This window comes from Dama dama, chromosome 27 (assembly GCF_033118175.1).
Source record: "Dama dama isolate Ldn47 chromosome 27, ASM3311817v1, whole genome shotgun sequence".
NCBI lineage: Eukaryota > Metazoa > Chordata > Mammalia > Artiodactyla > Cervidae > Dama > Dama dama.
This window is the reverse complement of record NC_083707.1, coordinates 27006150-27078238: the sequence shown is the minus strand read 5'-3', so window position 1 is coordinate 27078238 and position 72089 is coordinate 27006150. Positions and strand designations below refer to the sequence as shown.

Here is a 72089-nt window from a genome sequence, read left to right as displayed (position 1 = left end):
TCACCATGTACATCTCCTCAGGCTGAGTGAGATAACATTTACAGTTATGGTCAGAGCTGGGAGGTACAGCTCTAAAGGGACAAATATGGAGTTAGACAATAAAAGATAGTCCATTCCGTTTCTAGTAGTGTCCCTGTTGAGCCCATTGTCTCTACTGAGTCCATTCAGTTTTCAGCAGTTTCTCTATTGAGTTCATCATTTCTGTTGAGTCCATTTGGCTTCTAGTAGAGTCTCTATTGAGTCCATTATCTCTGCTGGGTCCATTCAGTTTTTAATAGTGTCTCTATTGAGTTCATCCTCTCTGTTGAATCCATTCAGTTTCTAGTAGTGTTTCTACTTCATTTCAAAATTAGAGTACTATTTAAATCAAATATTCACCCCAACTTAGAGAATCCAATGAACATACATCACCACTTGGTCCTGAGACTGCTTTCAGGATGGGGTCTGGGAGACTCTAGCATGTATCAAACTCAATTTATCAACCATCAAAGTCTGAAAAGTCACAACCTAGCCAAGATTCCACAAATACCATCTTGATATATTAATAACCCCTAGTAAGCAACAAGCTCTTAATAAAGTTATCTATGCAGTTAAGTTGAAAAGATGGGTAAACTGTCACAATGTACTCTTTCGCTCATTGCTAAAAAGAATCAGCTGACTCCAGATGTAACTCAACCACTGGGGCACTCACTTATCTTTCAGCAAGTTTTGATAGCCTTTCATTTTAAGTGCAATACACCTTGAAATTCAGAGACAGTTAAATAAACTATGTATAAGATCCTTAAAAAGAAAGATGCTTTTAAAAATGGTGAACGATTCATTTCATCATGCCTGCAAAAGTAGTGAATGTTCATTTAAAATACACTTTAACTTTAGGAGTTAAGGAGGTTTTCAGTACTTTCATTAACTCTGAAAGTCTTTTGGTCTGCTATCTCTATTGCAGTAAAATACATGTAGCAGATAATCACACGGAATTTTATACTCAGTTTTTATTTTCAGTGCTTATATTCTATTACTAATTGTGAATATAAAACAATATTGGACTTCCCTGGTGGTCCAGTGCTTAAGAATCTGCATGCCAATGCAGGGAACACGGGTTCGATCCCTGATCCAGGAAGATCTGACATGCCACAGGGCAACTGAACTCATACACCACAACGTCTCAGCCTGCGCTCTGGAGCCTGTGAGCCACAAGTACTGAGCCTGCGTGTCCTAGAGCCTGTGCTCTGTAACAAGAGAAGCCACCGCAATGAGAAGCTTGCACACGGCCAACAGAGAGGAGCCCCCAGCTCACCGCAATCTGAGAAAGCCCACATAGCAACAAGACCCAGCGGAGCTAAAAATAAACCAACTAAATTAAATTTAAAAAAATACTACTAGAGACTATTTCAATAAATCTATTAAGTTTTGAACTTTGGAAAGCTTAAAACTATTTAACATTTTTGTATCAAACATGTGGTTTAAGAAGGTAATTCAAGCATCAGGCTGAAGAGCAACTGAGAGGAAATCTAAACATATTTCCAATTTCTGTAATTTAAAAAAAAATTTTTTGTTTCATTCATTTTTTTTTTTTTTTGCATTCATATTGAAGACCATATTGCTTACCAGGGTCAATAACGTTTTATTTGAAACACTAACAACTTTCTGTAAATTTATGAGAAAAGCAAACTCATCACAAAAAAAGGAATTTATATCTTCTTAAATAGTTACTTTCTCCAATATTTGTCAGGTTGTTGTGTAATATTTTGTGCTTGATACAGCATTGAGTGCCTAGATGTAGGCACTCAATAAATACTAGTGGAATAAATTAAAGCATAATATTAAATTCTCAAAAACTCTTGTGGGTATCTTGTGGGTACCCTTTTTTACCTTGTGGGTAAAAAAAAAAAAAAAAGGAATATTAGGGGACTACTCAGGGTTTCCCAGGTAGAACCTGCCTGCCAATGCAGGAGACATAAGAGACAGGGGTTCGATCCCTGTATCAGGAAGTTCCCCTGGAGGAGGGCATGCAACCCACTCCAGTATTCCTGCCTGGAGGATCCCATGGACAGAGGAGCCTGGTGGGTTACAGTCCATGGGGTCACAAAGAGTCAGACATGACTGAAGCGACTTAATATGCAAGCGAGCGATTACTCATTATTTGTTTTAAAATAAACATGACTTAGGCTCACTCATGTTACCAGTTTAACGGTCAGTGGTTCTGAGTGGTTTCTGTTTTTAAAGTATGCAGTTCTCCTTTTAAATATTTATATAGTTTGCATTTATATAAAAGCTTTTTATTGGATTGTAATATCACTAATGAATATCTGCCAAGAAAATACTCAATTACTGAAATTACAATTAATTTTATTTGTATTTTATTAATTTTATGAGGAAGATAGTTTTTATAATATTTGAAATATTTTATACATATGTGAAAATTTGAACTAATTTTTGGAATTACCACTGTTTAGCTAATAAATGGAGAATATATAAATTGGGGGTCTATCTACTTAGTCTACAATGATGGGAAAATATAAGCTATCAGAGGTTCCTTGCAATAACTTTAGCCTGTCACATTCCTGGCTTGCAGAATATGACTTAAAGCAAAGTGACTCCACTGACTTAAAGGAAAATAGATAATACAAATATAAAATAATACTGTCATTTTTTTCCACAAGGGCACCATGCTCTTTGAACTGTGACCTCCATATGGATATGCTGACTCTCTAACATCGAGCATAGCATATGACATATAATCAGAACACAACCCAAGTTTATTGCATGAGTAAATTATTGAATTTCATTCACTGGCAGGCATCTATATATTCATTATCCATCACTCTCTCAAAATATTCCACTGACGGAACATTTTTTTTTGTTTTAATAGTTGATGGATATTCTTATGCCAAGTATTTGTTGGGATCTGAGTGTGGGGGGAAGAGGGACATTTTGAGGTGCAGGTGGAATCCTGGCTGGCTCACGGACCATAGCATGCTGTGGGTGTGGCCCTCTTTGTACCACCTGCCTCATCAAACAGAAGGCTTCTGGGATATACTCTCTTTAAAGAGAAAGTGACTACTGGAGGTCAAACCTCATTTTATGAAACATCCCATCATGGAGGAACCCCGACCCTAGCAGGTTTTATAAGTAAGGTCTCATTCAATACCAAAAAGCCCCTATTTCTAGAATTAGGAAGAAAGACCTGTGGAGATTTCACAATGGAATATCTAGCCCCATGAGACTATTTCTAAATCCAGAAGTCCTGACAATAAACAAAAGACAATGAGAGAAAAAGAATCTTCAGTATAGTGTGAGGAGTTTATAGGAAAGACATACACACCAACATACACACAGGCTGAGGTCATCCATCCTCCAGAAAGAAGATACAAAACAGATAAGCAACCGTATTAATGGTTAAACAAATGTTTGTAGAGGAAAACCCAGCATTTAAGAGAGTTGTTTTAGACCCTGATTGTATAAATAAAATGGGCATGAAACTTTCCCATCCAGAGTCTCATCCCCAGCTTGCATGGAGGAGAAGCAACTTATCACGGGGCATCTTAAGATGCTTCACAGATGAGTAACATAAACCAACTGTTGAACAAACACCAGAAAGTACTGCTGGGCCTTCAGAAAAATAATTCTGATGTGGGCTGATGTGAGCAAGTGGGTGATGATTGCATAGACACCTGCTAGGGTGTGTCCCAATGAGGCAATGATGGAGGGAGGGGAGAATGATAACCCACGTGGCATGCCATCCCTGTAGGGCCTTTTGCAACCCACTCTATGGCAGAAAGAGCTTCCCTGGTGGCTCAGTGGTAAAAAATCTGCCTGCTAATGCGGGACACTTGGGTTCAATCCCTGGGTCAGGAAGATCCCCTGGAGAAGGAAATGGCATCCCACTCCAGTATTCTTATGTGAGATTTCAAGGAAAGAGGAGTCTGGGGTTACAAAAGAGTTGGGCATGACAGCAACTAAACAACAGCTGCAAGAGAAAAAGGAAGTTCACCCATGTGTCCTCTTGGAGTAAACAAAACATAGCCAGTTACAGCAAAGCTAACCCAAACAACAATCACTTGTCAAATCCTGTCTCTTTCAACTGTCTAGGCTTTGGTTCATTGTGACTTTGGCATAATCAGTTCCCTCTAAGATGATGCATTTCTCCTACCCCTACGTTCCCTCTTCATCTTATGGACATCCTTCACATCCCATCAGTATTCATCTCAAATGCTAACTCCTCTGTGAAGATACCTCTCATTCTTTAAAGCAGATGAGTGTTTGCCTTTTACTCTTCTCCTAGAGAATTTTGTACAAACTTCTATTGCAGAAGTTGCCATGCAACATGTTAATTCCTTTTTACCTCCATATATTCCCCAAATAGACTGTGTTACTTAATAACCCACAAGTGCATGAATGCATGCTAAGACACTTCAGTTGCATCAAACTCTTTGCAACCCTGTGGACTGTGGCCTGCCAGGTTTCTCTGTACATGGATTCTCCAGGCAAATATACTGGAATGGGTTGCCAAGCCCTCCTCCCAGATATCTTCCTAACCAGATCAAATCTGTGTCTCCTGCATCATTCTTTACCATGAAGCCACCAGGGAACTGACTCCAAAGTTTGTCTTCTTTGCAATTTCAGGCAATTTCTCCTTATTAACAGAAACACCAGTTGGCATCCGGTCCCATCATTTCATGGCAAATAGATGGGGAAACAGTGACTGACTTTATTTTGGGAGACTCCAAAATCACTGCAGATGGTGATTGCAGCCATGAAATTAAAAGACACTTGCTCCTTGGAAGAAAAGCTATGACCAACCTAGACAGCATATTAAAAAGCAGAGACACTACTTTGTCAACAAAGGTCCATCTAGTCAAGGCTATGGTTTTTCCAGTAGTCATGTATAGATGTGAGAGTTGGACTATGAAGAAAGCTGAGCACAGAATTGATGCTTTTGAACTGTGGTGTTGGAGAAGACTCTTGAAAGTCCCTTGGACTGCAAGGAGATCCAGTCAGTCCATCCTAAAGGAAATCAGTCCTGGCTGTTCATTGGAAGGACTGATGCTGAAACTGAAACTCCAATACTTTGGCCACTTGATGCGAAGAACTGACTCATTGGAAAAGACCCTGATGCTGGGAAAGATTGAGGGCAGGAGGAGAAGGGGACGAGAGAGGATGAGATGGTTGCATGGCATCACCGACTCGATGCACATGAGTTTGGGTGAACTCCAGGAGTTGGTGATAGACAGGGAGGCCTGGCATGCTGCAGTTCATGGGGTTGCAAAGAGTCGGACACGACTGAGCGACTGAACTGAACTGAACTGAACAGAAATACCAGAACCTTCTCCACTGCTGAAATGTCAGAAACTGGTAATAACAACTTAAATCAGGGAATACTCCTGGGATCATTGAGTCTCTATTCATTTGTGTAACAGTTGTGATGTCTACACCAAGACAATCTAGGAATAAAATCCTTAATAAGTAAGCTTCTATATCAGAGGCTCTCAAATTTTAAGGCACATACAAGCCACTTTGGACACAAATTAAAAATATCATTATCTGGCTCCCCCTCTCTAGAAATACAAATTTAGTAAATACAGTGACCTGAGAATCAACATTTTAACGACATTTTGAGACACAGTTTTCTATGTACTCTTCACTTAATTTGCAGAGAATCAAACTTAACACCTCTGAATGGAAGTAAATATGTTTAATGGTAAAAACTTCAATAATATGTTGTAGTTATTCTCTGATATGATTAGTCCAAGATAAAGAGTTGGTGATGTGACATTGACACAATTTCTGATAGGACTCAGCATTTCTCTTATGCTTACTTCACAATCAATAGCTCTGAATGGATGCAGATTTTTCTTGGGTGTTCTTCTCACTGACTCTAAGATCACAGTTCTGTGACTCATAATGTACTAGTTTGACTGCTTGGATGTGCAGTTCCAAGAGTTAGTCATCAGCATTTCATATTAACTAGTTAATTATATCATGAAATTTTGATGAGGTCTGCAGTTGCTTGAGTTGAAAAATGCTCCCATGAACCAGAAGCATGTTTTAAAAACCTGTTCCCAGGTTTCTTGTTATGTTTGTCATAATTGCCAAAAAATATGCACTGCTCACTGACTGCAACAGCAATTCACTTTGGAAATCTCCCGTGGTATAAAAATTAAAAAAAAGAAATCGCTGCTTGAGATCAAGTGATGAAAAAATGAATACAGAAGATACTAATTTCTTTTCAAGATATGATAGAAGTAATTGTGGGATGAGTCTAGAAAAATGTTGTAACAAGAGTGGCAGCATTTCTTTTTTTAATTAATTAATTTATTTGGCTGTGCCAGGTCTCAGCTGTAGCATGCAACATGCAGACTCTTAGTTGCAGCATGTGGGATCTACTTCCCTGACCAGGGATTGAACCCAGGCTGTCAGCATTGGGAGTACAGTCTTAGCCACTGGACCACCAGGGAAGTCCCCAGAATTCCTTTAAAATAGGGCTTTTGAATTCAACTTAACTTAAAATGTTTATTGGGTATTTATGGTGTCCCAGGTAACAATGGGGAAGCAGAAGTAAAAAGATGAGCTCCCCAACTTTCAGTTCAGTTCAGTCACTCATTTTTCAAATTGTGATATATGTGTATCTTTATTAACTACAAAATCTAGCATTGGATCTAATAACTACCGTAACTTCAAAGTAGTGATGAGCATCAGTCAGTCAGTTTGGTCACTCAATTGTGTCTGATTCTTTATGACCCCATGGACTGCAGAACACCAGGCCTCCCTGTCCATCACCAACTCCCCGAGTTTACTCAAACTCAAGTCCATCAAGTCGGTGATGCCATCCAACCATCTCATCCTGTGCCGTCTTAAATCTTTCTCAGCATCAGGGGTCTTTTACAATGAATCATTTCTTCACATGAGGTGGCCAGAGCCTTGGATTTTCAGCTTCAGCTTCAGTCCTTCCAATGAATATTCAGGACTGATTTCCTTTAGGATGAACTGGTTGGATCTCCTTACTGTCCAGTTCAGTTCAGTTCAGTCGCTCAGTCATATCCAACTCTGAGACCCCATGAATCACAGCACACCAGGCCTCCCTGTCCATCACCAACTCCCGGAGTCCACCCAAACCCATGTCCATCGAGTCAGTGATGCCATCCAGCCATCTCATCCTCTGTCGTCCCCTTCTCCTCCTGCCCCTAATCCTTCACAGCATTAGGGTCTTTTCCAATGAGTCAACTCTTCACATGAGGTGGCCAAAGTATTGGAGTTTCAGCTTCAACATCAGTCCTTCCAATGAACACCCAGGACTGATCTCCTTTAGGATGGACTGATTGGATCTTCTTGCAGTCCAAGGGACTCTCAAGAGTCTTCTCCAACACCTTGTTGTCCAAAGGACTCTCAAAAGTCTTCTCCAACACCACAGTTCAAAAGCATCAATTCTTTGGCACTCAGCTTTCTTTATAATCCAACTCTCACATCCATACATGATTACTGGAAAAACCATAGCTTTGACTAGATGTACCTTTGTTGGCAAAGTAAAGTCTCTGCTTTTTAACATGCTGTCTAGGTTGGTCATAGCTTTTCTTCCAAGGAGCAAGCATCTTTGAATTTCATGGCTGCAGTCACCATTTGCAATGATTTTGGAACCCAAAAATAAAGTCTGTTCCTGTTTCCATTGCTTCCCCATCTATTTGCCATGAAGCGATGGGGCCAGATGCCATGATCTTAGTTTTCTGAATGTTGAGTTTTAAGCCAACTTCTTTTACTCTTCTCTTTCACTTTTATCAAGAGGTTCTTTAGTTCTTCTTCCCTTTCTGTCATTAGGGTGGTGTCATCTGCATATCTGAGGTTATTGATATTTCTCCCAGCAATCTTGATTCCAGCTTGTGCTTCATCCAGCCCAGCATTTCTCATGATGTACTCTTCATATAAGTTAAATAAGCAGGGTGACAATATACAGCCTTGATGTACTCCTTTCCTGACTTGGAACCAGTCTGTTGTTCCATGTCCAGTTCTAACTATTGCTTCCTGACCTGCATACAGATTTCTCAAGAGGCAGGTCAAGTGATCTGGTATTCCCATCTCTTCAAGAATTTCCCACAGTTTGTTGCGGTCCACACACTCAAAGACTTTGGCATAGTCAATAAAGCAGAAATAGATGTTTTTTCTGGAACTCTCTTGATTTTTCGATGATCCTATGGGTGTTGGCAATTTGATCTCTGGTTCCTCTGCCTTTTCTAAACCCAGCTTGAACATTTGGAAGTTCACTGTTCATGTACTATTGAAGCCTGTTTTGCATAATTTTGAGCATTACTTTGCTAGTGTGTGAGATGAGTGCAATTGTGTGGTAGTTTGAGCATTCTTTGGCTTGACTTTCTTTGGGATTGAAATTAAAACTGACCTTTTCCAGTCCTGTGGCCACTGCTGAGTTTACCAAATTTGCTGGCATATTGAGTGAAGCACTTTCATAGCATCATCTTTTAGGATTTGAAATAACTCAACTGGAATTCCATCACCTCCACTAGCTTTGTTCCCCAACTTTAAGGAGATTTTAGTTTCTCAAGATGCATGTACATAATATCTTGAGTACAACTCATACCATCATAAACACCAGTTCTTGTGACCACCCCTGAGATTTGCAAAATTGTTCCACTTCTAACATTTAAATTCTAATGGGAAAGTTTTAGGACCACAACCTTCTATTCTTCCATTAATCTTATTCCTTTGCTCCTAATAGACATGTCTTTGATTTCATTGAGACCTCCAGACCCTTATACCCTGCATTTCTCCAAAACTATCAGAATGGTTTCCATTCTCATGGCTAGAACAATCCAGGGGTGAGGACTGAGAGTAAAATCACACAAATACATGTAAACTTGCAATTTTGAGACCTGTAAGGGAGGAGGTGTATGAGGACCCTCCAGACTCCTTACAAATAGAAGGTGGTACAAGGTGAGACTGAAGAGTGACCAGGTGTCAGACAACTCAGGACCTTCCAGCCTAAACTAAGAACTTCTGTTCCCTTTTCTGATAAAAGCCATTGAACATATTTGTAGGCTTGGTTTTTGCTCTTGAAAATACTTTTCCTTGCACTCATATAGTAAAGAGATTGGAAGCTGGTCAGAATGGATGCAGATCTATTAGGAAGCCACAATGATAATAATCCAGGTGAGGGAACATTATCTCATACCTGAGACAGTGATGGTCAAGATGGAGAGAAAGGAAGGAAATTGAAAGATATTTTGGTCGTGAAGTCAAAAGAATTTGGTGACAGATCAGACGTGGAAGATTACAGAAGAAAATGGTGTCAGTAACATCTCCTGGGCTTCAGTCTTAAATAACTGAATAGAGATAGATGGTGGTCTTATTAAGCTTGGGCAATGGGTGCTGGTCAAAGTGAGAAAACAAAGTGAATTTTCAACATTCTGAAATTGAGCTATATTTGAAACTTCCAAGAGGAGATGTCTAGTGGGTATTTGGTTACAAAGGTCTGGAGTTCAGAGTAAAACAGGACGGGAGGTTTTTATTGCATGAAATCACTCTAGAGATTACCAATAAGGAAAAGAAACATAGGACCAAGCTTAATGAAATACTGCAACCAGTGGGTTGAATTCAGAGAATAGAAATTGTTGCATAAAAGTGCAGGTATATTGAATGCTTTTGTTACTTTGTCAAATCACCTTTCCAAAACATTTACCAACTGCAGCTTCCACTTTCACTCAAGAAGTTGATTTCCCATTTTTCTATTTCCTCCCCAACAATGGTGTTATCATTTGATTATCATTTGTTAGCATTTGATTTTATTATCAAATGCTAATCTGACCGGTAAGATATTTTTACTTGTTTTTGTTGTCATTATTATTTATATATCTAATTCTGACTAAGATTGAGTAACTTCTGCCTATGAATCATTTTATGTCCTTTTTAAGTGAAAGATCTATTTATGTAGTTTGCCTGTTTTAGAAGGGGTTGTCAACTTTTCCTTACAGATTTGCAAGAGTTCATTACATACTATGGGCACTGAACTCTGTTACACATACAACACATTTTTTTCTAGCTTAACTCTTTTTTCCTTTGCACATGCTTATTTGCTATGTTCATGTTTTAATTTTTATATTGCTAAAATTCATCAATCCTTTACTCTTGAGGTTTAGATCGACATCCCCCAATTTAAGGTATTAATTTTTACTCAGTTCTTTTCCTCTATGATTGGCTTCCTTTACGTTTAAATGCTTTCTCCATCTGGGATTTTTTCTGAGGCAGGATAATTTTGTTCTAAGTGGCTGGCCACTTGCCTCAACACCATCTTTTAAATTATGCACAGATTTCTTAATGATCTGAGAAGCCATTTGTATTCTGGACCAGAGATCTTTAACTATATGTTAAATCTATTCTGAAATTCTTAATCTATTTCATTGATCTTTTTATTCATTTTCAATCCCCAAAAGTGTTCACTACTGTAGTGCTGTACTTAATACCTTGTCGGGATTCCCTGATAGCTCAGTTGGTGAAGAATCCGTCTGCAATGCAGGAGACCTGGCTTCGATTCCTGAGTCAGGAACTGCTGCTGGAGAAGGGATAGGCTGCCCACTCCAGTATTCTTGGGCTTCTCTGGTGCCTCAGCTGTTAAAGAATCTGCCTGCAATGCGGGAGGCCTAGGTTGGATCCCTGGGGTTGGGAAAATCCACTGGAGAAGGGAAATGCTACCCACTCCAGCATTCTGGCCTGGAGAATTCCATGGACTGTACAGTCTATGGGGTCGCAAAGAGTCAGACACAACTGAGCAACTTTCACTTTCACTTCACTTTCAAGGTTTGACTTCATTCATTACTATACTTTATACATACTAGAATTTGTCAAATTCCACAAAAAAAGAGTCTTTTTATCATTGTTTTTCTGCACAAAAACAGGGTGTGTCTTTCCGGCACTTCATGTCCTCTTTATGTCCCTCAGGAAAGCATTAAAGTTTTCATCATGTAGATTCTGCACATTCTTCTCTGCTTCATTATGAGGTAGTTTACATTTATAGTTGCTACTAAAAACTAGTATATTATATTCCTAACTGATAATTGTTTAGATTATTGAATTTTGTTATTAATTAGGTACTCAGCCACCTGAATAAATTCTCTTGCTCTTTGCATTAATTTTTAAATTGATTCTCTTGGAATCAATGTATACTTTATGAATAGTGATAATTTTAACTCCCTTCCAATACTATTTGGCTATTAGTTCCAGAAAATATTATATAATAGTGGGATCATTCTCATGATTAAAAAAATGTATTTGGGGACTCCTCTGCTGGTCCAGTGGCTGGGACTCCATGCCTCCAATGCAGAGGACCTGGATTCAGTCCCTGGTCTGGGAACTAGATCCCACATGCTGCAACTAAAGATCCCACACGCCCCAACAAAGATTGGAAATCCTGCAACTAAGATCCTGTGCACTCACAATAAATAAAAATACATTTTTAAAAATGTGTTTAGCATTTGATGTCAAGAATAAATGGCAGACTTTTGTATGATACATCATTTTTATAAAGTTAATGATCATTCCATTTCTTTATTTTTCATTCTCTGACTTTAGAACAGGTGATAAATTACATCAAGCTTTTTATTTTTTTATTTTTTATTATTTTTTTTTTACATCAAGCTTTTTAAAGCATTTGTGGAAGTTATTTTTTGAGTTGTTACAATAGTTAAATATTGCAATAGATTTTTCTAACTTTGTACCATCTTACCATCTTTGTACCATCTTACATTCATAAAGAGAATTTCAACTGGTTATGACATTCTTTTAATGTGCCCCTCAAATTTGTATGTTAATATATTATTTCAAACTTCAGCAATTTTAGCAGTGAATAATATTTTCCCATTTGGTTTTGTTGTTGTATTGCTTTTTGTTTTTGTTGTCTTTGTCTAACTTATTTTCAGAATCATATATTTAAAATCTGTCAACGACTAAAAATATAAATTAAAATCTCTTAGTTCTACGCTTTCCTTTGCATTTTTTCTTTTGAGCATGTTATGCTATTTTACTTGATGCAACAGTGTTCATGATAATGATATCTTCACCACATTTAATTATTGTCTCCTTTAAAAATGTCTTTATTTTAAATTTTGTCAATAATATTTATTGTTACTCCTGCTTTTTGTTTTGTGTATATTGGTGCTAAAATGATTTTGAAAACTGAACATTAAAAATACGATATTTTCTGGAGTTTAAAATGCCCCAAATAAAATTTTTCTCATTTGTCTCCTAAAATGCTCTTTATTACTGTTCTTCATTGCCATTGGATCCAAATAAGAATCAAATATTGTGTGGAGTTTTTATGTCCTTCAATATGCCAGCAAATTTGGAAAACTTAGCAGTGGCCACAAGACTGGAAAAGGTCAGTTTTAATTCCAATGCCAAATTCAAAATTAGGAAAGGAGTACCTCAAGGCCGTATATTGTCACCCTGCTTATTTAACTAACTTATATGCAGAGAACATCATGTGAAATGCTGGGCTGGATGAAACACAACTGGGAATCAAGATTGCCAGGAGAAATATCAATAACCTCAGATATGCAGACGACACCACCCTTATGGCAGAAAGTGAAGAGGAACTAAAGAGCCTCTTGATGAAGGTGAAAGAGGAGAGTGAAAAAGTTGGCTCAAAACTCAACATTCAAAAAACTAAGATCATGGCATCCGGTTCCATCACTTCATGGCAAATAGATGGGGAAACAATGGAAACAATGACAGACTTTATTTTCTTGGGCTTCAAAATCACTGCAGATGGTGACTGCAGCCATTAAATTAAAAGATGCTTAACCCTTGGAAGAAAAGCAATGACAAACCTTGACAGCATACTAAAAAGCAGAGATATTACTTTACCTGCAAAGATCCATATAGTCAAAGCTATGGCTTTTCCAGTAGTCATATACGGATCTGAGTGTTAGACAATAAAAAAGGCTGAACACCAAAGAATTGATGCTTTTGAACTGTGGTGCTAGGGAAGACTCACGAGAGACCCTGGGACAGCAAAGAGATCAAACCAGTCAATCCTAAAGGAAATCAGTCCTGAATATTCATTGGAAGGACTGATGCTGAAGCTGAAACTCCAATACTTTGGTCACCTGATGTGAAGAGCCTACTCAATGGAAAAGACCCTGATGCTGGGAAAGACTGAAGGCAGGAAAAGAAGGGGATGCTAGAGGATGAGATGGCTGGATGGCATCACTGACTCAATGGACATGAGTTTGAGCAAACTCCAGGAGATGGTGAAGGACAGGGAAGCCTAGCATTCTGCAGTTCATGGGGTCAAAAGAGTCAGACACGACTGAGTGAGTGAACAATAATAAATCTAGCATAACCACCCACTATATTTTATGTATCATAACATTGGCATTTTTTAAAAGCTCAGGTGTTTTTTAATATAGAATATTCCCAAACTGAGATTTTCCTGATTGTTTTCTTGTTTGGAGATTCAGGTTAAGCATGTTGGACAGGACTATTACATGGGTGACATTATATAGTTTTGACTGCATCATGCAAAGAGCTGCATATTTTCAGCTTCTGCCACTGTAAACAATGCATAGTTTTATTGATTGGTGAGATGATGTGATATATTGAGATCGTGTAAATACCTGGTTTACCAGCAAAGCTTCACTCAGTAATATTAACATCCACTAATGATCTTTACCTGAATCACTTAGTATCTTACTAAGCGCAACATTAAAATTTTCTAATTCTACTTTTTTTTTCTATATTTATTAGCTGACAATCTCCTCAAAAGAAGACCTTACCATCAGCACCATCATCCCTTCTGAGCAACACTGTGAACTCGCGTATTCTTTTTTATTCAGTGTATCATTGTTCATTAACAACATTATTCTTTTTGATGCTTTTTGGTTCAAGGACACTGAAACTGATTATATAGCAGGGGTCTTTGCTATTAGGAGATATATATGATAATATTTAGAAATGAAATGTCATAATATATGCAACTTTCAAATTATTCAAAATACACAAATTATACAAAATATACCAAGAAGATATTTGCTCACAATGAGAGAGCTAATGTGCCAAAATATTAACAGATTTGAAGTCTGGATAAATGTTTGAATTTTTTTAAGTAGAAGAGGGGAAAAAAACACAAACAAAATGTTAAAAACTGATCAGTTCTTACACCAAACCTCGGATAGGTTTCTTTTCCTCCATTGCACCCAATTTCAAAAGGAGGGAGGTGGTGCTCTCCAGTCCCCATTACCTATTCCTCCATCTTCATTAAATCTATCATTCAATACTGTCTATTTTACTCCATCATACATCCATTTCCTTTTTCCTTTCCCTGAAACCACACTATTTCAGGTTTATTACCCAAACCATTATGATGACCTCCAAATTTATCTTTCTCTCTCTATTATCTCTTCTCTATCATTTACCAGGAAGCTTCCAGGACAAATTCCTCAAGCACAGCTTTGACTAGGTAAATGCTGGTTCTTTGTCTGCAGTAGAACACCATGCAAATTCCTCAACAGGGCATTCAAAGTCCTTCACATTCTGCCAGTTCATCAACCCTGCTACCTTCAACCTAAATAATATACTTAGATCTAACCTGACTCCTGTTTGGCCTGAAAAAATACATATCCCTTTTTACCTTCTTTGCCATCTACATCTCCATTTGTTGAGAAGGTAGTCATCCTAAAAATTTCAAAATCTACCATTTCCATGAAATGTTCTCCAGTTTCCTTAGTGTGGAAATTATTTCCCTTTTGCAGGACTCAGAACACTCACTATACACTTTCCCTACCGCACATATATCAGAGTGGCTTGAAATAGAGAGAAGCCTCATCATCCCTGTGGGAGCCAGTCAAGATTGTAGCCTTCTTAAAGACAGAAACTTCTATTATCCATTTTCACCTCTCCTATAAACTAGTACAGTTCCTAGTAGGGCTCAAGAATGTTGATGGGATTGATTTTTTTTAAACTGCAGTCAAATAACTGTTTCTGAAAATGGTAAAGAAAACTTTTTACCATCTCATAGGCTATACACTCACCCTTAAATGGAAAATATTCTAGATAGCTATCAATGAACATATGTTGCTGAAACATATCAGTGTCATCATCATCAAAAGCAGTCTCCCAAAATGAAAGGCAATGGTGGAAAATACTAAAACCATTGAGGCTGACTGCATTTTGTTTGTACCAGATATAGTAAGTTGGAGACACAAATTTGTCTCCAAGAGGTTGCAATATTAAGACCTTTTGACCTGGGAGGAAATATGGTTACTGCAGTTTCCTGAGAGGAGACATGGCATAAGGAAAGCAATGCTGCAGAAAGAATATTCTGGAAAATGAATACAAAACTGACTAAAGAGAAGAAAGCAGAAGTGCAATTAGAGGTATGGCCTGGCATTGCCAGGTGAAAAGGACCAGGAAGGGAGTTATGACAGCAACAATAAAGACAGAAAGGCACAGATGCAAATTTAAAGTGTTAATATAACAAGAGTTGATTTAGGTAAGCTACAGAAAAAAGAAGAAATCAAGAATTTTGTATCATAAACATGTAGGTTCCCAAAGCACCTTGTGTGCATTTCTATTTAACATGTTGGTAGAAAAAAAAATCTGTTTTCTTTCTCATCCCAGCTCATTTGGAGCCACGTAAGGGCAGAAACCATGTTGCACCCATCTTTGTAACTCCAGTCCCTAGTATAGGCACATGCGTGTGTGTACGCATGCGTGCCAAGTTGCTTTAGTCATGTACGACTCTCTGAGATGACTCCCTGAGAGAAGACCAAAGAAAAAAAATGTCATAGAGCTAAACTGATGACAATTTATTACAAGTAAAAGGGAGGACTGAACTTGCACATGAAGTTCAAAGAGTACCCTGCAGTGGTACCTAATACACACATGTGTGAGTTGGACAGTCACCCAGAAGGGAGTAGTAATACTTCTGTTTCAGTATAGATGAAATCTAGAAAGATGGTAGTGATGAACCCATTTGCAGGGCAGCAATGAAAATGCAGAAACTGGAGACACAGTGGGGGACGGAGAGATGGGATGAACTGGGAGAGTAGCATTGAAAGATATGTCTTTATTTTTAAAGATTCATGCTGAATTATGTAGAAACAAAATCTCATGATGACAGAAATTTTCTTCATGGTAATTTAGCAATAAAATGGATGAAGTATATATGGCAAACTGCGAACTGTTAAATCTAAGTGGTGGTTCCATAACTACTCAGCTCTGCTGCTCTACAGGGAACACAGCCATAGACAATACATAAGCCAATGAGCATGGCTATATCTCAGCTATGGGTGACATCTTTAAGAATAGAGTTCAAAATTATTTTCAAAGTTCCACCTAGCACAATACTGAATATGCAGTCATGCAGTGGATGTTCAATGAGAAATTTTTTTTTTTTTTTTAAGTTTGGGTCTTCCCTGGTGGTGCAGTGGATAAAGAATCTGCCTGCCAATGCAGGAGACATGGGTTCCATCCCTTGTCTGGGAAGATTCCACACGTTGCAGAGTGTCTGAACCCATATGCCACAACTACCGAAGCCTGCATGCTCTAGAGCCAGGAAGCCGCAAGTACTGCGCCCACGTGCTGCAACTACTGAAGTCCGCACCTAGAGCTTTTGCTCCACGACAAAAGAAACTACAGAAAGCAGCAATAAAGACCCAGTAGAACCAAAAAATTTTTTAATTAATTTAAAAAAAGAATTGACAATAGCAATCTCTTCACCACTTTTATTGTAAGATATTTCAGTAGGATCCAGTGTTTTCAGAGTCACATAGGATTCCCCTGCTAATGAATAATCTTTCCATATAGAGAAAACCACATAAAGGTGTGATGATGTTGGACTCTCATTCTAGAACTGACTAGAGAAAAATGAAAAGTCTCCTTATATCTGATTTAAAGGAAAGGAAGAAGAGTTAGACTGTAGACTATTTTGATGAATTTAAAAAGTCTTTCTGAAAATATAAAGCTAAAACTATAATTGATTATAAAGATGTATCTTTTCCTCAATGATTAGTTGCTTTAATTTTGGTGGTTATTTTCAGTCTTCCTGATTTCTGTTAATAATCTCCAGATCAATCTTCTGAATTCTCCTAAAATCAACTAATGTATTAATGAATCATATTTTGTATTACAAACTACAATCTATCCATCTGGTGCAGGAGTCAGCAAAATTTTCTGTAAAGGGCCAGAAAAGTAATTATTTTATGCTTTGCAGGCTACACGGTCTCTGTCATAACCACTCAGCTCTGCTGTTCTAGAGGGAACATAGCCATAGACAATATGTAAACCAATGAAAACGGTTGTGTCCCAATAAAATAACAAGGTAGTAAGCCAGATTTGGCCCATGGCTATAATTTGCCAACACCTACCTATCGTTATTTTTAATTTTATTACAACAATTCTCAACTATACAGAAAACAAAGAGAAAACCATAGCCATCACTTAGATTCAACAGTTCACATTTTGCCATATTCACTTCATCCATTTTATTGCTGAATTACCATGAAGAAAATTTCTGTCATCATGAGATTTTGTTCCTATATAATTCAGCATGCATCTTTAAAAAGAAAGACATACCTTTTAGTGCCACTCTCCCAATTCATCCCATCCTCTCCTTCCCCAACTGTGTCCACAATGTCTGTGTTTCCATTGCTGCCCTGCAAATAGGTTCATCAGTACCGTCTTTCTAAGTTCCACATATATGCATTCATATATGATATTTGTTTTTCTCTTTCTGACTTACTTCACTGTGTATAATAGGTTTTAGGTTCATCCACTTCATTATAACTGACTCAGATATGTTCTTTTTATGACTAAGTAATATTACATTGCATATAGGTACCACAACTTCTTTACCCATTCATCTGTCGATGGGCATCTAGGCTGCTTCCATGGCTGATTCACATTGCTATATGGCAGAAACCAGCACAATATTGTAAAGCAATTATCCTCCAATTAAAACTAAATAAATTTAATAAAAGACAGATACATCAATAAATATATTAATACATAGAAATATAATTATAATTAGCTAATTGGTATCAATTACATAATCAATTGTATAATTTTATATAATTACAAAATATAATCATAACTATAAATTAATCAATATAACAAATTATTAAGATATACATGACTAATAAAATTTATAGTTCCTTAACAGCCTATTTTTAAACTTTTCCAAAGTTATTTCTAGAGTTGTTTTGTTCATATCAGGAATCCAGTTAAGGATCAGGCATTGCATTTGACTGTTATACACAAAAAGAAAAGTCTCATTTAACCAAATGCTGCCTCCATCCCCCAGACTTTTTATGTGACTCATTGAGGAACAGTCTGATTTTAAACAACTTGAGCAAGATCTAGACTCAATACCTCTCATAGGAACACTAGCATAGAGGCAAACACAAAAGGTTTTGCTTCTATTATCCTTAACATTTCTCTCAATTTCTTCTCCATTTTTAAGATTTTTAAAAATATCTTTCACCTGTTTTTTAAAACAATTTCTAGAGCTCATTAGTGTAATTTAGATATATACGGCACGAGAGGCTCACATATAACATAAAAACATATTCCAAAAGGTTTCTCTGGAATGTATGAGTCCACCATGTAAATGAAGGGGGATAGAACAGTCACTTAAATAAGGCTTAAGAAATTCTAGATCAGTAGAATCCATCAGCTTCTGTGGAAGATGCTGATCACTTTGTCTTTCAGGAGAGTACTACCAATATCCCAAGCTGTGAAAAAAAATAAAGAAATGTAGACACTTGGGATGTCATTCTAGGGTGTGAAATGCCTTAGAAAAGAGCAAAATCCTTTCCCCCCAAGAATTTTGATCCTTGTGAGAAAATCTGTCCATTTTACCAGAAAACACCAGGAAAAAAACAAGACAGAAAAATCACCCCAGGTTTCATTAAATTCCCATGAAGTAAGAACTGCTGGTATATAAGTGGAAGTGACATACTGAACATTGTTCATAGTAGAATCAGAATGTAACGAGACCAGGAAAATTATGCAACCTTGTGCAGCACAGTTACGTCTTAGAGGGGTGAGAGTTACAGATAAGGGGACGGGAAGAAATGCTTGAGGAAACATGACCACAGAAATGAGAGTTGTGTGCTGTTGCCTCTGTTTTAGTTTCCTAGCTCACTGGCATTAGGAAATATGATCAGCAAGGAATCAAATATAAGGGACTTGGCAACTGAGATAATAGGAAAAGAATCAAATGTGCTGAATGGAAAAGCAGAAAGCTAGAGTTCCCTCAGTTGAGAAAAAGAATAGGGTAGATTTCATTAGAAAGAGCTGAATTGATAAACAACAGGAATTAGGCTTAGGATAATTAGATAGAAGATAATAAAAACAACGATGCTCTAACCTCTTTGCACTGGGGCAACATGGTAACCACTGGCCGTATGTGGCTGGGTTTCTCTGGTGGCTCACGGGTAAAAAATCCACCTGCCAGTATAGGAGACGTGGGTTTGATCCTTGGGTTGGGAAGATCCCTTGGCGAAGGCAATGGCAACCCACTCCAGTATTCTTGCCTGGGAAATCCCATGGACAGAGAAGCCTGGCAGGCTACAGTCCATGGGGTCGTAAAAGAGTCGGACACAATTTAGGAACTAAACAAGAAAAAATGGCCTCGTGCAGTTATTTAAATTTAAAGTTAAAAATTTAGTTTCTGAGTTGTTTCAATTGCTCAATAGCCACATATGGTTAGTGGCTAGCATAATGGATCCACAGATCCGCAATCGATTCAAGTGTTCTCCCAGATAGAGAACATTTCCACATTTCAGGAAGTTGTCTATTGAACAACACTGCTTTAAGGACATTAAGATGAGTAGGGAAAAAAAGGTAGAGAAGGAGATGAAGGAGGAGGAATGGTGTGATTCATAACCTCCCTTCTCCACTTGTTACCTAATGTCACTAGCTCTCATGTGACAATTAAGACAATCATTGCTCTGCAATATCCAGGTTCTCCCACACCTCCTCTCCAGAAAGCTCCTGGAGACACTGCTGCCTTACAGATGCTCCAGTTGGTCGGGATTGTGGAGCAAGTCACTGAGTTAGGGGTGGAGCCAGGGTTGGGTGTGGGGAAGAGTCATTCCATGGATGAAGAGGACCAGTGTACATCTTAGCACCATGCCCAGAATTCAAGGTGGAAAGAACATTCACTTGTCACTGGGAGGCTTGTAAATGTAGATCCTTCCATCTCCCATGCCCAGTGAGTCTTCAGCCACTTGTGGTCAGACTTTCCTACTACTAATACATTGCTCAGACTAAGTCATAGGTCGATAGTTACATTATATCCTACTTGACTAATGAGAAAGTTGATCCAATTATTCACATCAACCAATTCTTATCATAAGTATTCTTATTCACTTTTTTTTTTTTTTTTACCATTTATGCAAGTAAATATAGGCAGCCTATCTTCTCCTTCTAAGCTCCATGACGAAGAGCATGACATTTCCAAACCATTGAGGAGTAATCTTTTTAGCCACACACCTGTAATGAAATGACAGCATTCTGGAGAACCTCTGACCCTCAGAGATACTCTTCCTTTCTGGAATAATTTTTAACATCTTTTTGACCATAATCAACATCTTACCAGATAGATCTCTTGTTCCAGACTGCTATTTCTAGCTCCATAGACTTCCTGCCACTCACAATATTCATACTAGACATTGCCAGGTGAAGAGGAGATTACCCTTAGAATACTAAAGGCTTTCCTGTGACAGTTCGCTATTTATTTTCACAGACTTCAGGGCTCCATTCAGTTTCCTATTTGCATGTGTGGGCAGCTTTTTCTCCAGTGTATTCCCTATGCTCTAATTGGCTCACTATACAGATTCTTGGCTCTGTGCTTGGGAATCATCACTGACTTTTAACCCACCTCTCCTGAAGAACAGCTTTCTGTGTTTCTATTAGTATTTCAGGCTCTGACCCTCACTTCTAAAATTATCACCGAGATTTTAATTGGTGGTTTTTATTGTTTATGTTTAATCTTCCCTAGTGATATTTTACATTTTATTTTACTCCATTTGCAAAGGACAGAACCTTAAAGAGAGAGAAATAATTGGGGAAAGAAGACATTCATTTAGAGAGACAATAGAGACGTCCCTGGACTTTGGCTGATCACTTAAAGGGAACTGTGATTTATTCCAGGAACCTTAAAATTGTAAGTATATATGTTTTGTTTGTTTGAATGAATGCTTAAAAAAAAAAAATTCTCACTCCTAACATTAGCAGAGTTTCTGTCTCTTAAAAATAGTTCAGAAAATGACTGTTTCCTAACGTCCACTGAAATGGAAAGTTTATAATGTTCTACTGTGACCTGAAGGTCTGGCAATGAACATGGGTCACATAATCCTCTTTGAATAGTATAAACATTCAGACTCCACTTCCCTTTTCAATATGGGAGGAAGTTGAACAACCTGTAAAGAGAGCCTAGGGTGAAAAACCCCTATCCATTGTACAGTTCTTCACACTTCTGATCATTCTAAATGCCTGCCACTGGAAACCCTCACTAAAGGAGTGAATCTTCCATGCCCCACAGAAAGCTGCCTTTCAGCTGGAAGAGGGTGTGTCCCTAAGTTTTTACCTGCGAGCAATGATGATCCTGTTAAGCATTTCAGGGAGACCAGCCCAAGTTTTTAGGGTGGGGATCTAAACAGGTTATACGTACCTTCAGACCTGCTCCCAGAGAAGGCAGAAACACCTCAAAGCCTGCATGTAAGAACATCTACTGAGAAATTATTTTTAAGCAGACACCAGCTGAGTGGGGGGAAGAGAAAGAACCGAGAAGCAAAAACAAAACTCCCTTGATCTTGGATGTAAGAGAACCCAGCAGCGATGAACTGGCCCTTCTTTGGAGCAGCTGTGGTGCTGTTCATTTTCCTGGTAAGTGAATCCTGTTAAAAACTTTCCATCATCGTTCTCACTGTAAACAAGAGAGAACTTTTAGGAAAATGTTATTTTGTGTTATTTCTAACCTAAATCCATTAAAAGTTTAGGTTATTGATAAGGTGATTTTTTTATGGACTAGATTTTTTAATAGTGTTTCTCTCCTTAATTGAAGACTCCAAGGTCATATTAGTGCATCAGTGTCAACTCACCATATCACATCTCTGACATCGAAGTCATTGCCAAGTCACCGGGGGAACACTGAACTTGGGAAAGTCAGATCACTACTTAATAGCATTCTGTTGTTCAAATTCTCTTTTGCAGGTGGGCTTTGAAAACTAATCTCACAGGTATATTGATTTTTAATCCAGACATTTTCCCATACTTTTGGTATCTTTGCTGGTAGATTCACTATAATTTTTAAAATGTAAAAGTAGGATCCCTATAAATTAAAACCATAGCTGTTTGTAACTGGCTTCACCACCCAACAGTCTCGTCGGTTCTGTATGTGGTTGGGGATTCATATCACTAATACCAGAAGCCCCACACTTCTAAACTGTAATTTTATTTAAAACATTTATTTTAATTTCAAAAAGAATGGCAGTATGGGAGATTTATAAATGACATAGTAGGTGAGGGAATGGCTATAATTAAGGAATAAGTATAATTATTATGATAATGGTTCTTACTACTAGAAAGTCAGTAATGACCACGAGATAAAAGTTGCACATTTGATGATCAGAGAAACTATAACAAAATACTTTATTATTGCAACCCTACACTTTATCAGTCTTCTCACTTTAGAGACAACTTCTAAGTACAGCACTAGTGTGTTGTATCAGCTTCTCATGCTGAAAAATTGAAAATTGTAGTCTCTCTCACAATAATGTTAATATAATATAAAGAGGAAAGTGCAGGTAAATCGTGTCTTCCAATTTTGGCAGGATGTAGTGCTATGGTGAATATGTGTCTCTACTTGCTTCATTTTTGAACTGGATTGTTGGGTGTCTACAGTAACAAGTGAGCTCTTTGATTCAACATATGCTGGTTAACTTGAATTCACTTTATTAATTGAGAGGCCATAACCAGTGGGTTTATTAATAAATGAGCATCAGTAAGTGGTAGTTATATAGTTCCAAACTGCCCTTCAAACATTAGCCTTATTCCAGGGACTTGATACTGAGAATCTCATAATTTGGGACATGGCAGGGATTAATGAGCACCACACAGTATGGCATTTGAACATAGGAGTGTTTGTTAATTATGAAATAAGAAAATACTTTTAATTTCATATAAATTTGATCTGATTCAGGTCCATTATAGTATCAGTTGATTAAAGTTTATTCGGATGCTTATGTATCTTCATTGAATCTATAAGATGCCTTTTTAAATTTTTATGATTATTTCTAATTAATTACATCCTATAAAATTCCTTTAAACAGTCATTTGTATCTAGTCATTCTTCAGTACAGCATATCATTTTATCAAACCCATGTATTTTCATGTAACTTTCTCTCTTTGTAGAGAGAGTTCTGGGCCTTTGTCCTTTATTTTCTGAGTCTGGATAGTTTTTGCCTGTTTGCATGTGAATCATTTGTTTGTCTTTTGCCATATTTTACTTTGGAATCAATCATAAGTTCTCATACACATTAGGAAAATTATTTCTTGAAGAACTTATTTTATAAAGAATTGAAATCTTCCACTTAAAATAACTTTTTTTAAAAAATTTCACTTTCTAAGGTTTAGAAAAATCACAAGTTATTTTTACTACTGATTTTACCAGATGATCTGGATAAATATCCTTTGGAGTTATCCAATCTATTTTTGCTTTAAAATACTTTTTCTGAACGTGAACCAGCACGATATCAAACTTTTTTGCTAGCCTTATTCTGAATGTTTGCTTTTACCAATTTAAAAAAAAGAAAAGAAATCTATGTAAAGTCTTTATATTCTCTGCTCAAAATTGGTAAGTGAAAATTACATTAAGGAGCATATTTGGGCAATTTTGAAAACTTTTAAGACATTTAAACTGATACTATCTTTAATGCAAACCCACTGAGAGCCCGACAACCATATACTTAACAAGTATGCTGTGTAATCTGCTCAATGTTCCTTTAAGTTTTAAGACTGTACAAATTAGCGGGTTCAATCAAGGAGAATAAAGCTGAAGAAACTTCTTATGGAGGCCAAGCTTGCCACACGACTATTCCATTATCTAGGCAAGGTGTCTGAACAGACACTAGCTTACAGCTGTTATAACATTGCAGGCCAAAGAAATGTTATTAACGCTACATTTATTTTTCTTTCTTTCTTTTTGTTTCCATGATTTTGGTGTGTATATGTGTGGCTAGCAAGGGGCTGGGGGTGGTTAGAATGAATTCTACACCAGAAAACAAAGCTAACTTTACATCAAATATAAGAAATCTCTCTGAGTGGCTGTAACTGTGGTATAAGGGATGGCATAGTGACTGTGAAAAAGCAAAGTAGAACCAGTAGAATTTTATAGTTCTGTTGATTTCTAAAACTCACTTTGCAACTTCACCAGGTCCAATCGATCAACTCAAATCAATACAGATATCAAGGTGTCTTTTTCTATAAAAGTCAACTTCTGCAGCATACACTCAAAGAACAAATAAACCCATCTTTACTACCAAGAATGATTGATTTCTTCAGTTGATCATATCAGCCTCACTTCTCCTCTTTCCACAGTTAATACGTCCCTTAAAAGAAACTTCTTCTGACCACCAGATAAACTAATTCTATAGTCTGAACTTAGCTGAAATTATTAAGTTGTTGAAATTATTATGCAGTTATTTTTAGAGTATTTCTCAAGCCCAGGGCTAAAATATAATATATACTTTATTACATAGTCCATCAACTTATGTGAACCAGAATCTTAAATTTCCATAATTGTGTTTATTGATGCCTAAAGCAAGAGAAGAACTAATGAATTAGTACAGACACAACAGAAGAGAAGCAAAAGAGAGGGTTTTAGGCTTTCTTGTGCTCATATTATAGTGATACATATTACAGATATCAGAATTTCAGTAAAATATTTTCTAGAAGATGGAAGCAGCATTTCTGTTTACCTGTTAATTCAAATGTATAAATTGTATTTAAGCAAAATCATGATGCTCTTAAAAGCTTTGGAATTTCACAGCAGATTTAAGATCAGCCTGTTCTTTCACTTTTATGAAAATAAAGAGTACAAATTTGTCATCATTTAATTGGCTTGAGTTGCTACAGAGTAAAATCATTTGCTGTGTCTGATTGAGGTGACAGAAAAACCTAAAGAACTAGGAAATGCTAACTGGATAAATCTGATGACTTGGCTGCTAAAGGACAAGATTCACCAACTTAACAAGGCTCATAAATCTAGAAAAATAACACTGTCTATTCCCAGAGCATTGTATTTCTGATAACTCTTCTGCTACATATTCTTCAAGGACGTTGTTGTTGGCTATCTCCGTGTCCTAACAGACACGACATTGTCCTGACACTGGAAGCAGGATGTGCACTTAGTACCGCAGTTAGACTTACCGTGCTCCCCACAGTGAGGGAGCACCCTTCCAGAGCACTGGATCATGTCACTCTCGCTGGCTATGCTTGGCATGCGATGACCTCTGTTGGACTTAGGCAAGTCAAAGTGGTTCAAATGCCACCGGTTGCTGATCTCAGTTGGTCTACAAGCATGGAGCACAGCCTTGGCTAATAAACAACCACAGCTTCACAAATTAAGCACTGCCTGCTGCTCATAAAACTACCTGGCTGAAAGTTATTCGAGGGCAGGTTCTGTGTCTAAGTCACTTTTGTATCCTTCATAGTGCCTTGCACCGGTGCAAGATTGCTCAGTAGACGTCTAATTCACAAAGAAGAGGTGTCAATAGGGAATTTTAAGGTGGTTTCTATTTTCTCCCCGCTGCACACACACTCCAAATAATCATGAGGGTATTACACATGAAAACAGTCGCGATGAATTTTTCTGTTACTTTCATGATGCATCATACATTTACGTTTTATCTAAAGCTTGTCATAATATTTCTAGGGCTTAGATCCTTCAAAAGTCTTAATAATAAAGCCTTGGTTTCACACATCAGATATGTATTTGTCAAAGAAATAAATAAACCAATCAACAAATAAGAAGAACGACCTACCAACGTGCTGTCGACTCCAGCTATGGTCGAAGTAATACAAAGGAAAGACAAAACAGGAGGTTTTTTTAAAAGAAACAATTTATCATATTTTGGCTTTATCTCAGGTTCATTCTCATACATAACAGTTAGACACAAAATGTGATGCTTTAAAAACTGTCATGTGACTGTTGAAGAGTAACACAATTATTAAATGCAAGAAGTTGTCCTTATAAAAACTACTTATTACTTTCAAGACCATTTTTACTATACGTAAAGAAATGTAAACCTCGACGTCAAAAGAAAAGAAAATTAGCTTAATTAGAATCATTGAAATTAGCATGCAATTTTGTGTCTTGTGGCTTTTAAATATATATATGTATGGATTGGCTCCTAAAATAGAGATGCAGGGAAGGTTCATTGAGGATGTGCTTTAAGTGAATTATTCACTGCTTTCTTAGAATATTTGAATTGGAAAGGGCTTTAGTCTCATATACAGAAGAGGAAACTGAGGCACCGAATGGCTAAGTGACTCACCCCAACACCCATATCCAGTGGGCAAAAGAGCTGAGATGTACTCAGCTTGACCAGTCTTCATTACCTAAGTGCATTGCCATCATGGTCTCCACGGAACACATCCCCAACACATCTCATAAACCAAACTAGTCCCCTGCTGCTGCTGCTGCTAAGTCGCTTCAGTTGTGTCCGACTCTGTTCGACCCCATAGATGGCAGCCCACTAGGCTCCCCCACCCCTGGGACTCTCCAGGCAAGAACACTGGAGTGGGTTGCCATTTCCTTCTCCTAGTTTCCCCCAAATAACCTTATCCTTGTTCTAGAGACAAAGTCTAAATTATTCAGGATAGTGTCCTTCAATTTACCTCTTCAACCAAGTGACTTTCATCTCCAACATGTCTCCCTCTCCAAAACTATTTCCTTGCACACTATTAGTAATCTAATTCTACTATCACATCTTTCTGACTTTTTTTTTGATCACCAAATTCCTTGGGAAAGTGATCATTTTCATGTCCTTTTTCCCATCTTATTCCCCAATTTCTTTCAGTCAGAAAGAGCCTGTTCCATCCAACTGAAGCATCCTATTCAAAGTCCTAGAAAACCTCAGATTTCTTCAGGAATCACTCTGTTCAGCTATTTTATATCATCTGATATGGTTCATGCCCCATCTGTCTTTCAGTTTTCCCTTCCTTTGACATACTTGATTTTGCATGACATTTTCTTCCTGTTTTTTCAGCCATTTCTCTTTCTCCTTTTCATTTCTTATTTTTTGTCATTGTTCCCAGTTACATAAATGTAGGAATTCTCATGTTTTATTCTCATCCCCAGGCTGTTTCTTGGCTGTGTTCTTGAGGGATTTCAAATTCTCCCATGATTTCAACTAAGCAAACTGAGCAGTTATTCCTCCACATGTCAGGCCTGAAGCACCATTGTTCACCGTGCTGATGGGCTTTTCAAATAGCTAAGCATCTTCACCCAGGCCCTTCTCCGGCATCTTAAACTTGCCGTGTTCTAACCTGCTAAATTCTGCTATGCCCGTGCTCCGGATCTGCCTGTTTAAAGCTGCCATCACCTGAAATTCTTCCCTCTCTTGACTCCCACGTCCCATTGGTTCTCAAGCCCTGTCAGTTTCACCCAGGCAGTATCTCTCCCTTAATCTTTTCTGGTCTGTTCCCACTGCTCCTGTTCAGCTCTGCATCTCCGGCTTAATTTGATGTAAACACTCACTGCTGGTGGCCTATAATCACTGCCTCTTCCCTGTGGTTGGCCTAATCTTTTAAACCCGCAATTTTATCATGCCTTTCCCAAGATCAAAAAATTTCAATATTTTCCTACTGCACACAGAGATTTATTGTTAACATTGAAAAGGTAACTATATATATTTAGTCTACCCCTGTCATTTCACAAATGAGAAAACTAAGCTAAGAGAATTCAGCAAGTACACTGAAAGTTCTCTGACCCTATGAAGTACTCTGTTTATTTCATTATTTTGCCTTTGAAAGTCCAAGAATGACTATTTCAGGGTTTGGGTTTTTTTTTTTTTCCTGGACTCTGAGCAAATCACAGTAAGATTATGTTAACAAAACATAATTTTAAGCAGACTTGGCAGTTTTTTAATTACTAATCCAGTTGAGAGCCTGGCTCTGTGGTGAAACTTGCTTGATCTTCTGCCTGAGTTGCTACTCATGGGAAAAAGAATGACCCAGCTTCATAAAGTTAGTCATCTGGCATAGTTCTCCAAAACAAACAGCAAGCACTGACACCTTGGTGTGGTAAGGGAAGCGCAAGACAGATAACTGATGCATACACAATTCTGTAACTGTGAAGAAATGGCTCCCAGACAAATAAGATACCCCCACACCCCAGTTCCACACCTACAAATTAGAGGGAAAAGTGTTCATGAGTTCACAGGTAGCAAGAAATACATACCTGCACTAACATCATTTTAATTCGGTGCCCAAGAGGGACTCCACAATAACAACTCAGTTACTTGTCCAAAGTAACTTGGACCATTTGGGTCATTTATTTTTCTTTCTCCTCCCACCCCATGCATAGCATTACTGTTTTTGCTGTTATCATTGTATATAAGCATTCCTATTAATAATTCACAAGGATATTATGAGATTAGATTAAAATCAGAATTATTTTGAATTCTCAAAATTGTAATAATGTCAATTCTTCATAGTATATTTTACTTAGAAATTTACATAGAATAGCCATCTTATATTACACATGCCACAAACACAAATTTAGGCTGAATTGTTTTGGATTGCGTGTGCGTGCTCAGTCACTCAGTCATGTCCAACTCTCTGTGACCCAGCCAGGCTCCTCTCTCCATGGGGTTTTCCAGGCAAGAATACTGGATGGGGTCGCCATTTCCTCCTCCAGGGGATCTTCCCAACCCAGGGATCAAACCCCTGTCTCCTGTGTCTCCTGCATTGGCAGGCAGATGCTTTTGTATTTAGCTCTAAATTAATACCCAAACCTCAATTTCTTCATCTGTAAAATGGAAAGAATTATAGTATTGACCACATATACTACTGAAGACTGAGTGCATGGATTTCTCTAAACACATTTTCCAATATTTAGTTATTATTCAGTAAATTGTAATGGTGATTAATGATAATGATTAACATTTGATACCATGAGTATATAATTTCTATAATAAAAACATAATCTCTTTATACTACTGATATTAACCATTATGAATTATGGAAATTTTTTTAAAATATGTACTTGGAGACTAAAATTTTATTTTTATTTAAGGGTGAAATTGAAAGTGACTATAAAAAGTAATTATTATATTTTGAAATTACTATTGTTAGTATTTTTTAAAATACAAACTATAATTTTCTTTTATCAGTGGTCCAGATAAAGTCTAATTATGACAACACCTCTCATAATTAGCAATTCTGGAAAGAAAAAAACAGAAATTAAAATTTTCTTATTTAGGGGTGAATAAAAACTAAGAGTGTATACCACCTTTAACTAATTCTAAGTTAAATTTAATAAATGTAGATAAATCCTTCAAATTCACACCTAATTTTTTGATATTTTACAATGTCTTTAGTATATTGATATAGTAGACTTAATATATAAATGTGTGTTTTTAGAAATGCCTTTGTCTTTAGAAAAAAATAATTTAAATTATATACATAATTTTACACTACAAATCATATATAAAGATCAAGGCCAGAGCTGAAACTAGGGAGAGTTCTGTTTGACTAGTTCATTTGTTTGACAGGGAAATTGTTTAATGCAGGAGAAAAGATTAATGAAAGTTGCGTACACAGCAATTTGTCCCTACAGTCTTATAATTTATTTTCATTGCTGTGGAAGGATGCATTTAAATCATCTGTTTTGTTTAATGCCAGCAATAAAACATCAAATATGAACTCATTTTTACATAAAGAAAATTGTTTTGATTTCAGCACTTTTATTCTCATATTTCAAAGCAAATTAAAGATTTATCATCTTAAGATTTTCAAGAATACTCAAAAATCTTCCATCTAGAATTGGACTGTGAAAAAGCAAACATTCCAAAGTTTTCCAGATATTTTCTGCTCTATATGCTTTCTTTACTTCAGCTTTTCTTTCCTATTTCCATTTGTGGCTAGTCAGATCCCAAAACTATAGTCAAATATTCTAGTATCGTTACATACTATTGAAATCACTAAATACCATCCAAGTGCTTTCAACTCTTCGGGCATGAGATTTACTAAGAGATCTTGAGTTCCCAACCCTCATTCTCCCCGGGTTCTAGTTTAAAATATCCTAGCTCATATGATTACAAGTATCTGTACAGGCTAAGAATGAAAAAGAAGTTAACAATAAAAAGCAATGAAAAGAAGAGCAAAATTGAAAGGTAAAAACCAAACATAAAAGAATCCCTAGTATTGTCCTCAGACCTTGAGAGAGAAACCAAATTCACCTGTTAATGACCCACAAGACTGTTTAATTTTTTTTTTCAAGCAGTGGGATAACATGCATTGTAGAGCATTCAATTAAAAATTAACTATTATGATTATCTTATTTTTTATAGGCGGTGCTGGAAGTTAACAGTGAATTTAGAATCCAGGTAATATATAGCAAATTAATTTTTTTCCAAATTAAAAGTGAAAAAATATAGTTTGGGAGAAGTAATATATTTTCCAGTAAAAATTTATCCTTTATAAGTAAAGTTAATGTTACGCTAAAATTAATGGATTATCAAAATTACCAATTATTCCAACTAAACATCCTCTCTTTCTGACACTGTTCTAACCCCTAAAATCTCCAATGGAATGTGAATTATGAATAAATTATATTTATTAATAGATACTATTACTTTGTCCTGCCCACCCAAGGTCAGAGATTATAACACTAAAAATGGCACCATCAAGTGGCTTTCCACCAGGAGGCAAAAGCGTGAGTGGATTAAGTTTGCTGCAGCCTGCCGTGAAGGTGAGGACAACTCAAAGAGGAACCCGATCGCCAAAGTAAGTATCAACCCCAAAGCAAAAAACTGAACATCAGAACGGACAGAGTTAAAATTTCAAAACAGCCTATCTTTGAAATATTTTATGAGCATATCTCACTGAGAAGTTATGATACAGAACAGAACTATAGCTATTCAGATTATAAAAACTGAAGCCATCAAAAGTGTAAATTAAGAAATTTAGCCACTTGGGTAGACAGTTGAACACTGACTCATCACATTAGTGAAATTAATATACACAATCTTGTGTCACCCTAAACTCTAGATGAAAAAATATAGTGATTTAAACAATTAATTTAATGTTCAGCACATTCACAGGGACCATTTAAATGTGTGCTCTTTCTGCCTCATGATCTCCTAGAATTGACTTTGTACTTTTAGCTTTCTATGAACAATCACAATGTACCCTCTTTCACATTCTCTTTTCCCTTTTTTCCTTTTGTAAACACCCAGTCACATGCACATGTGCACATACACACACACATGGAAACATCTCCACACACAGATTCACACATACAAACATATATGCATACATACACACAGATTTACACAGAGATTCCCCCATAAGATTGCTTACAATCATACAATTTTTAATTTCAAAGAGATCCCTGGTTTCCATAAAATTTATTTGGAATGGTCTCTTTGATTTTTCTGCTAATACCACCTCCTATTTTCAGAATTAAAACCTTCTACAATAGAGTTGGATAACTCTCTCTTGTCACCTACATAAATCCACTTAAAACTTTCTTCCAAAACTTTACATTTAAAAAACATTTAATCAAAAGATCAAAGTTATGTAATAACATTGAGAAACTCCTGAAGAGGGTAAGGAGTTCCCTACTGGCCTCAACATTAGCACAGACATTAAAAATAATATGATCCATCTTAAATGTTGAATGAGTGAATGCATGAATGATAACTATACAGATTTAGATTTATGAGAGTGATATTTTACTTTTTTCTTATTTGGTAGAAACTAAAATTGAATTTCTTCTATTACATTGTCATTTACTGCTGAAAATACTAGAGCTGTAATTATTCCACTTATCCAGGAAAATAATTCCTATTTCCAACATTTCTCAAAAGATAACAGGATAACTCACATTCAACAATTCTCAAGAACGATAGTTATTACATCAAACAGTTGTACTCTTGATTTCCTCTCTGTAATGTGCTCTCTTTGCAGATTCACTCAGATTGCGCTGCAAACCAGCAAGTTACATACCGCATCTCTGGAGTAGGAATTGATCAACCACCTTACGGAATCTTTGTTATTAATCAAAAAACTGGTGAAATTAATATAACATCCATAGTTGATCGAGAGGTCACCCCTTTTTTCATTGTAAGTGCATGAATGTGTGTGTTCGGGCCTATATTACTTTTGAAATATGTTCAGTTCAGATCATATTTATTTGATTTCAAGAGTCTCAATATTGGGCTTTTTTGGTTGTCTCTTATTTCATGGGCATTCAATGACCTGACAGAAACAAAAGGTTAAGAGAAAGAGGAGTGTTTGCTTAACAGCCTTAGCAAAAGGGCTAACCTCTCGTCAGTTCCCGTGTCAAGCTAAGTGTTTGTCAAGAAGGGCAAGCACCTAATTTACTTCTCTTTCTTTAATTCAGTTGAGAATATCAGTTCCTCTTCACTCCAATGCCAAATGGTGATTTCTGGAACTCCAGATGGAGCCTTTCCTGAGTGAACGTACTTGATGATAAATTCACATTGCTCAACTCCCCTGAGCTCAGAGTGTGCCTTGGAGAAACTTTAACTCACCCTTAATCTCATTCTATTCTTTACAGTCACCGTGACAAAACTTCAAACTCTCAACCTCATTTCCACTTTATGCAGGTGACCTGATGACCCGCTTCATTAAAAAGTTTGAGGCCTTTCATCACAAACTCCCATAATTAATTCTCTCTTCTCCAGTTCAGAAATGTTCTGAATTAAATCCAAAAAAAAAAAAAAAATGATCGATTTTCTGCTTTTTCCCAATGAATTATCCCAAGAGCTAGCTGTTTTCCCATAATTATCTGTCCAAGAACCTTAATCAATTTACTTTGTTTTTTCATCTTTCTGACTGCTCCATTGGCTGCTAATCGATTTCCATCTATCACTAGGGTCAACACTTGTTAATACTTGAAAAACAAAAATAGAGAAATTTTAATATCTTTCTTTGATCTTGTAACCTCTCCAATTCAAAGCCCGTAATTTTCCAAAATGCTTTCAAATAGTAATCTCTGCTTGCAGGTTTTCACTCATACTGCTTGTCTGTAATGCCTCAAACTACTTTAATTCCTTAGTCTACTATTCCATGTCGGTATTCCTGCCTTGTCTCCCACAATGTTTCCCTGAAAATTCTAAAAGCCAGCCTATTAGCTTCTCTTGAAACACATGCCTTTTTATATGAAACACAGTAAGTTCCCTATGGGCTTCCCACATAGTGCTAGTGGTAAAGACCCACCTGCCCCTGCAGGAGATGTAAGAGAGGCAGATTCGATCCCTGGGTCAGGAAGATCCCCTGGCAGAGGGCATGGCAACCCAACTCCAGTATTCTTGCCTGGATAATCCCATGGACAGAGGAGCCCAGTGGGCTACAGTCCATGACGTCACAAAGAGTTGGACACGACTGAAGTGACTGAGCATGCACATACGCACAGTAAATTCCCTACATACCAACGAGTTTCATTCTGGGAATGCATTCGTAAGTCCTGCAAAGTTAGCCTAGGTACCCAACTAATACAATTGGCTATGTAGTACTGTACTGGGATAGATTGATAATACATTTGCATCTTTAAAAGTTTGCAACTTGAAGGTTCATATGTAGGGGACTTAGTATATATCACATAGGCAAAATAGTATACAATACACTTATGTAACACCCAATAAGTGAAGCTGGTATGCTGCAGTCCATGGGGTCACAAAGAGTCGGACATGACTAAACGAATGAACAACAACAACAAATAATAATATAAACACCCACGTAGCCCTCACTTATCCCATGAATGCTATATTTCTTTGAAGCCCCTGTGTGACTCTCCTTTGAAATAATCTCAAACTCCATAACCCCTATTCCTAATTCCAAGCAATGAGTTTTTGCCACTTCACTTCCTTCCTCACATGAATCCTTTTTCTTGGAACACCCTGTCAATTATCTGCTTCACCTGTTGAAATTTTCTTTGAAGATCTCTCAATCATTACATCCTCCTATGAAATCATAGCTATTTTGTTCTTCCTTTATATAACTTATCATGTTACCTTTTCTCAAATGGGATTTTGACTTTGTGTTTGCCTCCCCTTCTAAGTACTGCTTGTGCCTACCTTTGAGTAGGAAATCATATGTCTCACTGTTCTTTTAGTTTCCCACAATACCTAAGCATAATGCTCAGAGACAGCGAGAACTTAATAATTATGGGTTGCACCATGTAATTATTCCTCTTTTTTCTCCTAGATCTATTGTCGAGCTCTGAATTCACTGGGCCAAGATTTAGAGAAACCTCTTGAGCTTAGAGTCAGAGTTCTGGATATAAATGACAACCCTCCAGTATTTTCTATGTCTACTTTTGTAGGAGAAATAGAAGAAAATTCTAATGCAAGTAAGTAGTCTACTTTGTTAAGTAAACAAGACTATTGCGATTCCAGATCTGTTTCTTAACAGCCAGGCATCTAGAGGCTAAACTCTGTCAAGATACTACATCACAAATGTGAAAGATAAGTTTGGAGAAGCATGTAGAACAGAAAGGCATGAAGAAGGCTCCATCATGGCTTTCCCTTCAACCGTGGAAGCAGCTCCAACTGTCATACACAAGAAGCAATGCTAACGAAATGGGAGGAATTTGCTCACACATCACCTCTGTAGTAGATTCCTAAGGAAAAATTCCAAAAGTATTTTGCACAGTGATGACAGAGGCACTGGGAAGAGAATTCAGCCTCCCAGTCTGACTACTTTGAGGATGTCCATGGTGGCTCAAATGGAAAAGAATCTGCCTGCAATGCAGGAGACCTGGGTTCAGTCCCTGGGTAGGGAAGATCCCCTGGAGAAGGGGATGGCTACCCACTCCAGTATTCTTGACTGGAAAATTCCATAGACAGAGGAGGCTAGCAGGCTATAGTTCATGGGGTCGCAAAGAGTCAGATATGACTGAGTGACTAACACACACACACACGGACTACTTGAAGGGGAATCTTATCCACTTCTATTCATACTGCTTTTAAAAAAATTTTTAACTACTTCAAAGTAACTCACAGAAATCACCTCCAGACAATCTATTTGGTGTTCATAATCTTAAAGAGCTTTTTCGGCAAAGAAATACAAAACGCCTACAATGCGGGAGACCTGGGTTTGACCCCTGGGTTGGGAAGATCCCCTGGAGAAGGGAACGGCTCCCCACTCCAGTATTCTGGCCTGGAGGATTTCATGGACAGAGGAGCCTGGAGGGCCACAGTCCGTGGAGTCGCAAAGAGTTGGACATGACTGAGTGACTTTTACTAAATACAAAACAAGCATTTTCCCCTTCTTATATATGATTTAATAAATATACATTTTGTTTGCTTTTTAGTCAAGGCACTGATTTTATGTATTTGAAATGTATTTTAAACCCAATCCTGTTTGGTCCTCCATGTGGATTTAAAGGTGACCATGTCAAGGGATGCCAGTGGAAGGGCACCAGAAAATCTAGAAACTAGATCCAGTATTTACTCTCAAGAGCTTTCATAATGTAAACGTGCAATTACTTCCTTATGGATTACTGTTAAAAGCAATATTTTAACTGCCAAATATTCAGTCCCTTGTGCAGATAGTGTATTAATTGCTTAGGGTACCACTGAAGATTGTCCTAAATATATTAAAAAACAGCAGAGACACTGTCTCATTTAAATTTAAAAACTTCAACTAACCATAGTACTTTTAAGTAGTATAATTTCTTGTAAATTCAAATAATTCTTACACTTTAATTTTTATTTGTTAAAATATTATACCTATATTTTAAACTTTTAAAAATACTACTATAAGAAGGTTTGCTATAAAAATTTCACAAAATATGAATAAAAATGGAATAAAATGCTTTCTTTGCTCTCCTTTGTACCATTCTTCAGAGGCAAATAGAATCACTAGTTACTTAGGTACATACTTTCATTAATCATGTAGATATATATAAACATATTTGCAAAGAAGAAACAAATGTGACCATATTTTACATACTAATCTACAGTGTGAATTTTTAAATATATTTTGAACACATTTTCATATTAGGAAATACAGGTTTCATCATTTCTTTTAAGAGTTTCATGAGATTTTATTATATGAATGCACCATAATTAATGAAATAATTGCCTCTGAAAAACACTTAAAAATGATGAAATAAATCCAAACAGATTTTGGGAGAGAGAGAGAGAGGGACAGGAGCTGACAGTTTGTGCTTGAAATAAAGTTGAGTATAGAAAAGTCTAGTTTATGAATGCTGGCAGCTCTTCACATTCTCCAGCATTCTTCATCAAAACTACCAATAAGATTATTGGAAAATGTGAAGAACGGGTGCAGTATGTAATTAAACATGCATCTCTTTAAACCTACTAGACACCTAGTACTTTACTAGAGACCATGCAAACTAGAATAATAAAATATATTTATTGAATGCACATTATTCAATAGGAACTTCACATAATTTTATTTCATATAGCTATTTAATTCTTTCATGAATTCAGTGAGGACAATCCAATTTCATCCCCATTTATAGATGTAGAAACTGAGGCCAAGATCACATAGCTAAAAAGTACTATAGTTGGGAGAGTTAGTCTGTCCTTATATCACTTTGTTTCACCATAGAAGCCTTTTAAAAAAATAATTACACTAGAATAAGAAATGTAAAAGCAGAGGAAAATATTTCCTTGTTTTCTAAATATCAGTAATGTCTAAAGTTCCTGGTAAAATGTGATCTTTTCATCAAGACAAAGGTATTGAAAGGAGCTAAGATATTGATATGTTGAAGCAATAGAAAAGGAAAGTGGTGGAGTTCCCATTACGTGGACTAACTAACCATAACACTTTGTTGGAAAAGCAATATACTATATTACAACAAAAATGCAAATTGTCCATTTGCAATCAATCTTTCTTGATTTCTAGATACACTGGTGATGGTACTCAACGCTACTGATGCAGATGAACCAAATAATTTGAACTCAAAAATAGCCTTCAAGATCATAAGACAAGAACCTTCAGACTCACCAATGTTTATCATCAACAGATACACTGGAGAAATTCGAACAATGAATAATTTTCTAGACAGAGAGGTAATTTTTGTTCTTTTGAGTGTGTTGTAGTCTCAATGGAACTGATTCTAAAAGCAAGAGTTCTAAACAGAAGAAATGAAAAAGAAAACAATAGTTTAAAATTTTAATTACATAACCTTTTCACATAATGGGAATGACATAAGAAATATTTGTGAGATTAAAAAAATAAGAATTCCTCAAATAGATTTTATACTCATTTCTCATTTAATCTTACTGGATTTGTCTCAATTTGAGAAAACTACATTCTAAAAGTACATAAAAATACACAAGGTAGACGTAAAAGCTCTATTTTCTCTATTTTTCTATATTTTTCCTAAGTTTGTTCTACAATGAAATAAATTTAAGAAACAATTGCTGTAATGTCCCCCATCTTCGTGAGTCACAATGGAGGTGGACACAATAGAAGCCCCAAGAATTTTTACAGGTTAAGAAACTTGCTTATCTTTCTTTTTTTGTTTTGTTTGTTTGCTCATCTTTCTTTAATCTATCCTATCGTAGGCTCATTTGACAAGAGAATTCTTTTTTCCCTTTTCTCTTCCTATATCTCACATACTGATAGCCCACTGATTACTTTGGGAAATGACTCACAGAATCAGAAGGATGGAGAGGGAATTCAGTAATATTCAGACCAGTCTATTCACTTACAAATAAAAAAAAATAATTACTGATTTTTACCAAGTTGACCCATGTTTTTCTCCAGATATATGCCCAGGAGTGGGATTGCTAATCATACGGCAGCTCTAGTTTTAGTTTCTTAAGGAACTTCCATATTTTTTTTCATAGTAGCTGCAGCAATTTACATTCCCACCAACAATATAGGAGGGTTCCCTTTTCTCTATACCCTCTCCAGCATTTATTGTGTGTAGATTTTTTGATGACAGCTATTTTGGCTGGTGTGCGGTAATATCTCATCGTAGTTTTGATTTGCATCTCTAATAATTTGATTTGCATCTTTAAGTGATGTTAAGCGTCTTTCCATGTACTTTTTGGCCATCTGGTGTCTTCCTTGAAGATGTGTCTACTTAAGTCTTCTGCCCATTTTTTGATTGGTTGTTTGTTTTTTCATATATGGAGCTACATGGGCTGTTTATAAATTTTAGAAACAAATCCCTTGTTGTTCAAATCGTTTGCAAATATTTTCTCCCAGTCTCTAGGTTGTCTTTTCATTTTGTTTATGGTTTCCTTAGCCATGCAAAAGCTTTTGAATTTATTTAGCTTTCACTTGTTTTTTTTAATTTATTTTTCTATTGAAGGATACTTGCTTTACAGAATTTTGTTGTTTTCTGTCAAACCTCAACATGAATCAGCCACAGGTACACATGTATCCCCTCTCTTCTGAATCTCCCTCCCCATCCCACCCCCTAGGCTGACACAGAGCCCCTCTTTGAGTTTCCTGAGCCACAAAGCATATTCCCGTCGGCTATCTGTTTTACACGTGGTAAAGTAAGCTTCCATGTCACTCTTCTCATGCATCTCACCCACTCCTCCCCTCTCCCCATGTCCATAAGTCTATTCTCTATGTCTGTTTTTCCATCAATGTCCTGTTATTTTTGTTTTTATTTCCATTACTCTAAGAGATGGCTCAGAAAAAAATATTGCTGAAATTTATATCAAAGACTGTTCTGCCTATGGTTTCCTCGAAGAGTTTTCTAGTATCCAGTCTTACATTTAAATCTTTAATCTATTTTGTGTATCATGTTATTTTTGTGTATGATGTTAACGAATGTTCTAGTTTCATTTTTTACATGTAGCTGTCCAGTTTTCTCAGCACTGAACACCTCTTAATATTGAAGAGACTGTTTTTCCTCCATTGTAAAGTCTTGCTTCTTTTGTTGTAGATTAACTGATCTTAGGTGCATGGGTTTACTTCTGGGTTTCTATATTGTTCCATTGATCTATGTTTCTATTTTTGTATCAGTTACATACTGTTTTGATGACTGTACCTTTGTAGTATAGTCTGAGGTCAGGGAGTCTAATTTTCCTAGCTCCATTTTTGTCAAGAGAGCACTGGCTTTTCAGGATCTTTTGTGTCACCATACAACTTTTAAGATTTTTTGTTCTTGTTTTGTGAAAAACACCATTGGTAATTTGGTAGGAATTGCATTGAATTTGTAGATTCCCTTGGGTAGTGCAGTCATTTTGACAATATTGATTCTTCCAATTTAAGAACACGGTATATACTTCCAGCTGTTTGTGTCATCTTTGATTTCTTTCATCAGCATCTTATAGTTTTCAGAGTACAGGTCTTTTGTCTCCTTAGGTAGGTTTATCCCCAGGTATTTTATTCTTTTTGATGTGATGAGAAATAAAATTGTTTAATTTCTCTCTCTGAGCCTTCATTGTGAGAGTATAGATTTCATTGTGAGAGCAACAGATTTCTGTGTATTAATTTTGTATCCTGCAACTTTACCAAATACACTGATGAGCTCTAGCTTTCTGGTAGCATCTTTGGGATTTTCTATATATGGTATCATGTCATCTGCAAATAGTGACAGTTTTACTTTTTCTTCCCCAATTTCGATTCAGTTTATTTCATTTTCTCTGATTGTTGTGGCTAGGACTTCCAAAACTATGCTGAGTAAAGGTGGCAAGAGTGGGTATCCTTGTATTGTTCCTTTGTTCCTGATCTTAGAGGAAATATTTTCTAGCTTTTCACCACTGAGTAGGATTTTAGTTGTAGGTTTATCATATTTGGCCTTTATTATGCTGAGGTATGTTCCTTCTATGCTCACTTTATGAAAAGTTTTATCATAAATGGGTGTTGAATTTTGTCAAAAGCTTTTCTTTTGATGACGATGACAATGAAGATGATCATATGTTTTTATTCTTCAATTTGTTGATGTGATGTATCACACTGATTGATTTGCAGGACTGAAAAATCTTTGCATCTCTGGGATAAATCCCTTTTGATCATGGGGTATAATCTTCTTAATGTATTATTGGATTTGGATTGCTAGTATTTTGTTGAGGATTTTTGTGTCTATTTTCATCAGTGATATGGGCCTATAATTTTCTTTTTTGTGGTACTTTGTCTGATTTTTGTAACAGGATGATGGTGGCCTCATAGAATAAGTTTGGGAATATTCCTTCCCCTGCAATTTTTTTGAATAGTTTCAAAAGAATAGGTGTTAACTCTTCTCTAAATGTTTGATAGACTTCACTGGCAAAGCCACCTGATGCTTTATTTGTTGGGAGTTTTAAAATCACAGTTTCAATTTTAGTACTTGTGACTAGTCTGTTCATATTTTCTGTTTCTTCCTGGTTCAGTCTTAGGAGATTGTACCTTTATAAGAACTTGTCCATTTATTCCAGGTTGTCCATTTTATGGTGTACAGTTGCTTGTAGTAGTTTCTCAGATTTCTGCGGTGTCCATTGTTACTTCTCTTTTTTCATATCTAATCTTATTAATTTGAGGCCTCTCCCTTTTTTTCAGAGCAGATATTCTTAACCTGGGATTTGTGGAGAGCCCTCAAGACATCTCTAATTATGAATCCTCTAAAATTATATCAACTTTGAGTGAGGATACACACATACATATATTTAGAAAAGGCTTCATGGCTTTTACCAGCTTCTAAAAATTGAAGCACCGTTGAATAGAATCAAGAAAATAGATCATCAGTAACTGTACTGCCACATCCTGCCACTCCCCAGAAATGCAAACATTTGCTATCTCTTTATTCTTCTTGCACATTCAAGGGCTAATAATTTAGGTACAGAATTTTCATTCTATAAATCCCTGGTAAACGATCTCTCCCCTCCTAACAATTTTGGTCTGCTTCGCCCTTTATATTATTTTTCAACATATAATAAGGAATGAAGGCTTTTAAAATTTTTGCTTCTTTTAAATAATGCTAGGTAGGCATTGTTGGAAATAGAAGTGGCAGCTTCATATCGATTCATGTGAGATTTGTGAATTTTCAACATTCTGTGTTACTTCTATCTTCATCATAGATTTATGCAAATGTTGAGCCAACATTTTAAAAGATCTTTGTACAAAACAAAATAAGAACTGTCTACATCAACTGTGATATTGTTTGTTGTGTCTTTTTAGCAATATGGCCAGTACTCTCTAGCTGTAAGAGGCTCAGACCGAGATGGTGGGGCAGATGGTATGTCAGCAGAGTGTGAATGCAACATTAAAATCCTCGATGTCAATGATAACATCCCATACATGGAACAGCCAACAGTAAGTATTAGTCCTTGAATTTTTTTTAATTATTTATTTGGCTGCACCTGATCTTAGTTGCAGCATGTGGGAATTAATACCCTGACCATGGATTGAACTTGGACCCCTGCATTAGAAGCTTTCAGTCTTAGCCACTGGACCACCAGGGAAGTCCCAAAGTTTGGGGTCTGCATGTGGGGGGGGGCACCATGCAGCATGTGGGATCTTAGTTCCCCAGCCAGGGATCAAACCCCTACCCTCTGCACTGGAAGACGGAGTCTCAGCCACTGGACCACCAGCAAAGTCCAGTCTTTGAATTTAATAACTTTAATTTGTTTAACTTCTAAAATTTGTTCTAACAATTCTATTTAGAGATGTACATGTTAGTTATTTTTAAGTCATAACACAAAGGTACACACATATTTCACCTCGTGTTTGTTTATATAATACATATAAAAAAACCCATATTTGAACAATGAAAAGTCAGACCACAAACATGGATCCCCTTTCTATATCATGAATAACTATAAACATTCTATATAAAACTAGTATAATTCTCTTTCTTACATAGTTTGTGCTAAAATATTTTTACTTCTTGTTTCAGTATTCCATAAGCATTGAAGAAAACGCTCTGAATTCAAATTTGCTCGAGATTAGAGTAATAGACTTGGACGAGGAGTTCTCAGCTAACTGGATGGCAGTCATTTTTTTCATCTCTGGAAATGAGGGGAATTGGTTTGAAATAGAAATGAATGAAAGAACAAATGTGGGAATTTTAAAGGTTGTTAAGGTATGGTATCCTATTATAGTATATCCTATCCAATATTTTGTTTTCTTGGCTCTTTTTCAAAGTGGTAATCTTAAAATGATGTTAACACTTCACAAACTTGAGTGGGCAAAAGAATAAAAATTACTGTGTTTTAGGGTTATATATGATATAGAGCCTTTTATAGAGAGTTTTTCTGCTTATATCATTTCATAAAAATAGGCACTGAAGTTTTTACTTGAAACTCTTTCCTATTAATACAATATTCCCTCATGGATCATATAAAGGGAAAGCATTTTTAAACATAAATCTTGTTTTATGCTTGCAACAATAATTAATTAATCCTTTCAGTTTGAAGAATTTTATTTTTAACCAGATTCAACATGGCCTAAAAAAAGGGTGTCCCTGTCAATACTGTACATCAATTATTATTCACTAACAATATTCATCATATGAATTAAAACTTGTTAGTTTATCCAGAGTTTTTTTACAAAATTAAAATTAGACTACAGTCCATGGAATTCTCCAGGCCAGAATACTGGAGTGGGTAGCTATGCCCACCTCCAGGTGATCTTCCCAACCCAGGGATGGAACCCATATCTCCCACATTGCAGGTGGATTCTTTACCAGCCTAGCCACCAGCGAAGCCCAAGAATACTGGAAGGGGTAGCCTATCCCTTCTCCAACAGATCTTCCCGACCCAGGAATCAAACCGAGGTCTCCTGCATTGCAGGCAGATTCTTTACCAGCTGAGCTACAGGGAAGCCGACTGTACTTGCAGGATTATCAAATTCTCATCTCACATTGGCTGCTGACCCAGGCTTATTACAGGCATACATACACTAGAGATTTGGTCCATATCATAGAAATTTGGTCCCAGTCAACAGAGTTCTTCCGTGTCTCCACTACATTATTTATCCACCAATTTAACTGAAGTAGAATTTTCTCTGAGATTCAGAGGAAAAATGTCTGACTCCTAGGGGGTTGACAGTGAAAGTTTCACCCTGTGTTGTTAGACTTGTCAGTCAATTTTTTAAAATCTGCAACAGCTGTGCATGGATTGTGTCTGATGCACGCAACATGTATTCCTCATGGTAAAATGCAATCCTCTTTTAACTATTTCCTTCCTTCAAAATTGCCCTGGGAAATGAACTCCTGAGGAATTGCGTCCCTATAGGAACGTGTGATCATTTGTCTCATATGTCTTCATAAATGTCACCATACCTAGAGCCTCCATTCACTTAGTCATTGTGCACATGCCTTAGCTTATGCTCTACAGTATCCCTGCAAATTAGCCTCTATGCCCACATTACAAATAAATACACTGAGGTTCAGAGAGAGTTTGTAATCTGCTCAGTTCTCATCTCTAGTAAGTGCGACAACTGACACTCAAACCTCGGCTTCTCTAGCTATTAAGTTCACATTCTTTTTTCCACTATCCTACCTAGACTTCCATGCTGGGAAAACTGAGTCCTAATCTATTACACCCCAAACTATGATGTTACTGTAGAAAATCAATTTCTCTATCTGGCCTCAATATCTCTATCTGTAAAATGGGAATAATGTTTATTTTTCTCCCAGATGTGTGTGACATCATGTATCAATTCTTTTTAGGATTATATGCATGTAATAAGTGCATAGAGTTTCCCTGGTAGGTCAGTCAGTAAAGAATTTGTCTGCAGTGCAGGAGACCCAGGTTCGATCCCTAGGTCAGGCAGATCCCCCTGGAGAAGGAAATGGCAATCTACTCCAGTACTTTTGCCTGGAAAATCCTATGGACAGAGGAGCCTGGTGGGCTACATTCCATGGGGTCGCAAGAGTTGGACATGACTTAGTGACTAAACCAGCACAATAAGTGCATATGATGTGTATCTATACATAATTTTATAACCATTCTTGGAGTTGCAAATTGAGATAATATTAGAGCAAAGACTGAAAATTTTAGCTAATTGGAGAGCTCAATGTGTGAATTGATGGTCATCTAATCTACTCTTGTGAAAATTTAGAAAAATGTAGTTGGTATTTACATGCATACTGCATAGCTGTGGATTATATGAGTAGTGGATTTTGACATCACCTTTCATAATGAAAATTACTATTTGATAATTTTATAATGTAAAATGAATTTTTTCCTAGATATATTGAATATTCTATTATTTGATTTAGTGAAAGAAATCACATATACAAAATAAAATTTCTTATAAATAGTTCTTTATGGATAAAATCAGTCAAATGATTTAGACTAGATATATTTGGCCCATTCTTTGTAATAAATAGGGCTATTTTCTGAGAAACGTGAAATGATAGCAACTAGCATACGCTCTCTTTGCACTACAAAATCAATGGATTTGACCATCTGTATTATTTTAAATTTTTTAATTTGGTGGTCAGTTAGAACTCACATATTTTTAACTTTTTCAACAAAGGATCTAAGACAACTGGATTTTTTTCTTACTGTATTTCATGTGTTTGTATTGAATTGAACATAAAGTAAGAATAGATTGTGTATTTATATGTATTTATATTTTATTAGAGAAAAAGATATGAGAATTTCTTTTGCCTCTAATCAAAGAATTTCTCTTTCCTCTAGAATGCTTTTTTTCCTTCTAGTAAAACCATTTCACTTTGTATTTTCTAGCCCCTAGATTTTGAAGCTATGAATAATCTGCAACTTAGTCTTGGTGTTAGAAATAAAGCTGAATTTCATCAATCAATTATGTCTCAATATAAACTCACAGCAACTGCAGTCTCTGTGACCGTGTTAAACGTAATTGAAGGCTCAGTGTTCCGTCCAGGTTCAAAGACATTTGTAGTAAATAGTAACATGGGACAGAACTATAAAATAGGAGACTATGTAGCTTTGGATCTCGACACAGGTCGGCCTTCAACAACTGTTAGGTAAGACTGACTTTTTCCAACTAATTTTCACCACATATTGAACTGTATCTGAATTAAAATAGTTATCACTATTTTTGAAATTCAATCATATAACATACAAACTGGTGAACTGTTACTTAATTTAGAGTGTTTAAGAAAGCATAAATATCTGTGAAAAATGTAAGATGGAAAGTGTGAAGGTTTAAAATGTGAAAATAATTGTATCTTGAAAGTTTGACACTCCTGTGTTTATATATTTTATTGATCAGTTAGCTGATTTCCACATATCATGGTATTCCCCTTACAAGATTTGATGGATTGATTTTCCCATTGCAAATCCACCCATTGAAATCAATTAGATTTAGCTAACTCATATCAGTTACTTTCTTACTTTAATCAGCACTTAATATTGGTCAACAATAACCTTGATATGAAAAAGTTGGTTACATTAAGGAAAAAGTCATGCTTTGTATTTTTTTTAACTCTACATATCCAAATGTTTCTACTTGATCATGAAAAATCACTGTATTATATGTGCACACGTATTTTGAAAAGTGCCTGTAGTCAAGAACAATGGTGGGGTGGAAAGACCTCACAAATGAGTTTTAAAAGTTTTTGCTCTGTAGTCAACTCACTCCATACGAGTATTATAAATCTTACCACACTGTGCCATTACTGGCTTGTTTTTTTTTTTTTAATGTTATTGGAATATAGTTGGTTAAGGCTTCCCAGGTGGCTCAGTGGTAAAGAATCCAGTTGCCAATTCAGGAGAAGCAAGAGACGCGGGTTCAATTCCTGGGTTGGGAAGATCCCCTGGAGAAGGGCATGGCAACCCACATTCTCACCCCAGTGGAGAAGTCCATGGACAGAGGAGTCTGGTAGGCTACAGTCCATGGAGTCAGAAAGAGCTGGACACGACTGAGCCATTGAGCAGGAGCTGGAGCATAGTTGCTTTCCAGTGTTGTGTTAGCTTCTACTATACAGCAAAGCGACTCAGCTAAACATACACATATATCCCTTCGTTTTTGGATTTCCTCCCCACAGGTCACCACAGAGTACTGCCTAGAGTTCCCTGAGCGACACAGTAGCTTCTCATTAGTTACCCATTTTATATGGTATCAATAGAGTATATACGTCAGTTCCAATCTCTTAATTCATCACACCCCTCCTTCCACCTTGGTATCCATACATCTGTTCTCTATATCTGTCTCTATTTCTGCTTTATAAATAAGATCATCTACACCAAATTTTTTCAGATTCCACATACAAGCATTACTATCTACGGTCTTTGCACCACCATTGCTGATAAGCTCTCTTGTACTCCACAGACGTGAGTTCACTGAGGGAAGACTACACCTCTGCCTCCGACTCCCTTCTAAGTTTTATTCCCCACGTTTAGCACAATGCCTGACACAGAGAGTTATCTAACCAATGTATGTCTAACAAACGTATAAACGGAAGGAAAACTTCAAAGTCAAAGATGAGGAGAGGAAAAGAATAGAGAATAGGATAGAGGTGCAAGACAAGGATGGAGTTTGGAATCCACAAGAAATTCTGTAAATTCACTGTGTATATGGGAAGGGAGTGGAAATAGGAAAGGGATGAAAGACAAGCTCTGAAGAAATAACTTCTTTGGTAAGAGAAAAGTTTAGAATTAGCAGCAGTCCAGGAAGTTCCACTATCTGGGTTGTCCAGGACAGTTCTGATGCTACCAAAATCAAATGAAAATGAGGCTGCAAGTATCAAGGGATTGTTCAGACATCCAAGTGGGTATAATAGACATTCCATCACAAGTGGTTGCTTAATTATTTTTCTTAAATTTAACTCTCCATCCTTTTCTGAATGTCCTCAGACAAAGTTTCTAATGATTGAAAATTATATTCAGGGGTTATATCTACCGGCAGGAAACATGTTTTAAAATCAAAACCATCACCTCACACCAGTTAGAAAGGCCATCATCCAAAAATCTACAAACAATAAATGCTAGAGAGGGTATAGAGAGAAGGGAACCCTCCTACATTCCCTTCTGTTGGTGGGAATGTAAACTGATACAGACAGATGGAGAACAGTATGGAGATTTCTTTTTCAAAAAATCTAGGAATAAAGCTACCATTTGACCCAGCAGTCTCATTACTGGGCACATACCCTGAAAAAACCATAATTCAAAAAGACACACATACCCTAATGTTCACTGCAGCACTATTTACAATAACTAGGGCATGGAAGATGTCCATTGACAGATGAATGGATAAAATGTGGTACCTATATACAATGGAATATTCAGCTCAGTTCAGTTCAGTCGCTCAGTTGTGTCTGACTCTTTGCGACCCCATGAACCACAGCACGCCAGGCCTTCCTGTTCATCACCAACTCCCGGAGTTCACCCAAACCCATGTCTGTCGAGTCGGTGATGCCATCCAACCATTTCATCCTCTGTCATCCCCTTCTCCTCCTGCCCTCAATCTTTCCAGCATCAGGGTCTTTTCAAATGAGTCAGCTCTTCACATCAGGTGGCCAAAGTATTAGAGTTTCAGCTTCAACATCACTCCTTCCACTGAACACCCAGGACTGATCTCCTTTAGGATGGACTATTACTCATAAAAAGGAATGACTGAGTCAGTTCTAGTGAGGGTGGATGAACCTAGAGCTTATTATACAGAGTGAAGTCAGAAAAGGAAAAACAAATACTGTATATTAATGCAAATCTATGGAATCTAGAAAAATGGTACTGACGAGCCAATTTGCAGGCAGGAATAGAGACACAGACATAGAGAACAGACTTGTGGACACAGCAGGGGAAGGAGAGGGTGGGATGAATTGCGAGAGAAGCACTGAAACATATACATTACCATATGTAAAATAGATAGCTAACACAGGGAGCTCTGTGAAAACCTAGAGGGGTGGGACGGGATGGGGGGGTGGAAGGGAAGTCTAAGAGGGAAGGAACATATGTATGCTTATGGCTGACTCACGCTGGATGGCAGCAGAAACCAGCACAACATTGTAAAGCAATTATCCTTCAAAAAAATCAAAATCAATCTCTCGCTCTCTCTACATAACTAACATTAATTTGTACCACTGTCTTTCAAAAACAGATACGTAATGGGAAGAAATCCAGCTGACCTGATCGCTATTGACTCAAAAACAGCTGTAATTACTTTGAGAAATAAAGTTACTATGGAACAATACAAAATACTTCAGGGAAAATACCAGGGAACAATTCTATCTATAGATGGTAAGAAATCAACTTATTTTTTTCCCTTCTCATGGAATTTGTGTATACAGTTATATTATATATACATGGAACTTGTATATACATATACATTCAGAAACTAAAATTTTAATTATTGTATTTTGAAGTACCCTTTTTCCAACAAAAATTATCATACTGGGCATTACAGAATCAAATCCTGAATGATACAAGAGACATTATAATTTATGGTTAGGACCGTGAGCTCTGAAATGAAACTGGATTGGTATATTGTACCGTCATTTACTAGCTACAGATTTTAGAGAAGTTATTTAACCCATTTATCCCTCACATTTTTCTTCCATAAAATGGGACAGTAACATTATGGATTTAGAAGTAATTAAGTACTTCCCTAGTGGCTCAGACAGTAAAGAATCTGCCTGCAATGTGGGAGACCTGGGTTCGATCCCAGGGTGGGGAAGATCCCCTGGAGAAGGGCATGGCAACCCACTCCAGTATTTGTGCCAGGAGAATTCCATGGACAGAGGAGCCCAGTGAGCTTCAGTCCATGGGGTTGCAAAGAGTCAGACATGACTGAGCAACTAACACTTTCACTTTCAAGGAGTTATTACAGTAAAGTGCTACACAAGTGCTGACTTTGAATAAATGTTAGTTCCTATTAATGTTGGTAATTGAAAATTTTTAATTATATTGTAGAATTATTTTCAAATAGACACAAAGCCAAGCTAGCTTAACTTTATATGATCCTTAGTTGATGTACAACTTCATGTAAACAATTTGGAATTAGCAAATTTATTACTTTTCAAGACGAATAGCTTTAAATTAGGTTAGATCACTAGGAGGAAAGTTCCTCAAAGCTGATTCTAAGCAATATTTGCTGTGTCAGCTTCTCATTCTTCTTCTGTCTCTTTCTTCTCTTTTTCTTTCAATTGTCCTAAAATGGGATTGACAATTTCCACTTGCTTCATGGATTAAAAAGAAATAAAGGAGCACTTCTTTAAAGTCATTCATTAATTCAGAATTTTTACCAAATTATGCTGGTCTTTTTCACAATCAGTCAAAATAAATGTAGTTTTTAAAATGTGTATTACAAATAGAAATGTTTATTCCATCCACAGATAAGCTTATTTCAGTGCTGAAATTGTCTTAAGCAATTGCTAGGTTACTCCTTTTCTTACACCCAAAATCAAGCTTAATTGGACACATGAAGGAGAAATTGAAACTTAAGCTTACCAAAACTGTAGGTTTATGGTAAGTAGGGAACAATACCTTTGTCATTAAAAAATACAGTTTTCTGGGGTAAACATTGGATCTGATGATAATAATAAAAATAACAAAAACAGTAGCAATAGAATTGTTGTACTCTAACACAACAATAACAATAGAATCAGCTTAGCTTGACTGAAATGACATGGACTTTGATATCAGAGAGATAGGATGTGGGCTTCTCAGGTGGTGCAGTGGCCAAGAATCTGCTTGCCAATGCAGGAGACTCGAGAGATGTGAGTTCAATCGCTGGGTCAAGAAGATCCCCTGGAGTAGAAAATGGCAACCTGCTCCAGAATTCTTGCCTGGAAAATTCCATGGACAGAGGAGCCTGGTGGGCATTGCAAAGAATCGGACACAATAGAGCACACGCGCACACACACACAGACTAGGATGTAAGCCTATCTCTATTATGTACTTGCAGGAATTCCTTTATTCATTTATTCAGAAACTATGTATTGAATTCTAACCAAATGTTAGCCACTGTGCCAGATTCTAGAGTGACAATGATGAACAAAGTCTGACAACAAAACTTAGATCTATAAAATAGAGATAATAATCCAGCTCACAGGGTCTCAGGAGTCTGACACAATTTAGCAACTGAACAATAACAATAATAGTAACTTGCTGAAACCAAAAGCAAGTGTGGAGCCTTTAAGTTGAAACAAATCACAAATATCTCTCCTCTTAGGTTTAGCCAACAAAGACAATAATTTACTGAAACTTTGAAGGACAAGAAGAAAGCAAATTTAGAATACCTGATAGTGAAATAAAAGTTCTCGACTTTATTAATAACGAAAATCCATCCCCCACCTCCAATAGTGCCAAATTCTCCCTCCTATGGGTTGTTTGAACTGACAGTTGTGAGTTTGAGGATATGATGGTTTATTAGTAGGTGATTTCTATACAAATGACAGACCAACCTGCTCAAAGTCTGTTGGTTTTGTCATCCTATAAAAGGAAAAAAAACCAAGAACTGAAGATGAAAAACAGTAAAACAGCAAACAAAATATGGAGAAGTGTGCAACACATAGTCTAGAAATGTCTCCACATTGACTTATAACACACTGCTGACCAACACATAACGTGATGTTTACTGTGTATGTTTCTCAACATATGGAACAGTTTTTCTCAAGCACTAATATTTACTCATAATGATTTGATTGAAAAACTGAGTCGCAGACAAAAGACAATATGGGGGGTTATTGAATTGGTAGGAATTAAGACACTGAAATAAGTATTTATGCAAAGAGAAAATAGTTTCGTATCATCCAACAAGTATTAAACTAAATGTATAAAATAATTCTTTCATTTTAAACTTTGTTACAGATGCTCTTCAAAGAACTTGTACTGGTACAATTATTATTGACCTTGAAAATGGTGGCTGGGAAACCGGTCGTTCAAATTTGAATGGAAGTACTACCAGTGAAAATGGCCTTACTTCTGGTGATGTTACCACTAATGCAGTTAGTGTCGGTATTACCAAAAATACTTTCACTGTTGGTGGCACAAATGATTATAATGTAGGTTCACCTAATGTTTATCAGCCACTAAGAGATAATGTACATTTTGGTCCTGCGGGCATTGGACTACTCATCATGGGATTCTTGGTCCTAGGATGTAAGTATTTGAACAGTCCTGTTTTTATGTGTCCCTCCAAAAAAACTAGGGAGGCAATTAGTTTCTGTCCCTTTGATGAAACATATTCTATACATTCTTATTTTGTGCAATTATCAAGAAATTTCTGTTTGATGTTGGGTTTATGACATGAAAAAAAATCAGTTTGATTTCTTAGAGTGCAGTGGAGGATAAAAACTATTTTGCATTGAGTCTCAATGTAATAGGGAAGTACCCTAACAGGCTTCCCTGGTGGCTCAGTTGGTTAAGAATTCCCCTGCAATGCAGGAGACTGCCTGAAATGCAAGAGACTTGAGTTTGATCCCTGGGTGGGGAAGATTCCCTGGGGAAGGAAATGGCAACCCACTCCAGTATTCTGGCCTGGGAAATCCCATGGACAGAGGAGCCTGGTGGGCTATAGTCTGTGGGGTTACAACAGTCGAACACAATGACTAAACCACCACCAACCACCACCATAACAGACAGATTCAAACTGCTGTTTGAGTGAAGAAGACAGTAAGAAACAATTGATTGCAACAATCAGAAAAGGCTACATGGAGCAAGCAAACTCTGAGTTGGGTTTTAACAGATGAATAGGAGCTAGCCTACTGGACAAGAAAAGGGGAACACAATACAAAAAGAAGAAAAAAACATCCATGTGCACAATCCCAAAAGAATGAGAGTACAAGTAATCTCAATCAAGGACTCCAGCAGAGAAGAAATAAAGGATGTGTCTGACAGTGGGACGAGAGTTGATACTACAAACATAGGGAGGGGTTAGCCTTGAGGGGATTTCACTTCACTTCAGTTCATTCGCTCAGTCGTGTCCAACCCTTTGCGCCCCCATGAAGTGCAGCACGCCACGCTTCCCTGTCCATCACCAACTCCCGCAGCTTGCTCAAACTCATGTCCTTCGAGTCGGTGATGCCATCCCACCATCTCATCCTCTGTCATCCCCGTCTCCTCCTGCCTTCAATCTTTCCCAGCATCAGGGTCTTTTCCAGTGAGTCAGTTCTTCGCATCAGGTGGCCAGAGTATTGGAGCTCCAGCTTCAGCGTCAGTCCTTCCAATGAATATTCAGGACTGATCTCCTTTAGGATTGACTGGTTGGATCTCTTGCTGTCCAAGGGACTCTCAAGAGTCTTCTCCAACACCACAGTTCAAAAGCTATGCTAAAGCTGCGGAGTCTAAGAAAAGGAGAGCCAAAGAGAAGAAGGGGTAAATAAACTCCAGCTTCTAAATTCAATTGTCTGAGTCTTTCCAAGGTTACCCAACTTTTCTGAGCCTTGCTTTTTTTTTAGTATCTATTTTTTAATTTTTATTTTTTAAATCATGAAGGTATGATAACACATTTATAGGAGACTTGGAAAACAGAGAACAAAGTTACACATAGTTCCACTATATATTACAATATTTTTAAGTAGATAAGATTCATATTTGGAGTTTCAATATCGAACTCTCCAGGCCTTGCTTTTGCCTTCTGTGAAATAATAAGACTTACTTTACAACAACACTTTGATAATGAAAAAGAAGTATCACGCATGGGAGCAATTAGAAATAGACCACAGGTTTCCCTGGTGGCTCAGTGGTAAAGAATCTGCCTGCCAATGCAGGAGACATGTGTTCAAGCCCTGATCTGGGAAGATCTCACATGCTCCCGAGACATGAAGCCTACATGCCACAGCTATTGAGCCTGTTCTCCAGTGCCTGGGAGCTTCAACTATTGTGTCCACAAGCCCCAACTACTGAAGCCTGTGGGCCTAGAGCCCGTATTCAACCACAAGAGAAGCCACAGCAGTGAAAAGCCCACACGCCACAGCTAAAGAGTAGCCCCCAATTGCCACAACTGAAGAAAAGCCATGCATGCAGCAGTAAAAAACCAATAAAAAAGCCAAAAATAATAATTAAGCAAAAAAATTAATTTAAAAAATTTTAAAAAGAGAGAGAGAGACCACATCCTATGGTCACTAGAGAGGACCTAGTCAAGGATCTAGATATGAGGGTGCAATGTTCAATGGATTCTCCAAGCAGTCTTTAACATTGCTTTAGAGGATGATAGAGTGGAAATGAGCCAAATGTTACAATCTCTGAGGAATATTTCTCCTTTAATACTTTCCTAAGTAATGACAGGGGGGAAAAAAACTCATCTGTTTTAACAGTATAATACCATCTGTCATCGGAATACTCTGTAACAAGTAAAAATTGACTGCAGTCTGAAGCTCACATTGATTTTGTTATCTCACCAATATTCAGTTTGTTTTCTGAAACTTTCATAATTATGTTAGAATCAAGTGGAGTTACATTAGGGATTCAAATTTAATCATCAGGGTAGGTTGTTTTGTTTTAGTATGGTCCCACTGTTAATCCCAGTATTCCTGTCTTTTCCCCATCAGTGGTCCCGTTCTTGCTGATCTGCTGTGACTGTGGAGGCGCCCCTAGCGGCAGGGCTGGCTTCGAGCCTGTTCCTGAATGTTCCGACGGAGCAATCCACTCGTGGGCCGTGGAAGGTGCACAGGCCGATCCTGGGGTAAGTGCTCACCAATAACAGGCGGCCCCTTCACAGTCTTCAAAACTCTTGAATCAAGACACAGGGAATCACTCACAGTCTAGACTGTTCTTTGTTCTGAGAGAGCCGAGAGGGAGAACGAAGAGTAATCAAAGGTGTGTCAAAATTGGATGACAGCAGCCAAGAAAGCCTTTCTCAATGAGGTTCACATTATTTTTAGTACTTTTTTTTAATGTCTCAGATAATTTGAGAACAAGCCCACTGTATAACCATTGAAAGAAAAGAATCATTACAAATGGGAAAATGTTTCCTGTCCTTTAGGCTCTGACCAATATTGGTGTACCATGCATACCAGCCACTAATGCAAATGTAATTGAGTATGTTGACAACTCAGGTAAGAAAAAATTTTTTTAAGTTTTAACAATTCATTTACTAAGAAGGAACTCTGTTCTCTGTCTTTGTATACCTTACTACTTCCCAACCATCTTATCTTTACAATTGTCCCTATCATTCTTTTTTAGATGACTAATTTGCAAATTAAATGATAAAGAAAAACCTACAGTAATTATTATTCTTTTAAGCTGTATTTTTTTAAATCTTCCATAATCATCAGAAAGTACACAGGAGATGACTGGGATTTCTGTAAATAGAGAAGTACAAAAGTCAATTTTGGTTGAGATTCTTTTGTTTAATAGAGCAATTGTTATTTATTAAAAACTACTCATTTGAACTTAAAAACAACCCTATTAAATAGATGTATGCTCATTTATTGAGGCTGGCCTCTGCCTCTACAATTCACAAAATCAGTCTAATAAAAAGAGCAATTAATTTTAAAAACTCATATTTTGAAACTAATTGTACCATCTTGCTTCTTTTCAAGGTAAATAAATATTACAGATTCTGTTTTTTTCAGTCTTTTTCAAACTTGTGATCATGACCTTTCCACTTTGAACTCTTCAAAATGGAAAAGACATAGAATGTTTATAACTTACAGAACTGGACCACATTCAAAAGGAGGGAGATGCTAGTGTTTAAACTTATTTCTACCCCTGAGGCATCCATTTTTGTTAATGACACCAATACCTTCCACCTCAAAAGCAGAAACTCATTGTTGACTCTCATAGCTTCCTATTCATTGGCACCCAATCAGTTCTCAAGACTTGACAAATCTTCAAACCCACAAGGATTTATTTATGCATTTAGTCCCTTATTAAATCTACAAACCTTGAGCAAAACACAGTGAACAGCACCAGAATAAGAAGTACGAAAATCTGTGCCTAAACTCAAGAGCTTTAAAACATGAAAGCCGTAGGACTGTTCCATTGTCAACACTCTCTGTCCAAGGCACTTGCATAGTCTAGGCCACCCTTTTATCTTATCTATCTGGAATACTATAACAGACTTCCACTCACCCCTCACATTCAAATGCAAATCCCAGAGTCTCCAGGCAAGCCTTTTCCCTTACCATAGCCATGTTCTCTTCTCTGAAAGCCTTGGAGTGCCTGTGCTAGAGTCTAATATATATACACTGAGTCATGGGGTCCCATGGGGTCACAAAGAGTCGGACATGACTGACATACATAACAATACAACAAATAATTACTGAATTAGCAAACTGGTTAATAATATTATTTTGAACTCAATGTCATATTTATAATCTCCTTTATTTATGTATTACCTTCATTTTATTTCTTTGCTCACTCACAACTGCATACCTAAATGAAGAAATTATACATTAGAGTAAGTTACTAATTTTTAGTTTACAATGCACTAGAGAAAATATAGTTTACTGGATTTAAAATACAGTTTACTGGGAAGTAAAATTTAATTTGATCAACACTTTTAGGAGTTTACACAAATGAGTATGGTGGCAGAGAAATGCAAGATCTGGGAGGAGGAGAAAGAACAACAGGATTTGAACTAACAGAAGGAGTTAAAATGTCAGGAGGACCTGAGATATGTCAAGAATACCCTGGAACACTAAGAAGAAATTCTATGAGGGAATGCAGAGAAGGAGGGCTGAATATGAACTTCATGGAAAGTTACTTCTGCCAGGTAAGCTCCCTGTCCCCATGCCTTCTTTCCATCCTGCACCCATATCTTTACCCCATGCTCAGTAGCTCAATCATGCCCAGCTCTACAACCCTTTGGACCGTAACCCACCAGGTTCCTCTGTCCAAGGGATTTTTCAGGCAAGAATACTGGAGTGGGTTGCCATTTCCTCCTACAGAGGATCTTCCTGACCCAGGGATTGAACCCATCTCCTGTGTCTCCTGCATTGCAGGTGGATTCTCCACCGCTGAGCCATCAAGGAAGCCCCATCTCTACCCCAGACCCCTACCGTTTTCAACAAGGGTATGGTGGGCATCTCCTAACTAGGTTCCCAGCCTCTGGTCTTTAGATATAGATGCTGGCAATCTATACTCCAGTTGAATAACATTTTTAAAATTCTGACTTGAGCACTTTACTCCCCTGCTTTAAAATAGCCAGTGGCTCCCACCTCTGATTTGTCTATAGAATGAAATCCAAAATTCCTTCACATAGCCGTTAACCAACTGACCTCTGCCCTCACACCTCCAGTTACTCCTTACCAACAACCCCACTTGCCCAGCGCCTCTGCCTTATTCACACTGGTCCACTCCCCTCCATGTCTTTTTTCATGCTGTGCTTGTCCTGGAATGCTTCTGTCTGATCATCTCTCTTATCAACCCCCACTCATCTTTCAATCCACTTCAAACATTTCCACCTTTCTGAAATTGTTAACTGTGCATCCTCTCATCCAAAATAGGATTGATGTTTCTGTAGGTGTATTTCTGTAGTACTTTGTCTTTACGTTTTATGGAATGTTCCATTGCTAAAATCTGTTAGTCACATGCCCATATCCATACACGCTCTACATTATGTTGCTGGTACCTGGCTCAGTTTCAAGCACAGGGTAAAGAAGCAATGCAGTAGGACTAACGGAAATTTTTAAAAGGGGATATATATATTATATTTATATACATTAAATATATATATTATATATAATATTATATAATATATTATATAATAAATATATTAATTATATTTTATATTATATTTTTTATATTATATATTATATTAATATATTATTAATTAATATAATTAATTACTATATTAATATAATAAATATATTATATTATATATTTATATAAAAACACACATTATATATAAACACATTACATATATATATTATATATTATACATTAATATATTAATTGATATTAATTAATAATTAATATATTAATATAATTAATATATTATATTATATATAATATATTTATATATTAAATATATAAAATAATATATATTTATTTAATATATAATTATTTATATATATTATATTTATATATATAAAGACATATAACTGATTCCCTTTGCTATACAGCTGAAACTAACAAAGTACTGTAATGCAACAATACTCCAATAAAACATTTTTTAAAAAGAAAGAGTAGGCCCAAGAGCCATAGTACACTTCTAGGACATTCTAAGAACCAGAGAGAACTAATTTTGCTATCTCCAGGTAGAGACAGAATTGCCCTTAGTTATACTACTTCTTAGGACACTTAAACCTTCAAAAATTTCTTACCTCTGAGACTGTCTCTCATACATTTATGTCCTTATACATCCTGGCCTAAAACACCTTCATTAACTCTCCTAATCAGAAAAACAGTGAAAAAGTCGCTCAGTCGTGTCTGACTCTATGCGCCCCCATGGGCTGTAGTCTGCCAGGCTCCTCTGTCTGTGGGATTTTCCAGGCAAGAATAGTGGATTGGTTGCCATTTCCTTCTCCAGAGAAGCTTCCTGACCCAGGGATAGAACCCAGTGGCTGATATTTTGAACTGAAATACCAGTAAAAAAATCTTTCAAATAGTAGCAAATAATAAAAGGACTGTTGCTGAAATCCATAGGCAGACTTCTTATCCATGTCCCTACACATGAATATTATTTTCATGAAAAGTACAATTTCTGCCACAAAACTTTTGCACTTGTAGCTCCTTCTGTTCAGAACCCTCTCTCTCTACTTTACTCTCCCGGTGACTTTACTCCAGTTTCTGAACAAACATCACTTTATGAGATGCTTTCCCTGACCACTCTGTCTGAAAGACAAACCCCATCTCTCTCTATTCCTTTACTCTGCACCTTCTGACAGATACCTTTACGTGTTATTTTCTGGTTCATCCTACTGAAATGTAAGCCCTATGAGAAAGGGACTTTACCTGGTTTTGCTCATTACTTTATTGCCAACTTCCTAATCGAGTGTCTGGCAAACAGTAAGGAATCGAAACATAATTTTGAATTGAAATGGCACAAATGAGTTGGTTTGCTAGGTGTTTCTGTTTAACCTGAAAGTTTGTAATCTAATATTGCAGACAAGAGAGATAAAATAAAAGCACACACGTCTGTGGGCTTTCACTTTGACTTGACAGAGGTTCCATTTTTAAGAATTGTCTTTGGTCACCTTCGATTTTGAACCTCAAAGTAGCATAGACCCAGAGTCAAACTCTCCTCTTATCTTGCTTTACAAACCACATGGAAATAAATCACCATATTCACTTCATCTGAAGGAGGACAAGTGCAATCCTGAATGAACTCAAATCAACTATAAACTGCGTCTTTTAAGCAAATCCAAAAAATACACAATTCTGGCATACTTTAAGTTCTGTGTTTTTAAGTATGTCCTTCTAACTTGGTTGCAAAATAATTCATTTTATTCTTTTCGTGATTTTGTGTCCAAAGTGCACCAACATGAAAAAGTCCATCTAAATATCAAAATAAATGATCAAAATTACGGTTAAAGTCATTTCTAACCAAACTCTTTCAAGTAATTACATAATGACTTCTAAAAAGTCTGTGCAGAAGGAAATGGAAGCCCATTCCAGTATCTTTGCCTGGGAAATCCCATGGAGAGAGGAGCCTGGTGGGCTACAGTCCATGGGGTCGCCAAGAGTCAGACACGACTTAGCAACTAAACAACAAGGGTCTCTGGAAGATGTCAGAATTTTGCTTTATGTGTAGTTTTCTGGTAAAGCCCTGGAAGAAGAAATAAAGCTAAAGACCTCTATTACTGTTAAAAATGTATTCATCAGTCCATTTTCTCTTTCCTCTACAAATTCAGAAAGCATATGCCTATGCGGATGAAGAGGAAGGACGCCCATCCAACGACTGCCTGCTCATCTATGATCTTGAAGGTGCAGGCTCCCCTGCGGGGTCTGTGGGCTGTTGTAGCTTCATTGGAGAAGACCTGGATGACAGCTTCTTGGACATACTGGGGCCGAAGTTTAAGAAGTTGGCGGACATCAGCCTGGGAAAAGACGTTGAGCCATTTCCAGACTCTGATCCCTCTTGGCCACCCGACAGCACTGAGCCGGTCTGCCCTCCGCAGGGAACAGAGCCCATTGGTAGTGGACACCCACCCATCTCCCCACGTTTCGGCACCACCACCATCATCTCTGAGAACACCTACCCCTCGGGACCTGGGGTACAGCATCCTACGCCGATTCCTGATCCTCTGGGCTATGGTAATGTCACCGTGACCGAGTCTTACACCTCCTCGGGCACTCTGAAGCCCTCTGTCCACATTCACGATAACCGACACGCATCAAACGTGGTGGTGACGGAGCGGGTAGTCGGCCCAATCTCTGGTGCCGACTTGCAGGGGATGTTAGAGATGCCTGACTTGAGAGACGGGTCAAACGTGATAGTGACAGAAAGGGTCATAGCACCAAGTTCAAGTCTGCCCACCACTCTGACCATCCCTGACCCTAGGCAGTCTTCGAATGTAGTAGTGACGGAAAGAGTGATCCAGCCAACCTCCGGCATAGTGGGCAATCTGAGCATGCACCCTGAGTTATCGAACACCCACAATGTGATTGTGACAGAGAGGGTAGTGTCCGGCTCCGGCATCTCGGGCAGCAGCGGCCTGCTGGGCAGTGCTGGTGGAGGAGGTGGTGGCGGCATCGGGCTGGGCAGCCTAGGAGGTGGCGGGGGCCTGAGTAGCAGCTTAGGGGGCACAGCCACCATCGGCCACCTGCGGGGTTCCTCTGAGCATCACTTTAGCAACACCCTCGGTTCCGCATCCCCCACCACAACCCGGAGTCGAATCACAAAGTACAGTACAGTTCAATATACCAAGTAGCCAGGGACCCCAGCATGCTTTTTTCGCCATCATTGTGATTTAGGTTTAATTCCCATCAGCACAATACTAACAGTGTGATTTAGGATGCACAAACACGTGCTAAGAAAATTGTGACACACGGTGAGACACCACAGTGAGAAAAATCGATGGAAACAGTGCCGTTGGGCAAGAGCTCTCCTGAGCCTTTGTAACTTTTTTTTTTTTTTTTGTATATTAATACTAAGGCAATCATGACCATGAACTAAAACTTGAGACAGGGGCTTCTTTGTGCTGGTAGGGTCTTTTGTGCTTTTGTGTGGCCTCCAGCACGTGGAACAAAACACTGACCTTAAGATGGCAATGGTCATCATTCTCCTTGCTTGGTTTTGAAATTTCATATAGCTCAGGCAATATTTTTAAAAAACTAAACATGCAATATACACTCAAGTATGTGGGAAGAATTTGAAATGTGCCCCAAATGCCTGGTCTGGTCAGTGTCACAGAGGATATAAATAAAAACTCAACCACATATTTAGACCGGGGTTAACCATTAAAGAGGGCTTCCCTCACAGCTCAGCGGGGGAAGAATCTGCCTGCAGTGCAGGAGACCTGGGTTCGATCCTGGGTCAGGAAGATCCCTGGAGAAGGGAATGGCAACCCACTCCAGTATTCTTGCCTGGAAAAATCCCATGGACAGAGGAGACAGGTGTGCTACAGCCCATGGGGTCACAAAAAATCTGATACAACTGAGCTACTAACACTTTCACTTTCACTTTAGCCATTAAAGAATAAAAACCTGGCTACACATCCAAGTCCACAAGTGGCCAACCACTCCCACCTTAATAAGGGCACTAGATGAAACAAACCTCAAATTAGGAAATGTTTCCTGGGAGGGAAATTCCCTAAGAGAGTGGCAGCCGAGTGAGACTGACTAGGCGCTGAACTGGCGCTGTGTGAGCCTGGATCCCGCGCTGGAGCTTCAGCTGCAATTCCTATGGAGTCAAGGACTTCTCTGATTCTAGTTTGTGTTTAGTGGTAGATGCAATAGTGAGGAATATTGTATACTGGTGAGGTTGCAGGGCATCACACTCATTTATCCCTTTACCACTGTGACTCTGACCTAATAAAGGAGAACTTACCAGGTGTTCTTCTCAGACTGAAGCAAGTAACGCTTGACACGGTTGTCATCACTAGTGGTAAATTATCTTCCAAAGAAGCAGATGGGAACCGCATTGCATATTCAGACTGTGTTTTTAGTGTTATTCCTTTATATTTCCAGCTCTTTATTACACATTTTCTATGTTAAAGGATTTGGGAGGAGCTGTGAGAAAAAGCCTGCAGTATAGTTATGCTTTCGGGAGATTATTTGAAGGGGATCTACAAAAATTGTTTTTAGAAAATGTAAAATGTTTAATGGGGGGAGCTAGAATGTCTCAGTAAAGTAATACCATACTACTGGTTTTAACTGAGTTTCGTACTTTTTAAAACAACCCTCTGCTGCTATTTTGAAGAGATCAACTAGGAACTTTTAGCAGAGTTGATGATATTGTGTTAACATGAGTGAAGTTGTACTAGACAAACCATTTTCTTACTCTATTCCACCCTCAAACTGAATTTTCTCACTAGCCTCAATTTTACATTCCTGATTTGCCATAAGCTCCTGGATTATCGATGCTCCAATTTATAAATAGTTTCCAAATTATATATTGTGATATATTTTTATAACTTCAAAATTTTAGTAATGTGCTATTTATGATAAGTCATTTCTGTGAATTTGCTATATAGTGTTACCTGGTTAAAAATCTCTGAATAGAATCAAAGCATTCTTAGAGGTAAATTTACTGTTGTATGGTAGAGGCATTTTTTTCTCTTTTCTAAATTCAGTGTTAATATGTGCTCACTAATGTGAAACTAGATATGACAAAAATCTTTTAAGGATTAGTCTGCCCCAATTACTCAATTTTCCAGAGTGTTATAAGATCAAAGAATAGTTATTGGACTTTGAACACTTGTCAAAGGGGGGTTGTGAGTGAATTATTTTACCCAGAGCTATTTTGCTCTATGTTATAGCAAATGGTATCAATATTTTCAAATCCACAATATACATCTTATATTGACTCTGTAGACTATGTAAAATTTTGATAGTCTTTAGCATGCCAAAATGCAGAGGTGTAAATAAAATCATTCACAGGGAGTCTTTCTTTTATTTCTCTCATTTAGAGGTTCCATTAATAATGGGTAATCTTTCCAGAAATAAAGCATACTTGAGTATGCCTGGATCCAGGAGTTTGAAGAAATAAAAATAATTATTAATTAATTGCTAGTATTTGTCACTTTGATATGACATATCATACAGAAGTGTTTTCTTAAGACTCCTGATATCTTCCAGAGGCACTTTTTAGATAATCTAACAAATGCCAGAGTGACTATCCTTAATAACTTTTGTTATTAAGATCCACTAGTTACATAAAATCATGGGAGATACAAGAGAAAAATGGCAGTATTAGTCATCAATCTTCCTAGGAAGATAATTTCAAAATAAAATTTTTTTTTCAGGATTACACATTGATGTTCTAATTCTTTATCCCTAAATTTTAAAATTACCTTTTTAAGACAGCAACCATTCTAAGTCATTTAAAGGCATGTAATTTTTTTTTAAATGATCAGCCTTTAGGAAGAATTTAATCCTTCTCTTTAGATGCTTTACTCTAATTCATATACCTTGTATCATTCCATAGATGTAAAGATATGAAAATATCTTTATAAGTGAATAGTCATATTTCAAACCCATATTGCAAGCTGAGTCTCAGATCAGCTGGCTCCTAACAAAAGAGAAGGAATAAAGAGTTATTTATATGTTATGTATATATGGTTTGAAAATAAAGTGTTTAATATTTACAAAACATCCTACTCTCCAAAAATGTAGTCCTCAGGGACAAAAATTAGTGTACTACAAATACTTTATTATTTAATATCAATCAAAATACCATTTTGAGCTAATTTTGACATTGAATTTCAAATATATCTGTTAGATAGCATTAGCTTGCCTGATATAACAATATTTGCACTGAAAAATTTATAGAAAAAGTATCTATTTGGGGTTATTCATAGGCCTTCATCTGGACATCTGCTCTACATTTTTGTATAAAGTTTTTAGCCTCATAATCTTTATTCAATGTACTATTCTGACACAATTTTAACTATAGAGCTTCAAAAATTACATATTCACTCTGGATGTTTCCAGTTGCTACATACACAATTCATTTCTAATTTTATACCAATATTTGCATGTCAGTCAGGGTATAACATATATGACAGCCTTTGACTTTAGCAGGAGTTTAAAGGTGTTGTAATCTTGGCTAAAACGGCCCTCACTTTTTCAGAAAAACGTATGAAACCCAGAACAAACTTTTAAAGGTATTGCCATATTTCCTCATGCCTATTTAATCAATTCTAACTTCTGAGGGACTCCTGGTGTTTGCAAGACTTATTCCACATTGTATTAGAATCCACGGGTCCATGAAAGAGAATTTGTCTTCCAGTTCTAAGTTATTCAAATCATGTTAGGATGAAAGCATAAGTGGATCAATATGTTCTCCATCAAATAATTTTAAAACAATGAATAAGCTACTGTTTAGTTGTCTATATTCCTCCATTTTGTTATATTTGAATTACTAAACACTTTATCATCAAGCTGTACTTAGTCTAACTTATTTTTCTTTTGCTATTTTACAACTAGTTTTAAACTCTAATATTCATCTTGGGTGATGTTTACAACAAGGTGCTTTTCTTCCATTTTCAGTATAAATATTTGGGGATTATTTGGGTCCTAATTCCTTGCATGGTCATCTGTTGGCTATTTTAGGTTGGTTTGTAATTTCTAAAGAGTTATGTTTACAGCAATAAAATGATTCATATGCCTTCATTATCTTTTCTGAATTGCAAGGTGGGGATGGGTTTCAACATATAAAGAATAATTAGGAGTTATCAAATCTAGTTATTATTTGCAGTCCATATAAGGGAAGAAATTATTTTATTTTCATGCTGTTAAAATTTTTTATTTTTGATTTCCTAATTCATTTCTTCTCATGTTTACTGAGGAACCCTCTCTCTAGAATGCTACTCAGTTATGTCAGAACACAGCCTTAAGCAGCCTCATGTAAATAAGCCAATGATTAATAACTTGCATTTTAAGCTTTTATTTGATACTTTCAGCATCTTTGTTTTCACCTTTTTCTCTTTCATACTCTGCTTTTTTGGTACACCAGCATTTTATATCTTTTAAGTGGATTTTCTTATTTACTACCTTTATTATCATATCATCTTTATTGGGGTACATCTCCTTTTCACTCTCCAGTGCCACTTTCAGAACATTATCATCTTCCCCTTTCAGACACATGGGATCTGTTTATCTGCCCCTCCCTTTCTTCTCCTTGTGCTATTTTACTGACCTCTTAATAACACTCCCACTTTTACTAAAGACTCTTGTACTCTAGCCCACTGTCTTCCATGGCTTCTCCAACTCCATGGATGAGGCACTCGGTACCCCCGCATTCTCAGCTCCTACACCTCCATTCCCCCAGTTTCCTCAGTCATTTGCTTCCTCATCATAACCCAGCATGGCAGGACCTCAAATGCCTCTCTTTTAATTTCTCCCTATCCTTGCAGCTCACTTGCTGACAAATTTCGATTGTTGCAATTCCTCCACTTCATTACTCTTCGGACTCCCACCACTTTCTCAGCATCTGTCAGCTTCACTTCCCTCCTTGTCCAAACAAACTTCTTGAGTCCAACTGCTGTCACCGCTTGGACCATACCTTTGACCACCTTGCCCTGACCCTCCTTTCAAATCCCAAATCTTTCACCCCCACATGTTTGTCTGCACACAAACAGCTAAACAAATGATTCAAGTGAGTTGACTTTTTTCATTTTAAATACTCGATTTCAAATCTCATATTAACGGCAAATGCTTCCCTAGTCCTATCTGATTCTTTGGTAGACTTCCCATCTCATTATACTAGATTATTATTTCATACCTGCTCTATCCTCAACACTCTCACACCTCCTCCTCCCTCTTTATTCTCAGTTGATGAGCTAACCCTATTGTTCATGAGAAAATAAAAATCATAAATCTCAAATCCACTCATCTTTCTCTAAAAACCTGTACAGCCACCCACATTTATACCCATATTCTCCCCTTGCTGTATTACAATGGAGTTAGTGTCCTACTCATGGAAAAAGACAATTCCCCATCTGAGTTCAAGGACTTTGCTCCTTCCCTCTTTCTTCTTCTCTCTCTTTCTCCCCACCCCCATAACTTTGCCATCTGCACCCCTCCCTGTGGCTGCTGTCTCATTTTTTATCTATTTCACCAAATTTCTCAAGACTTATATGCATGTGCTTTCCTTTCTTTCCCATGTCCCATGAGACATCAGTTCTCACCCATCAGTCCATCAGAATGGCCCTTGTCAAATCTAAGATCTATACATTGCCAAATATAAGGCCTACTTTTCTGTCGGTCTTTCTTAACCACTGGCAAGAATCTGAAAAAAAAAGTAACTGCTCTCTCTCCCTTGAAAGACTGTTCTTTTTTGGCTTATATAACACCATCCTCTAAGGAGGATACTCTTTTTTTAAATAAATTTATTTATTTTTAATTGACGGACAATTGCTTTACAATATTGTGTTGGTTTCTGCCATACATCAACATGAATCAGTCATAGGTATTTGTCCCCTCCCTCTTGAAAATCCCTAGGGAGGATACTCTTTTACATAAGGTAATTGAGGCATGGCTAGTTATAAGACAATATTTGAGCAGACACCTGAAGAACACTCAGGGACAAGCCATATGGCTATCTAGGCATTGGGCATTTCAGGCCAAGGGGACAGCAAAGTTGTAAGCACTCTGAGGTAGACATGTGCTTGGGGGATTCAAGGAAGAAGAAGAAGAGACCTACATGTGGAGTGAAAGAAGGAAAGCAATGAGAAATGAAGTCTGAGAGGTACCAGGGGTGGGATGGAGTTTAACCTCACGGGACATTGTAAGAATTCTGACTTCCTCAGTGACATGCAGAGCCATTGGAAAGCCTGGACAGAGGAGTACTCTGATCAGGCTTGTATTTTCAAAAGATCACCTGTTGCCAGCTCTTCCATGCGTACGTGTGTGCTAAGTTGCTTCAGTTGTGTCCAACTCTTGGTGATCCCATGGAGTCCAATTACTTGGTTTGACCATACAATTTGGTAGCAAAACAAGTGACAAAAATAAACCAAAAGCCCTAAACAGTTTAACAGCAACATGCAAAAAGAAACTGGAAAAGGGGCACTGAGCAGTAAATTAAAATCCCACTATAAAGAATCTTGAAAGAACTCAAGCATAATAAATATAAATGGAGAATACTGGCCAAAAATTTTGAACAAATGCCAGTTTCTCAGCATGAACTTAGTGACTGAGTTCAAATAATACAAACTCCAGCTGACTCTGGGAGGCTTACTTTTTCTAGTTTTACAAACAAAGCTTAATTATGCCAGACTTGGGATATCGCAGTCTGTTCTGTGCCTGTGTCCTAGCCATCCTTAAAAAAAATCTAGGGACGAAATCCCCTGCCTCTAGAGCCTTCCTGCAACTGCTCAAAATCTCAGGCTATAATCCTTATCAAAGTTCCTATCTGGGACTTTCCTGTGGTCCAATGGTTAAGAATCTGCCTAGTAATGCAGGGGACATGGGTTCAATCCCTGGTCCAAGAAGATCCCACATGCCATGGTGCAAGTAGGCTAGAGAGCCACAACTACTGAAGCCCATGCACCTAGAGCCCACACTCCACGGCAAGAGAAGCCACTGCCATGAGAAGCCCGAGCACTGCAACTAGAAAAAGCCTGAACTGGAGAAAGCCCATAGCAATGAAGATCCAACCCAGCCAAAAATATATAAATAAAGAAAAGTTCCTATCCGGTTGGACCCAGAATGTGATTGGTCACATTTTTCAAAGGAAAATACTTTGCTGCATTCAAATTAATAGATACTTCTTTCCAAATGTATGCCTGTTTTCTGCTTGATAAATTACTCCCCCAGGCTTCTCGGTTTATTTTGATCATGTTTTCAATTGGTTTCACCCAGAAGCAGACCCTAAGATAGGATGTGAGGGTAATCTGGAGGGAAAGGATGGATAGGCAGGAACCACAGGTAGTAAATGGTGAGATGAAAGAGGGATGGGAAAGCAGGCAATAAAAGCCAGGGATCATCATGGACAACTGAAGCTCAGCACTTCTGGGAAGGGAAAATCCCTCCTGGGGAAAACCCTGGGAGCTGGCGTGGTATTTGCACCATAAAGATAAACTGTCCTAGGAATGAGGGCAATATATGCAGAGGGTACTGAAAAGATCTGTCACAAACACTGGTACCCTCTATAGAGCACTCTCTGATAAAATATGTGACACGAAACCTCAGAATTTTCTGATTTGACAGGCCTTTCTTGAACATTCCACTGTCAATAAGAATGATCATGAGTTAATATATCAACAGAGTGGATAATGAAATCCAATGGAGTAAAATAGGAAAGTCTTCAGGTCCCCCTTGTCATTAACTTGTACCTTTATGATATTATGTCATTTATATTAATTAGATGCTTGTCCCTGTAAAGTGTATAGACATATAATCATTCTCTTATAATACATGACTTAGCTTTACTGTTACCCATTTAGGAGTGACCTTGATAGATAATCAGTTTTGATGTTTACTCACTGCCAAAAACAAGGGCTATGAGTCATTTAAATTCATCATTTTCTGTGTACATAGTCCCAGCACTCTAACAACTTATTTCTAACGACAACATGACCATTTACTCTGTTTCAAAGATATATTCTTCCACTTAGCTTATTGAAAAACATACATTGAAATTTCTATTGTCATTATTTGAATATGGAAGCAATTAAATAACAAGTCTTGAATTAATGTGTGATGCAGAGAGATCAGCACAGTGACAAGCAGAAACTCAATAATTATTTTCTGGATACACGAATAAATGCAATTCATTCACACTTCAGTCTTTCTAAAATCCATTCTCGTCTTGACAGTCTGTATGAGAACTGAGACCCTAGATTACATCACAGAGCATATCAAATTCCACTGTTCTCAACAGAAATTCTCTTTTGAAATTATTCTTTGGCATGATGATATCTCATGAGGGACAATATAATTCAATTTGTTAGATTGTAAAGTGTACCTTTACCTTAAAAGGTAAGATTTGATGGAAAGATTAGATATATAAAAATTTAGACCTTACTAGTGGGTAGTTAAAATTAAGTGGTTAATGAAAGAAAAATAGTTTATTTCCAAATATAAATATTTTTCAAATATCTGAAAAATGAGTCCAAAAAACTGCAATGAGAATGTTGCTTTCTTCATATGACAAAGATCATGATAACAATAGAGAAGTACTCTGAGAATCCTATGAGATCAACAAATCATATCAATGATCAACTGACAGGTGAAATCAAATATATGTAGAAGTTCATACCTTTTCATATGCTGTCCTCTGGGAGAAAAAATAAAGGTATTTCTTTCACACGGGAAGAATATTTTACTAGAGACCCCTGCTGCTTAGGTGAAGAGCATGTCAAAATATCTATCCATCTTTGCTCTCTATTAATGATCAATAAACAATTTGATGGTTGGTACCTTAAATGCTAGGACAAGTAGAGGACACCTGTAGAGAGAATATTAACTTTACAGTTATCTTACCATGGAAAAAAAATCCCCCCAGTACAAACTCATTAGTTAATATTCTACTTTATAGATTGTCTTCTATAAACATGATTATTGAACATCTATCACCAGGAAAACTGATCTATTTTCAATATAAAAACAAAAATAAATGTGACCCTAGAAAACACAGGTGTAAACTGCAATGGAGAACTCAGGCCAAGTTAGGTAATTTATAGGTCCTATTTGGGTAACTGTCTGGCTTGACTTCTCTTTGCAATACTCATTATTAACAACCCAAAAGCTCTCCCTCTAAAACATTATTATTTGCAAAGTAAGAATAATGAGCCATATTTTTAAGACATAATGAATTTTTAAAATTATTAAAACCAAGGTGAGGATTAAAAACTAACTATATAGAACAAAATTTTAAACACAGATACAAAATGGTTAGAAATTAATGTGTTATAACCTAGAGTAGCAAGCAATAAGAAAATCATATTTAATATCTAACACTAAAAACTGAATACTAGTTTATAGAAAAAACAGTGTATACCTACACTTAATGCCAACAATTTTAATAAATGTCAAATCCATTAAAGATATAGACACTCTATAAATTACGAAAGAAAGAATACCACTCAAAGAGAATGCACTGAGTGCTAGTGTTTCTATAAAAATATATCTAATTTAATGTCCTAAAATCTACAAGGGGAGGAAATAGGTAAGGAATCTGCTATTTACAGAGATAAATTAACTCACTCATGGAAACAAACCCAGTTTACAAAATTTCTGGAATTTGAACCATATCTAAATCTTTTACCCATTTCAAAATGCCACACTGGCATAGCACATTGACATTAACTGTAAATAGGTAATTCTATGAGCATGACAAATAAGATGCTATAATTAGAGATAAGGTACCTGAAATAAATAAAATAAAAATATATTTTAACTTCTACGCAGTAAAAACTAACACGTGATAAAAGTGAAGACAATGAAGATTTCCAATTAATGATAGTTGAGTCAAGATATTTTTATGCTACTCAACGCTATGAAATAAAGTAACAATAATTAAAGTAATAGTTGAAAATAACAATCTACCTTCAAAAGCCTACATATACACGTGCAATGTCTACTAAGTGACACTGAAACGTGGACCAAAACTAGGAAGTTCTAGTTTTGAGGCAGTAGATATTCCTCTAGGTCTCTTGTGAAGATTTCTCTAAAAATAAATGACACAGCCTTTCAAGATTTAGTGATGTAGGCAGGCTAAAGAATCATCAGAGAACATTTTTACAGGAATTCCATATCACTGGTCAGTAGGTGAGTCAAAGCTGAAAGGCAGACTCCTTAAAGACGTCACCTTTACTTTCTGACTCCATAGAAATGAGGGAGGCAGGAAGAGAACACCACAGCACATTCCAGGTAACCCAGAGACCTACCCAGCTAAACTTCATGAGAAAACTTCCTACAGCAGCAATAGGGAACTAAGAGATAGCAGGATTCTTTATAACTGCCTATTCAGTGTAAAACTATAATCATTTTCAATTGCAAAATTAAAACATACCCAAGAGAAACTCAAAAGAGAAAAAAATAGCTGAAAATAATTGCAACACATATGACAGAGGTTAATTTTCCTTACATGTGAAGAGTGTTTATAAATCCATAATTAAGACCTCAGTGACACGATAGGAAAAAGGAAGCAAACTTTTCACAGAAAAAGAAACACTAAAAGCCAGTAGCCCTTCCCTCCCATGAAGAGGTGCTCATCTTACCATATTAGAAAAATGTCCATGTTTTCCTGCTGTCATTTTGGGTTATCCATAGGCCCTGGTTAATTACGCTGATTCAGTGACTCCTAAATTTCAGCCTGCAACTCCAGAATTACCTAGAAAGTTTGTTAAGAATAAACGATTCTAGCTTCCACCTCCAGAGATTCTGATTCAGTAAATCTGGGGTCCAGAAACCTGCATTTGTTTTGTACTGGACCAAATGATTTTGGTGCAAGTAGTTCAAGAAATATATTTATAAAAGCACTGCCTAGCTTTTGACTTTCCTGGATCTGGATTTCTTCCAAAACAACCTGAGCCCAGATCTCATTCAGAGTCTGCGTGGTGCTGAACCAACAGCATCAAAGGTCAACTACATACACATTACAACTTTGCCAAAGAGGGGCACGGCCAGTGCCATCAAAGTAGCCAGAGTGACATAAGTAATGACCACATCGTGGGACAGCTGCCGCTGCTATAATGACCCGGAGTCAGGGGGTGAACGACAATGACATCTGTGGGGAGAAGTATGCAGTAAGTATATGTCTCCTGCATTGGCAGGTGGGTTCTTTACCACCAGCGCCACCTGGGAAGCCCATGCAATAAGCATGTAAGTAATAATTAACACAGAGCTAGAAGCGACGCTATTCTTTCTGCCGTTGTTTGGAATACATCCCACACCAAGGACATGAAGTCACAGAGAGCCAACAAGGCACTTCTGTCTGTGGCTAAGTATGATTTTAGGGTGTAAACTAACATCATCCTTATGGTACTAACGTAACTCTTTAGGAAACTGATGTTTAACTCCGTGATGTCGAACACCCACTAAATAACCTGGTTTGCCAGCACCCTGGTTGTCATACATAAACTGGTTTTAATGAGGAGACAGGTTGTTTATCTTCAATGCCATTATCTCAAAGTGAACAGACATGTATTCAGAGTAACTGCTCTAGGTCAAAACCAAAACAGCTTTGTTTACCTTTTGCCCATCCCCCCAGGCCCATGCTAATGAAAACCCTTTTGCTTGCGTCAACTCTAGAACCTACTTGCCTCCAGCATTTGACATAGTTTGGGACCATAAATATTTTTTAAATTTCCTTTCCTTTAAAACCGGTTTTCAAGAAATTAAGCTTCCCTTAGATACTTAAATCATATCCACCAGTAATCCTAAACTATAATTTCATGTAAAACTTTTGCCCTAACATCATTTTCATAGTATCTTTGCCTGTAGAGATGTCTTTCTTTTTTGTTTCCAAAAAGAATTTGTACTGGAATGTATTGAATTAGCTGTCCTCTGTAGCATTATTTTTAAAAATCATATTAAAGTGCTCTCTATGTGTTAGGAGGGTATGACATTTGGGATGAAAATATACTATGACTTTGGAAGCAGGAAGAGACAATATTATAGAAGCACAAGAACAGTAATTAAATATCAAATGCATCCCTGAAATTCAATGTACACTTTCATATGAGGAAATGAAATACTACCAGTTTGATTTCAAACATAAATAATAGGTCACGCTTAACTTGAAAATTTCCATTTACAGAGTTAATTGGTAAACTCAATAGTTTGTTCAACTCTATAACATAGAAAGGCTGAATCATGTTGATATATGGCAGAAACCAACAAAATATTTTAAGAAATTAACCTCCAATTAAAACTAAATTTCAATTAAAAAAAAAAAACTGACTGTGGTCAAAGTTGTACACATTGGTAAATATACAAAAAAAATTATTTACTTATACACATGAAATGACTAGATTTTTCAGTATGTGA

The 72089-nt window shown here is 37.1% G+C and overlaps 1 protein-coding gene across 1 annotated transcript; it reads left to right on the top strand.

Moving 5' to 3' along the window:
* Positions 1 to 21654: 21654 nt before the first annotated feature.
* On the top strand, positions 21655 to 60002 carry DSG1 (desmoglein 1). Its single transcript, XM_061130839.1, has 15 exons — positions 21655 to 21888; positions 30579 to 30614; positions 30883 to 31014; positions 32200 to 32355; positions 34462 to 34606; positions 37132 to 37298; positions 41350 to 41484; positions 42068 to 42253; positions 44868 to 45127; positions 48202 to 48341; positions 50913 to 51203; positions 53594 to 53727; positions 54028 to 54100; positions 55553 to 55761; positions 58844 to 60002. Exons 1-15 carry the CDS (start codon positions 21841 to 21843, stop codon positions 59861 to 59863), a joined length of 3132 nt encoding a protein of 1043 aa, XP_060986822.1. The 5' UTR covers positions 21655 to 21840; the 3' UTR covers positions 59864 to 60002.
* Positions 60003 to 72089: the final 12087 nt, after the last annotated feature.

Excerpts from the sequence above, each read along its gene's own strand:
- DSG1 (XM_061130839.1), top strand. The coding sequence starts at position 21,841 with ATGAACTGGCCCTTCTTTGGAGCAGCTGTGGTGCTGTTCATTTTCCTG. Across the intron at positions 30,615-30,882 it reads ACAGTGAATTTAGAATCCAG|GTCAGAGATTATAACACTAA; the intron begins GTAATATATAGC and ends TGCCCACCCAAG. Across the intron at positions 32,356-34,461 it reads AGGTCACCCCTTTTTTCATT|ATCTATTGTCGAGCTCTGAA; the intron begins GTAAGTGCATGA and ends TTTTTCTCCTAG.